The 72,089-nt window shown below is 33.4% G+C and overlaps 2 protein-coding genes and 2 long non-coding RNA genes across 4 annotated transcripts; all 4 read right to left on the bottom strand.

The window, feature by feature from the left end:
* Positions 1–18,390: 18,390 nt before the first annotated feature.
* YKT61 (SNARE-like superfamily protein) lies at positions 18,391–47,932 on the bottom strand. The gene is made up of 6 exons (XM_089814813.1): positions 47,360–47,932; positions 32,402–32,499; positions 21,671–21,775; positions 21,375–21,440; positions 18,883–18,969; positions 18,391–18,747 (listed from the first exon to the last, which is right to left on the bottom strand). Exons 1-6 carry the CDS (start codon positions 47,577–47,579, stop codon positions 18,697–18,699), a joined length of 627 nt encoding a protein of 208 aa, XP_089670939.1. The 5' UTR covers positions 47,580–47,932; the 3' UTR covers positions 18,391–18,696.
* Positions 22,124–25,000, bottom strand: LOC149574968 (uncharacterized). The gene is made up of 2 exons (XR_016360115.1): positions 24,820–25,000; positions 22,124–23,494 (listed from the first exon to the last, which is right to left on the bottom strand). It is a non-coding gene; the product is annotated as an uncharacterized LOC149574968 (long non-coding RNA).
* Positions 24,287–25,132, bottom strand: LOC149574967 (uncharacterized). The gene is made up of 2 exons (XM_089812316.1): positions 24,995–25,132; positions 24,287–24,884 (listed from the first exon to the last, which is right to left on the bottom strand). The coding sequence occupies exon 2, from the start codon at positions 24,638–24,640 to the stop codon at positions 24,287–24,289; it is 354 nt and encodes a 117-aa protein (XP_089668442.1). The 5' UTR covers positions 24,641–24,884; positions 24,995–25,132.
* Positions 47,933–52,828: 4,896 nt separating the features above from the next.
* On the bottom strand, positions 52,829–60,340 carry LOC149574965 (uncharacterized). Its single transcript, XR_016359665.1, has 2 exons — positions 60,109–60,340; positions 52,829–53,324 (listed from the first exon to the last, which is right to left on the bottom strand). It is a non-coding gene; the product is annotated as an uncharacterized LOC149574965 (long non-coding RNA).
* Positions 60,341–72,089: the final 11,749 nt, after the last annotated feature.

The following is a 72,089-nucleotide window of genomic DNA, read 5'->3' as shown; positions in this document are numbered from 1 at the left end:
ACCTACTTGCTGGTTTTGAGACAGAGACATTGGTATAGGTATTTTTAAGTTTTGATGTAATTTTATTGCCTCTTTTTGCAGTTGAAGTTTGACGTTCTATTTTTCACTTCGACATGCATATCTTTTGCATCCCATCTCCATTTTTTGAAAACGTTATATTTTTGGAAAGCTAGTTTTATGATCTTTTTGAAAATATTGTCATTTTCCTTAGATTTTGCCCCATGCTCTTTCTATCATGTTTTTGGCATTTTTTCTCTATGGTGGATATCTTGGGTGTTCCAAGTCCAAGGACCATTTTTATGGAAATCTTTTGTATCAGCTTTTTTCCTTTTTTTGATCATTGTAGCTATCATTTGTAAGCATCTTTATGTAAACGCACTAAGATAAAGTGCCACTCTTACATTTCAGATTCATTAACATTGTTTTGAGACAATTGTACTAGCACGATTTTATAAAGCACCATAGCGGAGACAGTTGTTTGTTGTTTTTGTGCCCTCTTCCTTTTTTCCCCCATGCATCGATCGTGTGACCGTGTCTTTATAGGTGTTTGTACCTCTTCCACTCTCTTGTCATTCTTGGTTCTTTCTATAGGAGGATTTTGGCTCGCCTTTTCAATTACATGTCATCTCACCCCATCTACATTAAGGGGGGTTATTATGTTGTTCTAATGCTTCCTTGGTTTGATGGTTCGATAGTGTGAACTATGTATTCAATGGTTGATCCTATATACTAGGCGATTGTAGTGGTTGGCTACCTATGCATTTCGGTGAAGATGGATCATCTACCATATAGACACGCTCAGTTCATGCCTTCTTCTTCCATGGAGGTTCTTTAAATCAACAGTTTCTTTTTTATGACAAAATTTGTGGCATCTTCATGCTTCAGTGATACTCTTCATGATCACTCTTTGTTCTTGTTTTTTGGGACATTCCTCTAGTTAGAGGCTTCTTCAGTCCTTCACTAAGTTCTTACCTCTTTTTGGGAGAGGATTTTTCCCATGAGGTTTTCCCTCTTTCTCCATTTTTAGAGGTTGCATTTCTTTGCATTGTACATGGGTACCTAACATGGCCTTGTTGCTGGGACCCATTTTGCATTTTCTCTTAGTTTTGTGAGCTTAAGGAATTCCCTAAGTTGCACTTAAGGGGGGGTGTTAGAGTAAATAATTATTTATTCTATTTACTTAAGCTTACTTAGGTTAATTAATAGTTGTAGTGATGAGTTGTTGACAACAAGAGAGTTTGTTCCCTTCTAGCATGTTCCATTTTTTTGTGGAAGTGTGCTTAGTTGTCAACCTTATCTTCTACCTCCTTCCAGCTTGTTCTACAAGCTTCCTTGAGTCCTTTATATTTGGTCCCTCTCTCATTGTAAATTCATCCATTCACATAGCAATTTTATTTTCCTATTGTGAAATATTTTCTCTTGCATTGTTCACTTCAAACTCTTGCTCCTTTGGTTTCTCTTCAACAAGCTATTTGCATGCAGGTGATCTTGGCACACTACAGAGTCAAATTTTATCAACTCTTACATTAAATTCTTGATAAATATATCCACAAGGTGGGAATCCTCAATTTTTTATGGCATGTGATTAGCAAGATGCCTCCACCGTTGTAGAAAGTTGGCAAATGTTTTACTGTTTCATGTTGCACAAATCACTCAATGAGGCATGATGTTCAATGTTGTAAGAGTATTGTGCTACAAATTTCCCCATCAAATCATTGAAGGAAGTGATGGAACCTTTGGGTAAATTCATTAGCCACTCAAGTGCAGGGCCTCCAAGACTTCGTGTGAAGAGCCACTTAAGATGATCCTCACTATAGGCTACTTCTTGACATGAGACAAAAAATTCCTTGAGATGTGTGATAGGACATGTTTCTCCTGTGTATTTGTCAAATTTAGAAATCTCAAAGTTTAGTCGAAATGGTATCATGTTAATGGATCTATCAAATGGAAAGGGACAAATTTGCTCAAAAGAGAAATCCTTCACCCCTTTGTTGCTCATGTTATGGACCAAATTTCAAAGTTCATGCAACTGCTGGGCTAGATCTTGGTTTGGTTACATTTGGGATTTTTGGGAATTGATGAACCTACCTCCAAAGTTGTATGGATTTCCAAACATATTATGAGGTGGTGGAAGTGGCAGTGCTCCACTTTGGCCAATGTATTGATATGCAGTTATGGGAATTGGCACAGATATTTTCATCATACTTGTTGGCATTTGTAAATAAAAGGAATATATCGGTTGTGTTGGAATTGTCATCTGTTGTGTAGATACTTGCCCAATGTTTAAGTGTCCTACAATTGGACTTGTCAAGGTTGACTACAGAATACTAGCATGTGTAGTAGTGTTGGGCATAGCACTAATGATTTGTTGAATATGTTCTCCACTTAATTGGAATGTAGGTTGTGTTGAAACACTTGAAGTAGGTATGGAACTATTTCTCATCATAGGTTCTTTGCCCTTGCTAGATGTTTGGGCTATGTGTGAAGTTGTCAACATAGGAGCACCATCCTTGCTAATTTGTTTAAACAAAGTGCTCTCATCAAAACTCATAGGGACAATTGACACCATCTTTAACTAGGTTTAGGAAGATCTCAGTCTTGTTTTCCCTAATAGACTTTTCCAACATTTCCAAGTTGTATGGATCTACAAAAAATGTTTGGACATCACTAGGGATATTATTATTGTCAATGGGATCTTCATCTTGGTACGCTTCTTCATCATCATGTGAATTATTTCCTAGAGTGGTGTTTTGGAAAGGATTCTCTAGTTCTTGTGTAGATGTTGAGCTAGGCATACCAAAGTTTGTACTAGGGGGGAATGTGCTCCCCAATCAGGCTGATTGTGGTGGAAACAGATTCTTCATCTCTTTTTGTCTTAGTGATTCCAACAAATGAGACATAGGGTTAAATGTGAATCTGTCGAATCGTGTTTGTACCATACAAATGTGACCAAAACAATGGGTGAAAGGTTGTGGAAGAAAAAGAAAATATGAGAGAGCAATTGAACCTTATATAATAAAAGGGGTAACAACCTAAATGTAAAGAAAAGACCTTGTTGATTTGGCAAACCAAGTGTGATGTAGGATTAAAAAGTATCTTTTTCTCCTACCAAAGATGGACAAGTGATCTTTGGGCAAGATAGGACACCGAATAGATTACTCACTATTTGGAGATGGACTTGTGATCCCAAATGAGTGAGTGCAACTATAATAAATGTTTGCTTATGGATAAAGGTCTAGTGTTGTAATCTCGAAATTTTTGTGACTAAGATGTTCTTAGGCCAAAATATTAAGGTTCAAATGATCAAGCTCTCTAGAGGAAATTTTGCACATGGAAGACTAGAAATTTTGAAAATGGGTCGATGTGGAAAATAAGGGTGATATGGTCAGTATGAGAATAAGTCAATCTTCTCTCACTAGAAACAAAATTCTTGGGTTCACTCCCAGGAAAGTAGACCAATTTTGAAGTTTACCATTGTATAAGATTCTATCATAATGGTCATGTTCAGCTTCCTCTTTCTTGATGTCTTTGATAGTGTATCGGAATTATTTATCACTGTGTGTTAGGGTTTTTCTTTCCTTGTAGGCAAATGGTTTGGATAATTTCACCTTCTTAGGTTTGACTTTGTCAATCATGGCAGGAACAAAACAAATCCAATTACAAGACCAAGTATGAAAATTTTGCAAATAAGCTTATGACTAAAAGACCCAATGAATTTCAAATGCTAGACCAAATGTAAGAACTCGTGAAAATAACCGTAGGTCAAGAGGACCCACTTACAACCATTTCACTCACTGAATGTTTAGCTCACCATTTCACTCATTTTTTAACTTGTTTGATGTTTGGTATTGGTTTTGAATGTTTAAACAATCAAGTACGTTGAACACATCAACAATCCTAATAAGGTTGCCACTAGGATGTACAAAGATTATCTAGAGGGTGTCTTCGATATACACAAGGTACAAGAGGCCCAAATCTATAGATGAAAGAAAATAGTGCCACATAGTTAGGAGGAGATGGTAACCCAAATCTCCACCTTCACTTCCTAAAGGTATAAAGTTCTTTGGGGCTTAGCCAAGAATGACAAAATTTTGCTTCCAAGAGAGGTGTCTTTCGATTCGCCCCCCGATTCTTATGCTCCACTAGAACACTAGAGTTGAGGTCATCCCAAGGAGTGATAAAATCCCCAAGTAGGCCTCCTAAAAAATATAAATAAGACCACTTATTTCTTGTTCACTCAAGATCACCCAAAGGCGCGAGAGTAGAGAATACATAAGTGGCCTCAGGGTTTAAAAGACACTTGTTCTTTCCTAATGAAGCTTAAATTTTCTATCTACTTTGAAGACACTTATGTTTAAGCATGCATTTTTCTTTCCAACTTGATAGTGTTGTCAATATAATAAAAGAAAGGATTCATCAACATAAAGTAAATTGATCGTCTTCAACATAAGCAAAATTCTAAAAATAACCAAATTCTTTTATGTCATTCAAGATTTAGTGAGTTCATTTTAAGCACCAAACCCAAATATTTCATAGCAAGCTTCTTTGACCTTAGGCATTTAAGAGTGTATTCACTATCTAAACATTCATTCCAATGAAAGCATGTCAATTTCCCTAAGGCACTCAAGATTGGGTTTGATTACTCTACACATGCATTCTGATTAAAAACTTGTTCATTCATTAAGGCATTCAAGAGTTTGTTTGAGCATCATTCGTTCGAATGAAATGTGTGCAAATTTACTTAGATCATTCAAGAGTGTATAATATTTTACCTTAGTGAATTCAAAAGTGTGTTTGGCTTTTGTATGAACTAATACTGAGATGACAAAACAAGCAGACGCCACAATTCAGGAAGTGTTTTCAAGAAGAGACGACAAAATACACTACCAGATATGACAGTCTAACAATGATTAGGGTTTAGTCCGCCAACAACAGAGACAACAGAACCAGCTAGATTTTGCAAATGACAGTCTAATAACAACAAGTTTTTCGGTCACCCACAATGCAGATGACAGAATGGCAATATTCGCAGATGACATAGTAAGAATTGGAGATGCCAAAACACTAGATGTTCATAGGATTAGATGGGGTTTTATAACTAATGAGCGGAGATGGTAATCTATAGAGACGCCAATTTGTGGGGATGTTGATATGCATAGACGATAGAACGTCTTCGCAGACGACACTACATCCTAGTAGAGATGATAGTACATAGGTTTTTTCAATGAGTTGATGATTTTTGATAAAATTTAAAGATGGAAAAAGGGACGTGGGTCCCAACGAGTGTGTCAAAATGTATATAAGAAAAACCTAACCTGTCGGGAGCATGCGTAAACAAGCACATGTTAGTTACATATGTATATCAAATATTTAAAAGAAAGTAAAACACAACTAACACTATGCTTGAGTTTTATAACTCAATGCAACCAAAAAGAAACATTCATATGTAACCTCAAAGTAGCTCAACAAGGATGCCCATAAGAGGCCTTGTTGGTGTGCTCAAGTGTGAGAGATGTGAATGTGCTCTCCCAAACACAACTATTGAATCCCAATGCAATAAAAATGTAATATGAAATAAGTGAATCTAGACTAAATGAGTGGCAAGAAATGGTTATGAGTGAGCCAATCCTCAAAGGATTCTAGGATGTGAAATGGAATGCAGAGAACCAAACTAGTAACAAGAATCTATTATGAAAGATGCAAGCATAAATGCAAGAAATCTAACATCTACCAAAGGTTGGTAGCAAACATGCAAATCACAACTAGAAAGCTTATAACTCTAAACTAGCATGATAACAATTTGAGATGAAGAAATGCTTGAGATAAGGGTTGTATTTATAGGTTTGAGAGAGGCCTTGGGGAGGTGGCATCTATGTGGCATCCACATAGATGCCACAAGGGAGACACATGGGTTAAAGGAAAAAGCCATGCAAAAGTCAAAAACAGTCTTTATGGTTGAGAGGCTCAAGGTGTGCTCACACATGCATGAGCAAACTTGGGGAAAGGAGTGGGGGACAAAGGTGTAAGAGTACCTTTAAGAGAATTTAATGAGAAAGGGGCTCCTAAGGATTGAGCTACTCACACATGTGAGCAACTACTTAAGGGCTAAAAGGTGTTTTAGAAAGGTGTTTAAGATAAATAAGTGAGATTAACTAATGGATAGGCTCAGAAGGATGAGAGTGATGGTTGTAGACTAGGTTTTAGGATGGGATTGGGATTAAATTAAATAGGACTTAACTTAATCACAGAATTAAAGAATTTAATAAAGTGGAGGGGATTAAATAAATTAGAAGTTATTTAAAAGGGGATTTATGGAGCACTATGCATTAAATGAATTTAATACATTAGAGGGGAAGTATTTAAATTAAATTTAAATACATTAAGAAATGAACCTATTTAATTAAATAAGTAGAAAAATAATATGACAAATATAATTAATTAATAAATAACTAATTATAATGTCAAAAGAAATATTAAATGAATTAATATAGCATTTGGAACGATTTTAAGCATCTACAAAAATATTGATGAAGAAAGATTCTCATCTTTCTACTCATGAGGGCCTAGTAGACCTTGCTGCCAAGCTAGATGTTCAAATTCAATCTCTAGAGGTAGCGTGCAACAATTGGGATGCAACACTCAAGATTATAATGGAGGTTTATCAAACATTTCTTGATAAACACGCTATTTGTGTACCACCCATGACATAAGTGTCAAAAAAAGGGGAATATTGAGTAAAAAAGGGGGATATTAAAAAAGGGAGATATTGAAGAAAAGAAGAGATTACACAAAGGGGGAATATATGCAGAAAACAATGTAAGCTAGCAATTGAAGAAAATTTACTGAATGGGAGTATCAAATTTAGATACAGCACAAAACAATCAACTCAGGGGGAGTTATGAAGTTTTGAGGTATGACTGATAAGTCATCAGTTTTGCAAAATTTTGATATTTTGAAATTTTGTATGTGAGTTGAGTAAATATTATAAATTCTCTAAGTTATGCTCAAGTTAAGGTTTATGCCAAAGTGATTCTACCACTTATGTCAAAGGGGGATATTGTTGATCTCATTTTGATTTTCACATATGAGTGACAATACACTTAAGTCACTACTTAACAGTACTTAGTGCATGCCGAGTAAGTAGTGTATGTCGAGCATAAGTTGTCAGATAATGCATGTCGAGCAAGATATATAGTATGTGTCGAGCATCAGTATGTGTCGAGCTTACAGTTAGTGTCAAGCCACTCCAGTGACGAGTAAGTTAATACATGTTGAGTGATTCAGATGCCAATTGAACAGTGGATGTTGAATCATTCAAGGGTAGTGTTACAGCATTGAAGATATAGTGGATGTCGAGCATTAGAGGCTTCAAGTGCTAAGTAAAAAGTTTTGGACATAGTTGTCTGTAATAGTACAAACTCCTATGTAAACCATCTATGGGCTGACTTAAGGATTGTTTTGCAATTCTAGATGATAAGAATGAATCTATATCAAGAATCTCTATGCAATACATGAAACCAATCAGATAAAGGGATGTTCTGAGCAGCAAAATGGGTGAATTGCAATTGTTGATTCCTACCTAACCTTAGGTCACCTCGGTCTTCTTAAGGAGGACAAAACCCTAAAGAGTTTAGGAGTGAAGAGAGAAGTTTTCATGCGCAAATAGAGCATTCATGGTGACTAAGGAGTTGTGATTGAGATATTGAATTGCAGAATCAATTAGAGAGAATAGAGGAAAACAGAGAGAGGATAGAAGTTGGAGGGTTTGGATTCAAACTTAGTGAGAGGTTGAGATTCTCTCCTTCTTAATCCATGTGACTAAAATTCAATTGGTTAACTTTATGTCTTTTTCGTTGTTATAGAATGAGACAAATCAACATGTTTGTCTTTTAATTCTCTTTTTAATTAAAAATTTTTGCATGTATTTAGTATAATGAGTTTATAGCATATACTATACAGGATAGTATTATATTCTATTATATATTATTTAGTATATAACATATATTATTTTATAAATTATTTTATATAGTATATATTTTAGTATATATAGTAATTATAACTTAGTAATTATATCATATATATTATGATAATTATATAAGGACACATTTCATTTGTTTGAATGGGTCGAAAGGGGTCATAGGGCATCGTATGACCTCTTTCAACCCATTCAATGAAAATATATGTTCCTAGGGATCCTAGGACCCCTAGGGAAAAATATAATGTGATTGACTGGGTTAAAAGGGATCACAAGGTAACTTATGACCCCTTTCGACCCATTTCATGATAACATGTCCCTAAGGGTAATAGGATCTCTAGGGTCATATCTCATTTTTTCAAATGGGTTGAAAGGGTCATATGGCATCCTATGACCCCTTTCAACTCATTTGATGATAGCATATGTCCCTAGAGATTCTACGACCCCTACAGACATATCTCATTTATTTGAATGGGTCAAAATGGGTCATAGGGTATCCTATGCTCCCTTTTGACCCATTCCATGATAACATACGTCCCTAGGGGTCCGAGGACCCCTAACGACACATCTCATTTGTATGAATGGGTAGAAAGGGATCATAGGGTACCCTATAACCCATTTTGAACCATTCTGTGATAAGATACATCCTGAGGTGTCCTATAACCCCTAGAGACATATCTCATTTGTTCAAATGAGTTGAAAGGGGTCATAGAGTACCCTATAACCCCTTTCAACCCATTCCATGACAACTTACATCTCTAGCAATCCTAGGACCCCAAGGGACATATCTCATTTCTTTGAATAGGTTAAAAGGGGGTCATAGGGTATCCTATGACCTCTTTTGATCCATTCCATGACAACATACCCCTAGAAACATATCTCATGTATTTGAATTGGTCAAAAGGGGTCATAGGGAAACTCGTTCTATTACAATATACATCCCTAGTGGTCCTAAGGACCTATCTCATTTGTTTGAATGGGTGGAAAGGGTCCATTGGGTATCTTATGACCCTTTTTGACCTATTCCATGACAACGTACATTCCTAGGAGTGCTAGGACCCCTAGGGACATATATAATGTGATTGAATGTGTTGAAAGAGATTATAGGGTATCTTATGACCCCTTTCAACCCATTCCATTACAACATATGTCCCTAGGGGTTTTGGAATTTTTAAGGACATATCTAATTTTTTTGAATGGGTCAAAAGGGGTCATAGGGTATTCTATGACCCCTTCCAACCCATTTGATGAAAATATATGTTCCTAAGGGTCCTATGACCCCTAGGGAAATATCTCATTTATTCAAATGGGTTGAAAGGGTTCTTAGGGTATCTTATGACCCCTTTCGAACCATTCCATGACAATATACATCACTAGGGATCTTATGACCCTTAGGGACATATGTCATTTGTTTGAATGGGTCAAAAGGGGTCATAAGGTACCCTATGACCCATTTTGACCCATTCCATAACAACATACATCCCTAGAGGTTAAGGGATCCATAGGGACATATCTCATTTATTCATATGGGTAGAAAGGGGTCATAGGGTACTCTATGAACCCTTTTGACTCATTCCATGACAACATACATCATAGGACCTCTAGTAACATATCTCGTTTGTTTGAAAGGGTCAAAAGGGGTCATTCCATATCCTATGACCACTTTCAACCCATTCTATGATAGCATATGTCTTTAGGGGTCCTAGGACCCCTAGGTACATGTCTCATTTGTTCGAGTGGGTTGAAAGGAGTTATTAGGTACCCTATGACCCCTTTCAACCCATTCAAACTTATATGTCCATATTTCCATAGGGGTCCTTGGACTTCTAGGAACATATTTTGTCATTGAATGGTTAAAAGATCTCATAAGGTACCCTATGACCCCTTTTAACCCATTCAAACATATAAGATATGTTCGGCTTGTGGGTTGTATGACCTCTATGAACATATGTTGTCATTGAATGGGTTGAAAGGGGTCAAAGGGTACCCTATGATCTCTTTTAACTAATTTAATCATATTATAGTTGTACCTAGCATTCCTAGGACCCTTAAGAGCATATGTTGTCATCCAATGGGTTGAAAGGGTTCATATGTTACCCTATGAACCCTTTTGACCCATTTGAACATATGAGATATGTCCCTAGGGGTTCCAAAACTTTTAAGAATATATGTTATTATCACATTGGGTCAAAAGGGGTCACAAGATACCCTATGACCCCCATGTGACCCCTTTCAACTCATTTGAACATATGAGATATGTCCCTAGGGGTCCTAGGACCACTAAGAATATCAAATGGGTTGAAAGGGGTCATATAATACCCTATGACTCCTTTCTATCCATTCGAACAAATAATGTATTTCCCTAGGGGTCCTCGGACCCCTAAGAACCTATGTTGTCAACAAATATGTATAGTATATTAAAACTATAGTATATTAAATATATAATATATAATATAAATTATCATATACTATATAAAATTACTATATACTGTTCAATTGTAGAAACAACAAAATTCATTTGGGCAGCAATATATCGGGGATCCGATATAATAGGTATATGATATATCAAGCATTCGATTAGGCTTGGTAATTACCAAGGCTAGTTGGTCAACTCAAAAAACATGATTTTTCTTCACTTGGATGATTTTCAAACTTCAAAGATGTATCTAATGACTTTAATTCTAACCAAACTTTCTTAAATGAAAAGAGTTTCTTGAGGATAATCTCATCTTTCAAACGATACAACTGCTATCAAAGTATGAGTTCGTTAAGTAATTATTACTTATTTTAAATGAAGATATTTATAAAGTGTTGATTTATATATTAATTGAAAAATGACTAACTTTCAAACATGAAAACATTTTTGAATTCTAAAAGATGTGTCACATTTTATGCTTCACCTACTATAATTGTTTTTTTTTTAATTGATAATGTTTTGAATTAGTTAAGGTGGTCAAACACGAATCTTTTTTTTTTTCCTAAAAATGTTGTGGCAAAAATTCATAATAAATTATTTTCTTAGAATAAAAATATGTCACATACAGGCGCGAATCTACTTATATCTAGAATCTTATTTAAAAAAATAGTATTATTTGATTTTGATTAAGGTGGTTATACACACCTACCTGTTTTTGTCCTATAAGTTTTGTACTACTTCATAAAAATACAATTTTTTGATTGATCGGATTAAATTCTTTCCAAATAAGACCTGCTAGTTCAAAAACTACAGTCAATTTCTTATAGATTTTATTCTCACAACTTTTTAATATAAACTTCATAACTAGTTCAAAATTGCACCTCAAGTTAACATAAACCTAATTTGTTGATTTTGCACTACCACTTAAGGGTGTAGTTTTTCCCACCATGATCCTACACATACCCATATTTGTTTGAAGTTTCTCTTTGAAAAAATCTTTGATCTAAGTAGAAGTTCTAAAATTTATCAAGCTACCCCATAAACCTTTGTAAAGTTATAGCTCAAAGTATTCCTTGGCACATATGTATAATTCTCAGGATCCATATATACCTGAATTATTAAGGTAGTAATCCATGCTAAGTTTCATTTATAAGTTTTTATGCTTAACCATTTGTAGTTTCCAAAGTAACAAGCCCCCCTTTTCTTCAAGGGTGGTACACTTGTAGTTATGCTTGTCAAACAATATCCTTGGTATTAGAATATACAAAACATCATATTATCATTTTGTTATGATGCCATTTATAAGGCTTTAATAGTTTAAGCCCATAAAATTAGGGGCTCCAATGTTGAAAGAGTTGAACTTTTCTATCTCCATATTCTTTGATGAAGAAACTGAAAATAAGGTTTCCTACTTATAGTGATCTAGGGCTCGAGCTTGGACCCTGACAAGTACAAATCCAATCAATGTAAAAACCAACTTAACCTACTTCATTAAAAATAGATAAATTATAGAAATTAATTCAAAAATTGCTAGATTCATTGAAAATGATATAAAAATTCAATAATATGGTAAAAGAAGGCATTCATGATTACATGATTCAAACTTAACATATCAGAAAAGGGGAAATTCACTACAAGATAAATACTATAGCAATAAGCAAAATTGTCATCATATATGGTTGCCCATGGGTTCTTACAAGAGCTAATATTTATGAAAATGGATAATTAAGAGGACTGGATAAGGCATAGGATCATTGGCAAAATTTAAACTATTAACACAATGAAAAACAAAAGACTCGCCAAGAAGGAAAAAATTATTAGGTAGCTTCTCAAAAAAAAATTATCATTCTAAATATAACTCCAAAGAAAGTGCCCAAGTCTAAATTAGAAAATAAAATATTTAACAAAGCACTAATCACAAAACTATTCTAGAACAAAAAGTATTGCAAGTCTATATTAGAAATCACAAAGACATGAAGCATTCATTGCTCTAATTTTTAATTTCATGTTACATTGTCCTTCATCTGTAAATTAGACAGTTGTGTATACACTATGTGATCCTCATGAAAAATGACTTTTCTATAAAGCCATAGTACATTCCATGTTATTTATCAAAAAGGACAGCTAAATGATTGTAGCAATATTTATCGTAAATGACACTTCCTTGGGCTTATCTTCAATACATTCTAATTTTACAAATTACATAGTTTCTTGTGCCATCTCTTGCATTGGCATTTGAGAAAACTTTTGTCCACTGTCTGCAAGTTGCTTCTCTATGCGGATGATCCTATTCTAATTGCACAAATAGCCAAGGATTTAAGAGAACAAATGAAAACTTTGGAGAGTTTTTCCAGGAAGTTGGGATGCAAGTGAATACTAGCAAGACTAAAGTTATGGTGTTCTCTCTAAGAAAGAAACAATAGCAAGTTGACTTCCAATTTGAGGGAAATACTCTTGAGATTGTGGAAGAGTATAAACACTTGGGCATAGACTTTACAAGCAAGCTCAATTGGGAAACTTATAGAGCTATGCGGATACAAGGGGGTTGGAGGGCTTCCTTTTTGTTGCAAAACAAGTGTAGACAGGTAGAGCTTTTGGGATTGGAAAACCAAAAAGATTATTTTTGGATTGTTGGTCACCCCTACTGTGTTATACAGGTGCGAAGTTTGGGGGAGCAACCTATCCAACTACAAATAGAAGAAAATAGAAAGAATACAAAAGAACATCATCACTACTAAGCTTAAAGTCAAATCAACTATACCATACAAGATCATCTTGGCTAAAGCAAGGATGTTCCTGATGGAAGCCTCTACAGTTATACATCTATTAAGTTATTTAACCAATGATGGCCCAGATTGGTGGTTGAAGAGGGGCTATCCTGAAGGGAAAAAAAAGTGGATAAAGCAAAATGGAAAATGGCTAAGTGGGACATTAACATACTAGAGCATCCCAACACCAATGAAGAGATAAAAAGGTTTGTGCTAGAAATATTTAAAGCGGTCATTTGGACAAAACAAATAGGGAAGAAAAAGGCCCCCTATGTGAAAGAGTTCAACCCCATGTGGTGTTATGAGATTAAAGATTACCTCCGTGTAGATATGAAAGGTAAAAATAGGTTTTTAGTGGCGCAATTACAAACGAGAAGCCATCATTTATGATGTGAGACGAGGAGGTGAATAGTGGCCAAGGAGGATTGGGAAGAAAGAAAATGCATTTACTACAATAAAGGATGTGTCGAAATAGAATGGCACTTAATCTTTGAGTGTGTGGTATATCAAGATATCCAAGAGCAATTTGAGGACAATTTGAAGGAGAGCCAATTACACTGGATTTTTTAGGAAACAAGACTACATAAAACATTTAACTTCTTAAAGCAGATTCATAACAGGCAGGCTGACATTGAAAAGAACATGAAAAGGGTCCCATTCGTTGGTCTCGTGGACATCATTAAAATACCTTCATTCATTCAAGGCCAACAACCACCTAATCTTTAGCATTAAATGTTTGACATAGAGTATAAAGTTGAAGCTAGTTGAACTAATAATGCTTATCGGAAAAGAAATTTATGAGCTCCCTCAAATAAACTAACAACAACCAAATGTAAACGCCACCAAAAGCCTCAAAATTTATTTTAAAAATTTAAAGTATTATTTAACTTATGAACATTTGTAAAATAAATTTGATGATATATAACTTTCTTCAAAAAAAACTACGCATGGTATATTATAAAAGTATTTTAGAAAGTCAAGTATCACATAATAATAACTTTATTATATATACTTTTATATTATTAAAACAAATAAAAATATATTCAAATCCTCTTAGAAGACATATTTACATAAGATTTCTTAAAATATGGTTTTGAAAAACATATTAATCAAAATAATACTTGGACAAAGGCTAATTAAATTTTATAAATAATAAAATAAATAAATTGAAATCATAAAATAATTTATCTAATTACAAATATGAGAATTGAGAGAACCAATGCTCTTGGCAGTTTATGACTTCATTATCAATCAAAATTGAGAATACCGACCTGAATTGTGTAAATAGCATTCATCTATGGATGTGTTTATACCAATCCTTTTGGCAAAATCGGCAAGAAGCTTATAGTGTATACAATTTTTTAGCGAAGCATGCATAGTACTAACACGTCATTTTAAGGGTGATTATGGTTTGTCCAATATATTGTCATGAATAATAGAGTTGGTGAAATAGCATTGGTTTGTGATACACAACCCCAAATAACAAACAAATTTTGGCCCTCCTCTTAATAAAACCTTATAAAACCATGGGTGAATTTAGGTTGTCTACAAATTTGCCTTCGAAAACTATAGGCAAATATTTTGAATTTTTCATGTGCAAAAAATAAATATGATTGATTATATCATATCGAAAATGGAGCCAACTGCATAAATCATTAGGCAATGGGACCAAACATGTGATCCAATTTTTATAGAGTTTTCCAACCAACCCCACCCCATACGTAAAATTTATTTGGCAAATTCTAGTGTGTTGACATGCACAATTTGCCAATTGACCAATATTCAAGAGATGCTTCTATCAGTCTCTCTCTCTCTCTCTCTCACACACACTCTCTCTCTCTCTCTCTCTCTCAGAGAGATTTTTCTTTGGTTTCCCCTTTCACACTCTCTCTCAGAGAGATTTTTCTTTGTTTTCCCCTTTCAAAAGCTCATGTATTTCTTCTTCAAGCTTTTGAGTGATCGCTCTCAAGTTGCTCTTTACTTTAGTACCATTACTTCAATCAATATTCTCAAAAAAAAAAACTCCACATCATTGTTCTTGTATTTTGTTTCAATATAGATAGTAAACAATTTGTGAAAGTAATTAATGTTGATCCCCTCATTGTTCAAAATAAAAATTATAATCCACTTATATCCCATACAAACCTTTCCCAAATTTAGTGTTTAAAATATTTGTCATTGTCAACACCCTTAGTTTATGTTTATGTTTATGTTTAGACTTCAACTCAATTCAATAAGTTAAATGAACAATAATATAATAAGATTGGCCACTTTTATAGTAAGTCCTCAACTTAAAGACATAAAAGGAGCACAATAAAGCCAATATTGTTTGGGTTGTCAATGTGAATGTAATAAATCATGGATCTTACGTGTTATGAAAGCAGAAACATTAACTAGAAACAATATACTTACAGTACAAGTTAGATACAAAGAAATAATAAGAGAAATAAATAACAATAACAAGAGAAACCACAATACACCGATATACGTGGTAAAATCTTGACAATATATCAAAGAAACATCCATGAGGCAAGTATTGGTACTCTTATTGCTCAAAAGAAACTCATTACATCTCCAACTTCATAGTTGCTCCTGCAATAATTCTATTCAGACATTAATTTTATGCCTTCACAGAGTAACCTCTTTAAGATAAAAAGAAAAACTTCTCAACATAGAATAAAATTTGATTTATTCATCAAAAAACTAAAGTTTCTTTTTGAAGATAAAAACTATTCTTTTTATAAAATAGAAAAAATATTGTTTTCAATCTTGTTTTTTCTGTTTTTCTTCAATTGTTGTCATTATCTAACATTTCAAAACTTACAACATTGGCAACATAAACTGAATGTCTTTGCCCCACATTAAGGTGTCCAATTCCAGTGCCAAAAACTTAAGAAGGTGACCGATATCACTATAGGTTTGGTCATGCATAAAAGCAAAAAAAACGTAGTTCTTCCGTGCGTTTAGCTAACAAATTTAATTAGTAATTGTTCTCTTCACCCCCGTAGTTTCTCACGATCAAATACACAACAAAATGTTCACTATCAGTTATTAGATTTTAATCGTTTGCTCTACTTACTACACAACATCTTCCGCCCCATAAATGAACCAAAATCAATTTTAAAGAATTTTTTAGCATGAGAGTTACGCTGCATAATTGTGTTCTTTTATGAGACATTGAATATTTATTTTTATCAGTTTTCACTGTTCCTTTCAAACGGCATCTTCCCCTTCTACTTTGCAACAATTAACATGCCTAATATTATACAAGAATCACTTATTAAATTCCAATTTCCTTTTTAAGTCTTCAAAAAGCTTGTAAATTTTTAGCTAAGCCGATTGCTTGTCACAGATCATCATGTAATTTGCAACCAACAATTTTTTCAAGAAGCAGAAACCTTAGGTTGCTCCTTAAGTTGCCACCAAATTTTGCTCCTTGAGTTAACAAAGTAAGTGTGCCAGCTTGAAATATGCAGTTTTTCTTAGTGCCTGAATTTCAAACTTTAATGCGTTAGCATCAACACTGTTATCCCCCTTCGTGTCCAACAAATCCACAGCATCCAAATTTCAGGATTACTGGTGAAACTTTATTGGGTTTAGATCATAAATTTTTAAATATGCATTAAATGTTTCCATCCTAACAGCATGACTTCTGAATTAAACATGAAAGTGAATTAGTTTAGGTCAAAAATTTGAGCATGCGTTAAATAAAGGCATTACCAGCACGTAAGATGATGTTCTATGTGGACCTTAAAGAATCAATACTTTTTTGGTAAAATAGCTATTTTGGGTGGTAAATATTGGTTTACTCACCACAGAGACAGTGAATAGCTCTATGCACGATCCGCAACTTCTTTCATACCACATGTTATTTTATAGATTAAATGGGCCGATCTACATACCCTATTCATTTTTTTTTCCTGCAACAATGGGCATAACCTTTTGTGAAAAGAATAGCATGGAAAATGGAGATGTTTTTCCCGAGACCTTGTGCATTTACCAGGTGAAAAATACATGAAAGAAAATGTTCCAGGTCATTCAACAAAGGCTTAATCTAACTAGACAATGTCAATATTAAGCTGGTCATCAATCTCCTATTATATTTTGAAAAAAGATTTTGAAATGGCATTTATAGTTTTAATCCATCTCTGTTCATAACCTTATTCACAAGTGTGACCTTTGTTTACAATAGTACCCATGTCGTCAAAACACATATCATTCTCTGTGAGGGAATGTTTCTAAATCCTATTGTAATTACAATCCGCACTCCATTCCTTTGTTCTTGCTTGGGTTTACCTCTGTTTGTCGAATGTAAATACAAGTCCAATGAAAAAGGAACGATACACCTCTTGAGAAAAGAGGAGTTCCTGTATGTCTCTGACAGTCAAATTGATAGCTAGGTGTTTTGGGGGATGTACAGAAAGATATTTTATTATTTTTGGTTTTTTTGGTGTTTCTCTTAAGATAAAACAATTGCCTTTTGAAAATAACACTGAATCTGATTGGTCTTTCAGGCCCAATGGCATGGAGCAATAGTTAAAACATAAGGGTGTTGATTGCCTATCTGAATATCACAGCACATCCGATTTGCCTCAAGGCCCAAGGCCATGGTGCAATAGCTAATGGAGTTTTTGTAGCCACTGGTTCAAATTCCCACTGGGGCACTATGCTCACATATGTGCACAATAAGCATTAATACTGGAGAGGAGATTCCCCACTTGTAGCCTCTACTGACTCGGGCCAGGCTAGAAATTCCTAAGGTCAATGAATCAAAAAGAAGGGGAAAATCGTGCATCCAACTTGTAAATCTACTGATTCCCATACATCCAAAACAATTCAAATACTCCAAATTAATAAGTGATTATGCATTCAAAAATTTATAGACAAAAGCTGATTGATCCAAAGCAATTTAACACCATCCACTGATCCAACATCAACTTTAAACTATTTAGAAAACATTAATACAAAACACTACCATATCTTACCTTTCGAGAATAACTCTGTCCTTCCACACCCATTTAATGAAACCCATGTACTACACCTTGTTACATTTTCTTCTTCAATATAGGGTTGAACAAAAAGAATTGAATTTTACTAGTAAAAATAAAATCTGAAAAAAAAAACTAAAATTTGAGAATTCAAAAAAGGCATATAAAAGTATGCATTTGTTAAGATTGTTATTATAGATACGAAATTCATAATTTCAATTTGCAAACATACCTTCAGAGATATTAGATCAAAAAAGGATACACATAATTAAAATGCAATTTATAACTTTTGGATTACACATACAAGCCACAACTTGCCTTGTATTATCAATGAAACATCTAGAATTATGAAGCACGCATTTGCAAATAAAATCCATTAAATTAAACACTAAATACATTTAATTAACCTAAAGCTTGTTCACCTCATGCAGTTTAGATGTATGATAAATCATTAATACAGAATTGGTTGTGATAAAATAGACGAGAACCGATAATGACCAGACCTTGATGTAACTTCAGGAAATCCAACAAGAGTTGAGTGTCCACAAATTACAATATTGTACAGCATTGATTGGTTTTCTTTGCTTGCTTGTAAAATAACTGTTACACGCCCCCATAAAAGAATGTTATTTACTGTGGAATTTAACCAAATCAAAGAAAAAAATTACAAGAAAAACAACTAATTTTCATGTGTAGAAATGTTTGTCAAAGTTAACCAATCTAAAAGCAGGCTACCTGGGAGGCCATGCTGAGATCTGAACTTTTCTCCACTAAAGTGTCCAGTTTTTCCCCTCTTGCAAGCACACTGTCTATGGTTTTATGCTGCGCCATTTATAAAACACAGAATTTCAGATTTTTTCAAATTAAAAGACAGACAAAAATTGGATATTTGTCAACTTTTGACTGGAGTAATCTTAACCACCTGTTTACACTACAAAGGAAAATAATTTATCTTTCAGATTCCTACACTTTTTTTTAAAGTGAAACCCCTTTTAAATCTATAACTTCTTAGCATTTATGATTTTATCATATGTATCTTATCCAAAAACTAATCAGTGTCAGATTACCCTTTCTTCTGCACTTCAAATTACCCTCTTTCCAAACAACACAAAACTCTCTATAATAAAAATCTGGTTATTAGTTTATTTGTTGTTAAACTGGAAGGACATTAAGTAAATCAATTGCTAGTACTTGCATGTTTCTTTGTAAAGTTATAAATTAATAAATTATACATACAGGAATCCATCATAAAAGAAACAAGATTTTAGAAGCATCAACAACCCTCGAGAGAGATTGACGGGTGAATAAATATGCACAATATATTTTATACCATTTGTTAAATTTCGATAGACTATATTGGAGATGAAATTTTGATGATACTTTTGGTTACCATTTTCTTGTTTCTGAAGGTTCAGAGACCTGCAGAAATCTTATATTTGCCTTACAGTTCAAGAACTGAGTACTGTGTTTTCTCAAACTGTATATTGTTTCCATTGGAATGCACAATGCAATCTCAGATACCAATCTGTGCCTCATGTGAGCAGAGGCGGAGGCCAGTTTGGGAGCAGATGCCTCTAGATGCTGGTCGGATGAGTGCAGGGTCAAAAGTAGTGCTTTCATACGGCAGCAGGCCTTGCCAGTCAACTCCCCATTGCTCTCATCCTTCTCCCTTGCCTGTCACTCCAATAATTCCCTCCATTTCCCTGAATCAATTCTATTGGCACCTGCACACTGTATCCTCCAAGACACCAAGGACTCCAGCTGGGATGTGTATCAATTCTAATAATTTCCTCTCACAGAGTCTGTTGTGTTGACCGCCGCAGGTGTAGCATTTTCTGTCATTCGAACATCACTATTGCCATTTCCTTTTGTGGCCACCACAGGTTCTGTCTTTTCAGCAACACACAGCTCATTCATGTTGTGATATAAAGCAGACTCTGTGAGAGGAAAGGGGTCTACTGTGGAGGACCACAGGAGAGACTACTGCTTGGAGCCCACCTCACCCGTGAGTGTAGTGTGCAGACCTTTTTTCTCAGAATCATAGTCTTTTGAGCAGAAAATAAAACAAACGCATCCAAATGCATCCGCCTGCCATCCCAAAATAAACGCACCTCCCGCACCTGCTTCTGGATCCACATCCGAATCGGTAAATAAGAATGCAATCAAAACCATGTAGTGCATGGTTTTGAATTGGTGACATGTTAAAGCTGATATTGTTGTCTGAGGAAAACAAAGCCTTGCACAGATCATAACTTTTTTATGTGAAGTTGAAATTGCCTGCTGGCTTTTTATCTTGCTGTGGTAACATTATGTTGAGGTCTACCTTGTGGGTATGTGGAAAAAACTCCCATGTAAAAGCTCAGTTTATTGTCCAACCAGTAAGGCACAGTTGTCAGCAGAGAGACTGTTATGGAGAGGCAACATGTTGAATGCCTAAGTGTGAGATGATCAACCATGTTGATTCCATACCATGCAGCATATCCTGTCAACCCTTCTTAGGAGTTTATTTGCAAATGTATTGTCATTTTTTCACTGATTATTGTGCGTCACAAACTAAGTTGATCACAGCCTTTGTTAGCTAATGTTGAGGGCACATGTACACTATAGTGGAGGTCGTCACAGATTCAAATCCATAAAGAGTAAAGTTGTACATCTTATTGAATAAAAAAAAAAGGTAAATTTGAAAAACAATCTACTGGTTGAATGTTGGCATAAGAAGGTTCGCAAAGAACTACCAAATTGAACTTGGCAACAATCTAAAAGAACTACCATTTTACCTTTTCCATAAGCAAGTATAGGAGTAAATAATGCAACTGTTCACAGCACTCTTTAGAGTGAGCACTACATCTTGCTCAGGAATCTTCAAAAGCAATGTGATGCCAACAGTTGCATCAAAGCTTGCCTTTATATTCCATAAGGCAAACTTAAAGCAATTAGTTTGAAATTTCAATCTGTTTTATAGATTTTATTGGCTTCTCAAGCCATTTTGTGGACCCTTCTAACAATAAGGCAACTTTCAACAAGCAATTTTTTGTTTTACCGACAAGCTTTTGTCCCTAAAATTAGTTTAATTTAGGATCTTCTGATATTTCACTTATGTACAAAAATCTCAAAAAAGTGATTGTGCTTCTTTTCGGATCTATGAATCAATGCGACATAAACCCCTCGCTGCGGATGAACTACTAAATTCCAAGGCATTCAAAACATTATCACACATTAAAACTCACAAGAATGATTTTGGTTTCATCCAAGTCCCTCTGAATCTTCAGTAGTTTATCAGCCTCGCCCGGATCCTGGAAGAACAAAGAGGAACTTGAGTATAATATAACAAAGTGGAACTTGATTATAATATAACATTTGTCAATTTAGCTTGTGTTGCATAGAAATGCATCTTTAACAGCCATATACACTATATAGCATATAAATTTGCATGAGTGTTAAGGTGGAATTATTTTGTTATCATTATCTGTAAAACGAAGGCAATTCTCTTTAAAAAATGCCGTAAAATATGGTTGGATATTACCTGAAATTTGGTCAGAGCTTCCTCCAAGTAAGGCCAAGATTGATTTGAATCAGACTGTATGGTCTTCCATGAATCCCCAAAATTTTTCTGGTACTCATCCAATACCTGCAAACAAAATGTTGTTTAAAATTTACAGTCATCTTTCTTCATACTACATAGTAAACACTGCATCAGCATGTACTGCTAGCTTTACCAAACACTGGTAAACCGGATTATATGTCAAAAGAGTTTCAGACCAACTCCATAAGATAATAAATCAAAAGTACAGGAACCATGCATATGCCTAAATAAAAACATTCATCCTCAATCAGAGATAAGGTTGTAACTTGAAACAGAACATAGCTAGTGAACAAACAGATAAAAACATGTCAGCTCTCAGTTATTTTCAAGGCTAAGTCTACTATAGACTGAAATAGTACATTCAGACATATCAACATTTTAATTACTAAGAAATTTTTCCGTAATGATGAGATCACTTCAAGGACTGATAAGAATCTCATACATGACATCAATCCCTCCAGAATCTGTCATAGTCTGGCTAATAAGAGTTGAACATAATTGCCAAGATGAGTTTCACTAAGAGGATACACATGATAAAATATGATATAAGTAGATGAGGTCTTTGACATAACTAATCTGCAATAGAGTTCAGGATAAATAGGAAGCAGGGAATAGATCTCAAATTCACTGCTGCAGGCCATTGTAGAAACCCATATCTATGTGGGGCTTTGGGCTATTTCCTTATATAACTTGACTCTGGAGCATTTATATTTTCTGAAGTCCTGTGGTTTCTGGGTAGTTATCACAGTAGGTGGACAAGAGACTGTCCATATCTCTAATGCTTTTCTATTGTGAGAGAACTCAGCTGCTACTTCAGGAGATAGATATGAAATGAGATCGTTCAATCTATTTAGAGTGGTAACTCTGAAATCTCTAATTATTAAATTTTTTAAGTTATTGAACCTGAACATCTATTTACTTAAATTGGCTTATTAGCATACTATTGAGGAATTAAAAATTTATTGCATTCAGAAAACAGGTTTCTTATATTTATGAAGCATGGAGGTTTATGTTATCTGTTCAAATACAAAAAAACAATGATTGATCACAGTCAAAATTCGTGAATCACAAGACAATTTATTAAATTAACATGTTGCTTTTCATAATAAGCAATTTATTTATTAAATTCATAGGTTGTAGCTTTACTCTCATGGTTGTTTTCTTTCAGTTAGAGTAGTTACATATGCAAATAATCCTTATTGGTATCATGTATGAATGACCCTCAAAAGGAACCTGTAATGGTAATTGTATGTTCAATAATGAAAACAGAGTTTAAAATATATAGGCAATTACATTACGACTAAAGTATTGTTTAGGGTTTGGTGACATGTGCAGGTACAAGGACACAGTTTATGGGTCAGTGAAAACTATTTTAGGAGTTTGGGTACGTGTGGGTGCTGTTAGAGTGGTGGTTGCTGTTGCACCAAAAGATCAACCTGTTAATGCCTGATACAACCACTAGACTTGTAGCAGACAAGAGGCTATTAAACTGTCACGATTCCCAAAGGGAGTCGTTGGTGATCAGTCCAAGAGGTACATGTGTGTGAGTGTCTATATACAAAAAATACAAAAGAAATATACAGAATTTTAAAACTAACTCATTTCATAGTATGATACTTGATCATTGATCAAAGTCAAAGATGAATATTAAATGCCAACTGACAGTTGAAAAACATTTGAATAAGCCATATCAAGTACTAAAGTACCTAGCAAGTGCCCACAGAGGAGCCCGTACCGGATGCATACATGAACCCAGTTCAGGGCCTGCAGGTACAAACCCAATAACATAGCATTACAATGTTTCTAAAAGAAAAAAGTGTAAACAGAAGTCCGAAATAGAAACTACCTAAATTAACTAAGATGACAATTGAAGAAACTTTACATTCTTTTAACAGAACCATGGTGTGCCCCAACGACAGATTATAATTTGACACTCATTATTGCTCCGTCATCCTCAAAGTTCAAAATTTAATTAACTCTCCAGGAAATGATCAACCTTCCCAACAGCTAACAACAGAATAGTGACTAATTCAATCTGCTCCTATACACAGACTAATGGTGAAAATTATACATGATATTTCTTTAAAATATATTCTTTCATGCACAGAAAGAAGTGCCTATATGCTAAGTCACAAGGTTCGAGTTCGAGTTCGAGTTCGAGTTCGACAACTATGAAGTTCGGATGAAATTCGACAAGTCAAAAAAATAAAAAAAAATTCGACATTAAATTCGCCTTATGCTATTTTAAAAAAAAAAAATGTTATTTACTATTTACAAAAATAAATATAATTTTTTAATATAAATATGGAATGATTTCAATATAAAATAAAAAATATAACTTCTACAGTTAACAATTTTATAGTTTATAAAATTTTAAAAATGTCTTCTATCATAATAAAAATTAATTCTAATATTTTAATACTATAATGTTTTAATACAAATATCAAACTATTTTAATATAAAATCATTAAAATAATAACTTATTACAGTTAACAATTTTATAGTTTCTAAAATTAAAAAATATATAAAATATATAATTTTTCTATCATAATAAATTTACTTTAATATTTCAATATTATAAAACAAATGACAAAAATATAAATTAAAATAAATTTTGAAACCTAAATAACCGAGCACCTTAGGAAAACAAAACAAAATCATGTGAAATGAAATCATTCGGAATGACGAATGGGCAGCAATGGCAGACGAACAAGCAACAATGGCGGACGACCAGAAGGAATCACTCGCCGTCGCTACAGCAACCAACTTCTTAGCCGCCGTCACTGCACCTGCAATCTTCTCACAATTCTGAACAACTGATGCATTCCTCCCATCGTCAATTGATGCATTCCCTCCGCCGTCGAAAACCCTAAAAAACACAGTAATAAACACTTTTTTTTTTCCTGCCATACGAATTTATGGCGAACTTTGACGAATTCGTTTATTTTTTTATGGGTTCGCCGAATTTCGAACGTGGAGCCGAAAATTCGGCGAACCCTGTGACACAGCCTATATGGGTATAGACTCTAAGCAAACATCGACAGTATTTGATTAAATAAATGCACAGTCAGTTTTACTCAAAAACTTGCCTGTGCAGCAGAAAACATTAGAAAGCTATCACTTGAGATAAGATTGATCCAATTCGTATAGCTATCTGAGTTGATGACACGCCACACAAAACTATTACTAATTAATAGTTATCAGTGTGCATCAGCAATAAGACATGGAAAAGAAAAGAAATTCAAAAACATAAACAGTACCTACCATCCAAAGCTCCGAAATCAAAATTGTCTTCTCTAAACTAGTTCTGCACAACCCGTGAGAACCAGTGAAAATATGAATGAGAACCTATTAAATTCAAGCACAGACTCAAATGCATTGACTTCAACTTGGAATTAATTTATAGGCTCTGTCATGAAAATTGCTAGCACTGTACAGAGATTCATTTCAATCTCTCAAAAGGTCTCTATTTTTAAGTTTGATTTAGTGGCTGCTGCCTTGACATTGCATTTAGTACTATAGTAAAGTTAAAAGGACATTCAAATGCAATATGCTGTTTCAAACAGCCTAATTTTCCAAATCAAGAACGCAAGAAATCTGAATCGTCATATGTTGCAATTTTGAGTGAGTTTATTTCTTGGGAAGCACCTCCTGCTCATTTTTTTCTGAGTTTTAGAATGTGCCATTGAATTTTCAAACCTCCAAGATCCAAAGATCATGAAATTGTCTTTTAAGTTTTGCTCGACTATTTTGAGTTTTAGAACGTGTCACTGAATTTTCAAACCTCCAAGATCCCAAGATTATGAGATTGTCTTTTAAGTTTTGCAATTTTATTTCCCTACTAATGCCTTTTTCGTGAGTTGCTATTTATAGTCACGTCTCCAAGCATGTGTCTAGTATATGTTTCTTAGTTGTCCAAGGGCCCAAGCAGTGCATAAATCAACTCTAAAAGTAACAATGGTTAATCGGCCCTTGCCTTCTTGATGTATTCAAAAGGGCAAGTCTTTCACACCTCTAGTAATCCCAAGATTCTAAGGAACTTTGTGGCATAAGGGGCAGTTAACTGGCATGTGGGTTTTTCCAAAATTAGGATAGTTAATGAGCTCAAGAATTTTAATAGGATACAGTGTATGATATGAAATCATTTTAGTAGGTTGCACTTACAGGTGCTCACAAAGTTGGAGTGCTGGGTTTCCAATTTTGAATTGTTTTACATAATCAAAGCTTTGAATTCTGAGAATCCTGCTCTACATCCTAAAGATTTCCTTTTATACATTGCAAGCCTCTGTTAAAGTGCAACTAAATTGTTGACTAATATAGATCACTTCAAAAGCAAAGGAAAAGGAAAAGTTCCAGAGCATACTCACAGCTCAAGTAATGAAGAGCACCGTGCCTATGCCAGGGTCATCATCATTAGATACTTACAATGATCTCTACCACACTTCTAGAGATGTGAGATGCTCCTGAAGATGGCACACAGCATCAAAACTTCATTCCTGCACAGAGTAGCAATAAAGCTTGAAGTTTTCACTTGTTAAGGTGCTTTGACAGGAATCTTCCATGATTGTGAAGCTAGACAAGTAACATGTATTTTGTGAGTTGAAATCCAAGAGCTCATCTCTCAGACATTGCTTTTAGAAAAAAAGCTCAAGCTCCCTGACCCGGATCTTAAACATTATCAAACTTGCTTTAATGCTTAGATGAAGAACAAGGTGTCTTGACATTCTGGCATGCAGTACTTGAATACTAGATCTCTGGTGTTTCCTACCCAAGTAGGCCCTCCATCTCAAGATCAGTGACTGCGTGATTTCGCTAAACAGAGTATATGGGATAGATACAAATGGCAATTTGAGCCTAGATTGAATGACACTTCTTGAGATTCACCTCACTAAGGACCATGTGCTAAATTGGGAAGACATATTGCCCAGGAATTAAGAACTTTGATTAAACCATTTCAGGCATCCAAGAGACCAGGTAATTTCTGCATGTGGTTTTTATCTCATCAATGTTCTTTGCGCTTCTTAATAGTTCAATTCATACTTTTTTTTCCACTTGATCCCCACTGCTAGACTTGCCTGTGCTTGTTGTGTTTGTAACCTTCCTATATGGACACAGACAAAAACACCCAGGATTCCTCATTTAATAGAGACTCATAAGAGGCTAACCAGCTGGCAAGTATGGTCCACATACAACAGCATCAGGCTTCATGGAGCTCTCACAGCACCCAACTATCCTACCACATCTCAAAGGAGCTTCTGGTATCTAAGTATTGAGAAGCAAAAATATTGTGCACTTTCTCAAGTTACCCATTACTCTCAGCATCTGTGAATTTCAACATCTCCTCGTTATGGAGGCTAGAGAATTGAGCATTCTCGCTTTCCATTTTAAAATTGATGCTACATGACATTGGACAGCATTGATGAGTTTAAGAGCTACATAAAATCTCAATCCAGCAAGATTTGTCTTAAGTATGAATATATGGTGTGGACATGGACCTATATATTATTAATGTACAAACTGATAAGAAAGTGGTGGAGAATATGAAGAAGCTGGGTCCATGGAAAAACTCTCGGTCTGTCAAGGGAGGTGAGTGAAGGGCAAGAAGAAAAATCTATGCAAGATGAAGCCGAGTACCTAGAAGAATGAGAAAACTGAAGAAGCCAATGTGAAATCAATCATGCCAGAGTTGGCTCCAAAAGAAAAAGGATCTAAGGCTAAAATCACCACTACCTCGGCAATATTAGTTCTGAGTGTCTCAACAGACCACTCAAGATTAACATTTGTAGGCAAGTATAACTTCCTTGCAAGACGAGTGGGCTTCAAGGGTCCCAATGTGAGCATTGCCATGGATTAAAACAAAGGATTGAGAGGTAGCCTGAAAATTTGAATACATTTTTGTTGATGACCCCAAGGTAGAGATAAAACACTCAAATAAGGGATGGAGAGGGTTGCTGGTTCCCAAAACCACAGATTGAAAATCCAAGAGTTTGCCAATTCTCCAATAGGATTCCACAATCAGTTCTGGCCAACGAATGAGAATCACCTTGATTCCGCTGCACTTTAGGCTTTGCTACACCTACGCAAGTAAACCTTCACTCTGAACTTGATCACCTAATCCGAAGCTTTTCTCTAGCAAATTTAAGCTTTGTGAGTTCTTCGGCTGGCAAAATTCTTGAATTCAATCAAAACAAAAATTGAATGTTGAGTACTTATTATGGTTGAATGCTGAATGTTTGAATTGATTAAATGTTTTGTATAATGTTATCAATAATTGTTTTGATGTTTGCAAGAAGTATAGATTTTTGACTTTGAATATGGATCCAATAACTACAATTCAATGACTTTAAAAGACCAGTGCCTTTGCTTATTCAGGCAACAGAGTCAACTACAACGAAAATTATGACGTACAACTTTATAAAGTTCTATGCAGTTAAAACTATAAACAATTTAATAGTCCAGACGCGACAAATCAAATATATATATGCAATTTTAAACTAGTCCAAATTGCACTTTAACTCCTAAGGTAGTGAGACAAATTGGACATGGATACAGAAACAATCCAATATTTCACTATATCTATGATGATCGAGTTTAAAATGCCATAAATGACCCTGTCCACTTATCAAACATTTAAATTGTTTATGGAATTTAAAGATGATTATAAAGGACAAATCAACTATAGTTTAAATCTCTATACCTTTTAAATAACCAAAATGACAATTTATTTATTATTGAAATATAATATTTGAATTTATATTACAAAGCCATGCTTTAAACTCCTTATTTCTCCTTACAAATATATATATCTCCTTTTGCTTTTTGCTTTTCAAATGTCTTGTTGTTTCTTACAAAATGAATCATCCTTTATATAAGATTAAATAACATAACCTTTCAAAATTAGAAGTCGTGTCATTTCTTAACTAATGTAAACAAAACTTGCAACTTGTTATTTTCTTAAACATACTTTCATTTATGGTTGTCATATTGACTCGTCTATATAAATTGGATGCCGCCATATATCTTCAATAATATTTTGGATTATAATTCCTCTATGACTATCATTTATGGCTTCATTAATTTATTCACTTGTTCCTTATTTTGTCAGGACTTATATTTTGCTAAGGACGATACTGATGTTTGACCACCATCGCCATTTTGTGTTAATGACATCACTCCTTTGATTTTTTTAACCGTGAAAACGATATCATGTGTATGCTTCGAATTCTCCAAGTGCATTGACATCATCTATGACATGTTACGATTTGTAACCTACATATTATCAGTAAGTTTGATTGCATTTGAATATCATATCTGCTTGTGACTTGTCTTAGGTCTTCAACAAACATGATAGTATCACTCCCGCCATCCATTGCTCGACCTCTATCTACGGGTTCCCTTTCTTCTATGCTGCTTGAACATACGCAAACTCCCCTTTAGATTTGCTGATGAAGACACACACTCATAGTGAATCGCTCTCACATGAAGACCTTATACTTATTGCTGCTTCTGAAGCTTATTATTTGGACTCGCACCTCCATACTATGTGACATGGAGTAGCTCATTCATTCTCTTAAACACCCGATAATACATGATATAGTTTTAACTTTTCTTTGTTATTTTCATTTATTCGAACACACTTGTTAATATTCTGATGTCAATGCTACCATCCATCACCCGGCTCTTCTAAATCCCGTCAATTCACATTCCTTTGCTATATTTGAATGATTATTCAATGATTCAGATCTTTTGATTAGGATAATGGAAAAAAACATCCGCAAAGGCACTTGAAATAATTATTTATAAATATTCAGAAATCAAATCAGAGCACTTGGCATCATTTTCATCATTTTATCAAATGTATATTTGTCACTGTTCCTTCCTGTTGATGCCACTTTTCAGTGCTGCTATTGGAATTGCTTACAAGGATTAATATTGCTGTGAATATTTGATTATTTTCTATTGATACCACTTCATATCCTACGTACCTTGACGGCACATACTCTGCTGCTGCGCACATAACCTTGCATCGTTTGATGGATATTAATACTTCCATTAGATTCAGTGCATGTCACTGCGGTGAAAATTCATCCTCGCTCCATTTTCTTTATTGCTTAATGTAAATTTGTTGTTGTTTATATGTTGTGGCTTTGATTATTGTGTGTCTCATGCTGGCAATCACTTCTCTAGTTCTGCTTGCTTCTTTTATGAAGTTTTAATGCTTTGAGTTCTCATCCATCAAATGTTTTGGTGGTAACATGCTCAGACTACCGTAGGGTCAATGAACTTGTAAGTGACCTTCATATACTTAAAAGTGTTTGTCAAACAAGCTCTGATATCTTCATAGATGTTTATCATATCCTTATGTTATGAAATATTCTTTTGCATCCTTGACAATAATTTGGAACATTCCCATGACATTTTTTATATTAGATACTTCTGTAAAGTGCTGAAATGCATAAATATATAAACCAATTTTCTTTTCTACGTTCTCCTGATCATGACTCTCGGTGCTTTGAAGCATATTATTTGAACATAAGTAGTGGTTAAGATCTGAAGATTCTCCCTTTGGCATGGTATTTGGGACTCTAGAGTTCCATCAAGGGTCACCACCCAAAAGGAACTCAAAGGGAGCTCAATTCATCATACACGACGACACATCTGTTACCTATTAGGAACTCAATCGCATCACATCTATTATGGCTGGCTATGACTTCTTACAACAAGCCTAGAAAATATTCTTGATGATTCAAGAGCTAGCAAGAAACAAAAGATGGAACCTGGTTTTGTCATTACATCCATGAGTAGGTAAGCTCAGGATACATTGAAGGAGACAACTCTATAGATTATAAACCTTACTCAACAACTACAAAGGGTATACACTCAGTTACATGAATCTCATTGAGTGTTTGAAGTACACAAGTCTATCCTAAGTGATGTAAAGAAGAGCCTAAGGTCACACTGTCAACAACTCCTATCACTTTTTAAAACATGTTACAAAAATGAATAATATCAGGAACCAAGTACCAACTTGAAAGCTTCAGAACACCTTAAAAATATTTGATTTAATTTTTCAGTTGAGAACTACTTCTTCACCACCCCTTATTTTGTTCGATGTTGAGATTGGACGTTGATATATCAGCATAGTTGTTATATAACACTAATTTTATCAATATAATTATTATATCACAACAATTATTATCACAAAAAATTTGTCAGCCTCAAGGACTCTGACCATAGCCACAATAACATTAACAATTAGTTTAATGTCTCTTTAAAAATTATTACTACAAGGGCAATGAAAAAAGTTTTAAATCTTCAAAAAAATCTGTATTTCATGGTTTTTTTAACTTGTCATTCATTGCCAAGTCTCGTCACTGAGTCCAAGTCTTGAAATTGTGGCTTGGATAAGCTACTCGAAAATGAAAAATGTCTTTCCCATATTTTACAGACAATTATAATATCGTCCAAGGACATAACAATAAATGAATTCGAGATAATTGGATGCTGTACTATTCAATGTATCCATGCTTGTATTTATTATTGAATGTACATGTTATATTGTTGGCTGTAACTTATATTGTCAGTTAATTTAAGACATAATTAATGCCACGTTACTACATCAACATAAGCAATAAATACCTAGATGGGTGAAGTGTACTCTAATATCATATTATATCTAATAATAACAACAAGAAATCCTAGCCATTTTATTCAAAAATTCTCATAGCTATTTGATCAAAAAAGCCATCAACCAAAGGCTAAATCTAAGACACCTCTTTCAATTTGTATACAGAAGCCTCTAGAAGGTCAGTTTACCATAATGTAAAGATCATATTTGTCCCCTGGTTTGAAAGACAATTATAAAGTCAATGTAGCAAGTAAAGAGTACAATGTTCTTTCGTGTAAATATCAATTGAAATAGTTCTAACCATTTCATTCAAAATACTAATAGTTGTCTGTTTGAAAAAGTCAACAATAGGAGGCAAAATCTCAGACACCTACTTGAATTGGTGTACCATAGACTGTAGAAGCTCAGTTTACTATGACATAAAAATCACATTTTTCCCCAGGTTTGTAAGACAATTATAAGCGTATGTAGCAAGTAAAGAGTACAATGTTTTTTTATAAAAAAAACTGAACATCTCCTTCACTTCGAAGGAGAACTGAATAAGAACTCATCTGCTCAATCAGAAGTGCTCATTGCTATCAATCCAAGCCTCCACCAAGTAGTCTACTTTTCTACACAGTATATAGGATACAAGGGGCAAAAGCTTTAGAAAATTCAATCATCACCCTTAAAATCCTATCATTGAACAAATTTAGCATCCAAAAATATTCATGGTATATGGGTTTAAGTATGGAAAAATGGCATGTATTTATCCATCATGAGCATAATAAGATTAAATATTAAACAGCACAGCCTTTATTTGTGTAGTGTAGATTATACCAAATCACTCTCAATGAGAACAACATTTTTAACACAAAGTGACTGTCTCTTATAATTGTGCCTTACAAGCAATTAATAAAGCCTATATCCAATCTTTTATTCCTAAGAAAAAGTCCAAGCATCTCACTTAAAATATAAACAGAAGCAACTGCTCCTCATAGATATATTAGGAGTTTAAAACAGGCATTTTGTGTCATCTAACTGATATCAAAAGAAAAATGTACCTTGTTGATAACAGAGAAAGCACTGCGTACTGGATAGTGATTATCCATGAATGCCACCCCACATAATCCATTCTTATTGTAACAATGCACCAAGTAATCTGCATCCAGAAAAAATCAACATTTCTCAAAAATATTCAGTTTACGAAAAAAACAGTATCTCAACACAAAATAAGAACCATTAAGTTCAATCTATAAAAAGAATTAGAAGGGCCCAATGTATCCTTAGAAGATTAGAACCCTTATAGGATTTATGCATTTCTAGTAGGGATTGTTGATTCTGCTCTAGAAGTCATTCAAGACAGTTTAGTAAATTTGAATGAATGTATTTTCTTGCCTTAGAAAATGGTAGAGAATGGTGATGGGCAGTGAGGAAAGTTCCCCACCTCACAGTTTGGTGTTCAATAGGAATGGCATAGAAGCATTAAGTGTATTTCATCTCTATTAACATTGTCATGGGTAAATGACAACTGTTAACAAAAAATTCTAAGTCATATTAAGTTATTATAAGTTCAGCACGTCTTTTTAGGCAACTTAGGAGATGCCTAGCCAAGGGACTTGAGTTATTGCCTCTTTTACGTACTTAAGTGACTTAATAAAACATATGAGAAAAAGTCAAAGAGAGCCCCGGCTTCAAACAGTTTCATTGATGCACACTTTAGGCTTTTATTTTTAAGGGTTGGATTAAAAGGTGGAATATCTTGGTGGAGATTGATTCATCATTTTAGAAGGTGCTATAAAACCCCCTAAGAGGCTCATTATGTGATGAAGATTTCTTCTTACCGCTGCTGCAACATGGCTTAAGGATTCAAACCCTTGAGTATCCCTGATTCTGGTGAGACATATGGGGTCTCCCTAGTCAGAAGAGTTTGTTGGGTGGAAAAACTACAGGTTGTGAAACCCTAGCACATTGCTAATTCTGGGATGCAAGTGTTCATCAGGTTTGGAAGCCAAAATTAAGGACAATATTAGTGCTGGAGTCAGATCTGGGAACATTCACTACTGCAAATCATCTATTTCTGAGTTTTCTGTGGATGGCTATTAAAGAACATCAATTTGGCTCTTAAGGAACATCCTTGAGACACTGTATAATTCTGTAGGAGGTTTGATCCGTAACTGGAACATGTTCATCATTTTCTACATAAATTGGTAGTTTGGATAGATACTGAACTAGCAGTTGCTATCAGTTATGCAGCTCTTGGATGAACAACTATGCTAAATCAGGTGTTTGAACAGCACTTTAAGGACTACTAAAATTATCCATCAGATAAAAAAGAAAGATAAGAAAAACAGTGATACAATAAAAATGAAACCTAATAGGCTGATTTTATTAGCTTATCATAAGAATAAAGTTTATAAATTAGAAAGCTAGTTCAGTATCTGTCCAAACTAAATTTAACAGTGAAATTTGTTGTCATTGGACTAAGTAAAGTATTATTGTTATATTTAGTATAATGGTCATGTAATTAACTTTCTTTCAACTGAGTCAACCTTTAGTAACTTTCTGTTCTTTCAGTTGTTTAGTTAGTTTAGTAACTTTATATTATGTCTCACTTCTCGATCATTTCTATCATGGGAAGATCTTGTAATTGCAAGGGTTCTCTGTTCATTTGACCAAGAGCTGTAGATTTTTACTGAACTAAGAGGGTTTTAAATGATTGTTTCCCTAAAAATCATAATTTTATGGACATAAAAGGTTTTGCTCAATATTTTCCCAAAAATCGTGGTTTACTTTGTCACAGGTTTGCTGGTTTTTTGATGATTTTTTTTAAACTAGATTTTTAATGTTTTCCCTCAAAGTGGATGTTTTTGATGATTTTTTCACACTATCGTGCCTTGCAAAATGTTTTGACAATTGCATTTTAATAAGCAGCCTAGGGCTAATCATATCAGCAATCCAAGGGATGGAATGGAATAGGAGAAGCCTGAAGATGGTTGGATTGAGATCAGTTTAGATGGGGCATCCCCAGGCAATCTAGGCCCATCAGGGGCTGGGTGTGTAACTAGAGATACTACAGTCTACAAAACTTGTAACTGGTACCAATAATGAAGTGGAGGCCCAAGCAGGCCTCTTGACAGTAGATTATATTTTGCAACTTCAAAATTTTGCATGTATATAGAGAAGGTAACTCATTTGCGGATTCACTATCCAAGTTGGCAGTGACTATGACATCATAAAATGTAGACATGTTGGGTGCTGATGTATCATCCAAGTGTTAATGTTTAGCCCAAAAATAATGTTAAACAGCAATAAACAAATAAGAATAAAATAAGTCCAAAGGGCACAATAAATTATCCTGGGAAAACCCTTCAACTTGAAGGGAAAAACCGACCCACACCAAGAAAATATCTCTTTAATGATAATAAGTGTTCAAGTACAATACTTTGTTTCTACTTGATACTCTTCTAAATCACAAAAGACAATCATTATATATAGAATTGAAAGACCCTTCATATCACAACCAAGGTCTCTTCGATTTCCAAATACAAGACTCTTCATATTTCCAAATGCATGATGCTTTGTATGACTCGTGTCTCTTCATATAATATTATCTCAAATATTATCATAAACATCTTCTCTGGTTGTTGACACAATACAAAGTTATTATCTCTATTTCAACCTATGTTGCAGCTACAATCTTCAACACTTAGCAAGAGAGAGATCTTTAATATGGAAGGCACACATAGCTGCAACCAAGATGTTAATGATAAATTCTCATCACAGAGATAACATAATTCTCCATAGTTACTTCATAAGCACACAAAATAAAAGTCATGGAGTCACACACGTCTTCCACCATGCCTATTCGCGGAGGGTGGTCCACCGTACCTACTTGCAAAGGGTGGAATGAGGGCTTTCACCTCAAACTTCTCCCAAAGAAGAATGCATTTCCACCATGGTTACTTGCAGAGAATGGTCCACCATACCTACTCACAAAGGGTTGAACAAGGGCTTTCACCTCAAATTTCTCTCAAAGAAGAATGCATTTCACCATGCCTACTCACTGAGGGTGAATCCACCATAACTACTCATACTAAGTGGAACAACAGATTTCATCTCAAACTTCTTTTGCAAAGAACACATGAACAAGGGATTTCACTTAGAACTTCCCTTGCAAAGAACTCATTAAGAAGGATTTTCACCTTGAACTTCTCTTGAAGAGGACTCATTAACAACATGTATAAGAACGGTCGAGATTCTCTCTCTACAAAGACTCCCTCTCAACAAGGATAGTTGATGTAACCTCCCTCCGAAGCTAGAAAGTCTCCCTCTGAATATCATTTCTTGTATATGATCTTTCTCTTTTAAAATATGTATCATCAAAGCAACATCCTCATGTTCATAATCTCACATCATCTGATTGCTTCTTGTTGTACCCTTCCATCATTTTACAAGATGTGTTGTTCAAATGAAGTTATGTGTCCGATGTACAATACCTCATTATTAGAGCAACGCTCAACCAGATGCCACTTCTCCTATCTATCGAAACCATGGCACCCATTTGCAAAGACTCAATTTTTTTGAATAAGTCTCAAGAAACTACCATCACATACAAGATGACTAGTTGGGTACAATAACTAATAGACTCCAAGCTTAAATCAAACATATTGTTCACCCATCTCTAAGATCTTCCTCCAGAACCCTCTATATTATAAGCAAGTGTAACTTCACAACTATTCACACCCTCCCCCCTCTTTCTTCTCACAGTCCTCTGCAAAGCTATCAGGCTTGAAAATGTAGAAAACTAATTTCCTACTAACACATCAATCTAGAGGAAAGCTTCATAATCAATTGCAAATTGCATTAAATAAAGATACTTAGCATAAATATCGACAACTCCTAGAATTCATTCTCATACAAAACCAAATTATGGGCCCAACCCTTCAACAAAATCTCGCTTCCAAAAGAGCATCTGCCATAGCCAAATATAGAGCAAATAGCTTCTCTAGCCCAGGAATCTTTGCAGTCGAGCACATAATCACTTCCTCTCCACTACAAGTCCTCAAATCCTTGTCATCTCTAACTTTGGCCCAACTCTCCAGATACTATCGAGAATCAAAACACCAACCTTCATATAGCTTTGTCGACAATGGCATTGTCAAAATTCTAGTCACCAACACACTAAAAAGAAACAAAATGCATCTGTAAACCTTCAAACTAGTTTGTTGTTGTTTCAAAAATCCTTTAGTACTACTAAAAGTCTATTCTTCCTTTTGTGAAGGAATATAGATCACAGAGAGAGTATAATAGTAAACTTATTGTTTCAATTTAATCAGATATGATGATGATATTGTGTCCATTTTATTACTTCTTGTGACTATACAGTTAAGGCAAAAACATCATTGATGAATATTCTATACTATAGATGTAGAAGACTTGAAACAATTATATATCTCCAGATGTTGTTGCTTGTACTCTATATGAACTTGTGATTGATGATTTTTAAAGCCTACGATATCAACTAATATTTATAAGCAAACCAAAGGACTTACCCACAAAGGGGCATGACTCTACGTGGCTTATGCCACGTAGGGTCATGTCCTAAGCTACGTAGTCATGTCCCTATGTGGATAATAATGCTAGTTAAATGTATGTTAACAATTCCATAACAACCTCAATCAAGGGTATGCATGCCTGATAACACAGGTGCTTTATTTAACATGGGGCATGATGCCACAGGGATATGTAGATCTCGGTCTGTCAAGAACAAATTATACAAGGGTTGCAGGTTATGTTACATGGACTTATTAACTCCATACAATATTGTGCAGATTACATCCATTGACAAAAGTCGTTGCTAAACACAAATGGATATGTGATCAGTTGATAATTCATTTTGACACTCTCAAACTTTTTAAGTGTGTGTGTCCATTAGACTTCAAGATCCGACTGATGTTATATCCTCAACACTCCCTCTTAGCAAGGGAGGATTTGAATAACTCAACCATCTTCAAGTTTGTAACTCAAAATATCATCAATCTCATATTCATCTAACATGAACATTAGCAAAAATATGCTTACCTACAAGAATATCCTGGAAGTATATGAGTTATCCATTTTTTGGCACAGTTCAAGACAATAACTAAAAGTAGTCTTATCAAATAACAATCTTTATCTCAAAGACAGCAACTTAATATAGTATCCATTATGACAAGTATCATGATCTCCAACACACTCCAAGACATCAACTTAATATAGTCTATCATGATAAATTCATTTTCATGATCTCCAGCACATCCCGAGACAACAACTTAATGTAGTCTATCATGATAATAGATCAAGAACTCTAGAACCACTTAATGTATTATCATGATCTATGACACATTCCGAAACAACTTAATGTAGTCTATCATGATAACAGGTCAAGCAATTGTTAAGATCGTCACATTAAAATAGCAAGACCTTACAAATACATCAATGAAAGATTGTCACCGCTCATGACATAATCCACATATGTAAGGTAGTAACTCCTTTAACATTTAAAATATAAGTGAATATATATCAAATTAACCATGACTGAGACTCAATATCAAGAATTAAAATTACATTTAAATCATACTAAGTTTAACTCTAAAATATTCCACTTTCAATTTTGCAAGAGATTTGGTGAATATGTCGAAAATTTGGTCTTCAGTGCTAATATATACCAACTTGATAACATTCCTATCAACCATATATCTGATGTTGTAGTAGGGAATTTCTATATGCTTAGATCTGAAAAAATGGATTTACTGATAGTTTAATGCAGCTTTAATTATCACAGTGTATAATTGTGGGATTCAAAGACTTCTAAAATAGTCCAGCTAGTAACTTCCTTAACCACACTACTTCTCGTGCTCCCATAGAGGCGGCTATGCATTCTGCTTCAGTGGAACTCTGAGCAACTCCTAATTGCTTCCTGCTAAACCAAAATCTCATAGCAGATCCAAGGCTGAAACAACATCCTGTAGTGCTTTTACGATTGATGGAACTGTCGGCCTAGTCTGAATTTGAATACCCTTGAAGTTGAATTTCCACAGTCATATTTTAGACCAAATCCAATGGTTCCATGCAAGTATCTTAGAATGTGTTTGGCTTCCATGAGGTGAATTTTCGTAGCTTCACACATGAATTGACTTAATGCATTTGTTGCATAACAAATATCAAGGCATTTATTTACCAACACACATTGGAGATCCAATTATCTGTATGTAGTATGTGGGGTCTTTAGGTTCAAATTCAGATGCATCACTTTTGAGTTTATAAAGATTTGCCTCCATCAATGTAGATAATGGTTTATAGTCCATCATTCCAAATTTGTTCAAGATGTCAATGGTATATTTGCCTTGATTTAGCAAAATATAGTTTTCCTTTTTCCATACTTCTAGTCCAGAAAAAAAAATGCAGGAGGCCTAAGTCTTTCATCTCAAATTTAGATGTACAGTCTTGTTTACATTTTGCAATGAGGTGATCTTCCCCTATTATTAGAAGATAATCAACATAGAGAACAAATATTAGCATATCACCATTTAGTATTTGTAACATATATTTGGATCAACTTCGTTCTTGGAATACCCTAGTTTGGTAAGGTAGTTGTCTAACCTTTCATACCATGTCCTGGGGGCTTGCTTAAGACCATAAAGAACTTTCTTTAGTTTACACACATGGGTGTTGTTGTTATGAATGACAAAGCCTTCTAGTTGTTCTAGATATACTTCTTCATCAATGACACTATTTAAGAATGCAGTCTTTACATCCATTTGATGTACCTTCCACCCTTTTGATGCAGCAATGGCAATTATAGTTCTAATGGAGGTATACAGAATGAAGGGGGCCGAAGTTGTTTCATAATCCATTCCATCCTTCTGAGAGAACCATCTGGCTTTGTGTTTTTCAATACTACCATCTAGTGCTTGTTTGATTTTCAATAGCCATTTAGAGGAGAAAACTGATTTGTTCTTGGGTCTAGGCACAATGTCCCAAAAACCATTTTTTAATATGGATTGATATTCCTCAATCATACCATCTTTCCAGGCTTGAGATCTTAGGGCTTCTTCAACATTTGACAGTTCTAATTTGATGGGACTCACTTATAAGTGTAACATAGCATTAGTGGCTTCTTGTTTTCTTACTTTCCCTAAAGATTTCTTCAAGGGCTACATTATTTTCGTCGATCATTTTCCTTGCCCATAGTGGCATTTTCCTGTTGAGTGAGGTTTTAGCATTTTCAAGATTAGCTAATGTGGGTCCATTATCTTATGAATAATATAGTGGCATTTTCCTATTGAGTGAGGTTTTAGCATTTTCAGGATTAGCTAATGTGGGTCCATTATCTTCTGAATAATTCTCCCTCTAAATCTCAATAATAGAACTTTCATCTAATTCTGAGTTTGGTTCATCATTTGGTTCTTCTATATTCTTTGAGGTTTTATATGCAACATCTTCTTCAAACTCAACATCTCTACTGATTTCAATTGATCTTTGTCCTAGTACATATACCCTATAGGCTTTGGAAGACTCGTTATGACCAACAAGGACACCCTTCTTTTCGGAGGGTTCTAATTTAATCCTCTTTTTTGCTAGAATGAAGAATTCTAGCAGAGCTTCCAAAGTGATGTGAAATTTTGGCAGTTAATTCTTGGCGTTAATTTTATTCTCCAGAGCCACTATAAGCATCAAAAGACCAAAACAACAACATTCATAAATCTTACAATTCCAAAGCACTTTCAAATTTTCTGTGAGATAAAAACTGGACTGATCAAAGTAGAATACCAACAGTGCAAACCAAATCAAGAGAAAATAACTGACACAAACACACATACCTAGAAAGACATACAATATATGTTCTAACAAAAATAGCCAATCTACAATAATCAAATATTGTCACTCATATATATCTAAATGCAAGAATAAAATACCCTGATCACACAGAAAACAAAATACCAAAGTCATCCTTATTATCAATACTAATTTGGTTGAACAAAAAAAATGATTTATCTACGCTCAATACCACTCGACGCTATCAATAATAACAAGATACTATTATGGTAAAATAATGAATGTGTTATTAAACAAAGATCATAAATGATCTATATATACAAGAATGTTTCTATAACGATCAAAGAGAGAAATAGAAACATTCTGAAGAGAGAAACAGATAGAATAAGTTGTCATATTGAGTAGAGAAAGAATATGGAAACATGGAAGAGGAGTGACCATTAGAAATAGAAATAAATCTACGAAAGAGAAAACAAAACAAAAAAAATTAACTGTAACACACTTCCTTAATGGTCAATCTAACATCAAAACAAAAGTTTGCAAGGGAGTCCTCAGAAAGGCATAAAAGGCAAACTCAGGCTGATCAGTGGTTGTGTATCAGCAATATTGGCTTGTGACGGAGACCCTCCCTGCTTCTATTGTTCAAAAGCAATGTGAGTCCTCCATTTTTGGATCACATGACCAAATTTGCGCCAATAGTTGCACCAATTCTGCTTCTTCTTGGAGTGATTCTGAGATTGAGTTGATGACTAAGGGGGCCCGTTATCCTTGTGAAAGGATTGGGCTGTAAAAGCTTGTTCAAAGGAGGATGAAGGAGCACTACGACCAAACTATTGTTTCCAACAATCCTACTACAAAAGTTTGGTGCACAAATCTGAAAATATGAGGTCAACATTAGTCGCAGTAATATTGAGTATCTCAATAAAGTGATCATAGGATTGTGGTAGACTTTTCAGAGTAATGACTACCATATCCTCTTCCTCTATTGTACAGTGAATGGCCTCAAGTTGATCTCTGATGCCCTTAATCTTCGGAAGATGTCTAAGGACATGTGCTCATCAACAATAATAGAGAATAACATATTCTTCAAAATAAAAGCTCTACTTTTGTCTAATGTCTCATGGAGATCCTTCAGTGTAGTCCAGATCTCTGCAGTTGTATTCAATTGTTGAAAACTTAATGAGCATAACAACTTCACGATTATGCTCATCAACTTTCTCTCAAGTAGCATCAACTGTGATAGGACGAGTTTTGGTACACAAAACAATTGCCTCAAGGTGACAATACTCGAAGATTGTCATCATTCTCTACTTTCAGGTGTTGTAGTTCTTTCTATTGAATCGTCGATTGCCTTCTAATAGAAGATTGATGAGACATGCCATAACACGTTGTTTAAGGCAAAAATTGTGAATATCTGAAGAAGAAGAAAATGGCATGAACTTCGCGGCACAAAAGACCCAAAAAAATGAAAAAACACCTAGTAGAAAGCTTGAAAAACCCAAAAGGAATCTGAAATTAGAGTAAAATTGTAACGACGCAGAATTTAAAGCACAAAAAATAAGGCACCCAGAAAAATCTAACAAAAACACAATTGAGATTATGAAATGCACACAAGGTATTTGCATACTAAACAAGTTTTTGACTTGAAATGAAGGGTGAAAACCCCAACCAAAATGTGCAGAAACCCTAGGTGGCCATGAGAGTCTAACAGAATCAGAAAAACATCAAAATAAAGAACAAAAACTCCTCCAATCACAAGAAAAATGCAAAAGAGCCACAAATCCTCAACAAAAAATGATGGAAAAAGACCAAAATAATGGTCGTCTTTTCAAACATAGGTTGCGAAAGATGTTTGCAATGAAAAACGATTGAGAAAAACAAGAACGCGAGCCATTTTTGAAGCCGCCAAATGCACAAATAGTTGAGGGCGGTTGCAAAAGGTGAGACTAGTTGTCATGTGGCTAGAAGCGGTGTTGAGAGAGGTAGAAGAATAAAAACAATAACCGCAGACCCAAGAAATGCGCAAAAACACCGACAAGTTTTCAAAAATAATAGAACATATTGAAAAAAAACACAACCAAAAACTCAGAATCAGCGCCAATAAATGCAACAAACCCTTTAAACAACTTGCAATAAACTCACAACAATGACCATATAGAGTCGCAATCCCTACCCAAAAAAAATTGAACACACCTACGCAAAGGATTAAGAAAATCTTGAGTCAAAAAAATTCATGAAGAATTTAACAATTTATAAAACTATTTCGAAAAATAACTTAGGAAATTTCAATAATTGAATTATTATTCTTCGGAAAAAAATATCTTTGATACCATATAAAATAATGGATGTGTTATCAAACAAATATATAAATGATCTATATATACTTGTATACATAAGAATGTTTCTATAACAAACAAAAAGATAAAGTTTCCATATTAAACAGAGAGAGAATATGGAAACATGGAAGGGGAGTGACCATTAGAAATAGAAATAAATCTACGAAAGAGAAAAACAAAAATAGAGAGATTTAAATCTAATAGATGCAATATTTACGAAGGACACGAAAGATTATTAGTTTCCAAAAAGAATGATCTAATAAGTCTAAATGCATCGACGATATATAACAAAGGTAAGAACTACCAAATATGAGCACACCATGATAAATAGATATAAGAGCACATGTCAAGACGATAGGAAAATATAAGCACACCACAATGAAGGCATTAAAGAGAAGTGATAGCACACATGGGAGGTCATTATGAAATAACAAGAAAGGTATGAAAGAGGATGAGCAGTAACACAAAGAAAAAGCGAAAGATCTCATACAAATTGCAAACGAAAAACTGGAAGCAATCTAAAATAGATATACAGACTCCTTTATTGTTGCTATCTAACTTAGCATGGATACAATGTTAATGTTTAGCTCAGAAATAATGATAAACAGCAATAAACAAATAACAATAAAATAAGTACAAAACACAAAATAACTTAGCCTAGGAAAACCCTTCAACTTAAAGGGAAAAAACTAGCCACACCAATAAAATTTCTTTTATTGATAATAAATGTTCGAATACAATGCTTTCCACTTGATACTCTTCATAATCACACAAAGCAATCATGTATATATCACAATTGAAGGTCTCTTCAATTTCCAAATACAAGACTTCATATTTCCAAATGCATGATGCTTCATATGACACATGTCTCTTCATATAATATTATCTCAAATATTATCATAAATATCCAATTGCATTTATGAGGACTCAGTTGCAGTGGACATGGAATGATGCAGAGAACAAGAATTGAATCCATACACTGCCTACGGCTTGGCATTACAAAAAGGGGAAAATTCAATAGCAATTTCACATTCATTTTTGTGGAGATGGTTGAGAATCAAAAAGATGCCAACAAAAATGAAAGAAAACTTCACTCTGAAAACAACGAAATAGATAATGTCATTTTGGGGAAGGATTTACAATAAGAGATTGAAAATTGTTTTGACAACACATGATCCCTTATTCCTGGTCATGGTAAAAGGGTCCTAATCTCAATGAAAGGGTTGTTGGGTTTGTTAGAAGTGGGAAATACTGAGAGGGGAGGTGAATCGATATTCTAAAAACTTTAGCCCAAAAACTAATTGCCTTATAACTTGCATATGAAAGTAAATTAATTATGCTAAAATAGTAAACATAACCATGCAATAAGAGAACTCATAACACCATATTTTGTTAACTAGGGAAACCCTGGCTAAGGGAAAACCCTGATGGGGATGGTACCCACAAATAATCCACTAATCAAAAGTATTTGGTCAAAGATATTAACTCTATTAGAAGTCTATCACATGTGTATATTGTCTCGGTCCTTGTTAGAGGACTTAGGCCTTGTTAGAAGCCTCAACCCTATTAACAATTGTTTCAACCCTGTTAGGAGTTGATATATACAAATACCAAATGTAAGCAAGAAGAGCCCACTTCCCAAACATGCAATATACAATGTAGTTTCTTGATACAAAAAGATAGATAAAAAAACCTCTTTGCTTGCTACTGATATCTTCAATATCTGATATAGCTCTCGCTGCTCTTCACAAAACTCGCATACCTCTGATCATATATTAAAAATTCGCATTACATATAGTTTGCATAGTCTTCCTTAGAAACACACTTAACTTTGCATTTCATACTTTCTTTTATACCTTTACAATTCACAAAATACTATCCAGCCGGCCTTCAAACTTTCACACGCTTTACAAAATTTATTGTTATAACTTGCTGACTTAGAGTTAACATCTAGGATGTCGTCCCTAATATATTAAGTAATTATTTTGTAAACAAAATAATCCTTAACCCTTAATATCCAACTTCTTGTTATGCTTTGTTCTGCTCGTACTCTACCGTAACTGGTAATTAACTCATAACTTGTTTCCTATTGTCCGCACTAACTGGCGCACTCGCATACGTCATCATCATGATGTGAGGTAGCCATACCTAACTCCACACATGTCCACTGTGCCTCAGTAAACCTCGCTGACCAAAACTCTATCTGTTCTGTGAGATAAACTATATGATACTTAGACAATTTTCTAAGTATAATTGTCATAAATGCATCTTCATGATCTGCCCTCTTCAAATAGCTGATATGTTGCCATAAATGACAGCATCAAAAGATTACCTTAGCCAAATTGTCAACAAGGTTGTTGGGCATATAGTACCTGATTTCAAAATACAAATATTGTACAAATACTAACCTTTCTTCAATATTTTGTACATGGGAGTTGGAAGTGGGTGGTGGGGAGGAGGTTAGAAGAGTTACGAAAAGGTGCTTAAAACACGAATGTAGGTTGGACTTGATGCTCTTCAATATGTTGAGCCAGGGAGGGGTTTCATTATGGAAATTGGTGATTGGGTGTATGTCTTGAGTAACCCTAGCCAATTTCAACCATTCCTTTTGTGGTGAGCGGGGGAAGACAGAGAAGGGAGAAAGGTGGAAACAAGAAGAACATGGCAGATAATGTGTGATTACACTACAGATTGGGAGTTGATCAGTCAGTCTGGGCTAAGGAAGGAGGAAGTTGACAAGGCTAATCTCAAATTCAAATTGGCCGAGTATTGGAGGGGTGATGACATGGCCAATGCAATGAACCGAGTGCCTGATTGGCAGGTAAATAAGGCAAATAGAGGAGAAAGAAGGGCATGAGGCCAAGGATGTGGAACATTTGAGGTGCCAGGGGCAATGTTGGACAAGGTCACGGCTGTGAGAGAGGCAATGCCATTTGAGGAAAGGGAAGAGCACAAGAGGAGAGGTAGGTTTGAAGCTTATGGTGGTTTGAACTTTGATTTAAATTACATCTTCCATTGTTATGTGGAATTGTCCTAATTTCTTTTTGTTTGTGACATGCAATATTTTGTGTGCATAAGGGTGGATGCCTTGGTTACTGTAATTTTGAGTCCAAGGGGTTGTCATTTTTTGCTTCAAATCATAAACTATGCAATATATATGTAATGCAATGGTGGATATATTCACAATTGTATAGGTGTAGGGACACTACTAGATTTTTTGATACAATGAATATCATGGGATACAATGATGGTAACAATCAATGGGCAGGGGAATTTTTCGACTGACATTATTTTGCAGCAGCTTCTTTTGATGGGTTCCGAGTTCTTTTATCAACAAAAATGGAAGTTCTTGAGAAGCTGGTCTCAGTTTTTATGTCTCTAGATACAAGGAGATATGGCTTGGTTACCCAACATCAGGTTGGAAGGCACTCAATTTGTTTTTCTATTTGATCATGTACAAAAATTTTGCAGAAAGAGATAGGTTGTTCAAAAGTCCAAACAAGGAGGGTCTCAAAAGTAGGCTTGTGTAGTAGAGCATTTTGAAGAGCAGTCAGCCTTCTATGCATTTGTGGCCAAATGACCTGCAGATTATGTCAAGTCTTTTATAGGGTAGTTGGTTGAATGACCATTACAGGATTGTATGAAAGTAATATTGTTAATCGTCATATATGTAACTTTATAGTTTATTCTAAGTCAATCAATCAGCTTTCAGTAACTTTCTGTTCTTTATGTTGTTTTGCTAGTTTGGTGAGATTCTATTCTGTCTTTAGTTCTCAGTCATTTCTGTTATGGAAATATCTTCTTGTAATTGCTTATTTAAAGAGTCCTCTCTTTTGCTTAACATTGAATATCAATCGATAATCATTTCAAGTCTGTGTACATCTAAACGACGATCAAGAAATTTGAAATCAGAAATTTATAAATCAGAAATCTACAACCAGGGTTGTTTCTGCAAGTAAACCAAATTCTGGGAAATAGGGGAGAACACAAACGACTGAAAAGATATCTCAAATTTTAGAATTAAACAGATAATTCGGGAAATGGAAAGTTGGCGCACCCAATTTACATGAGGAGCATATCAAAGACTAAGCAATCTGTAATTTGAAAGCATTCATAAAATCTCAGATATTTAGAGGGCTGATCAATAGGCCAGATATGCAAGAGTATATCAAAGGATGAATTATCTAAATTTTCAACACACACAAAAAGTTTCAAAACAGAAGGATGCCAGGTATGATGAAAACACGATAAACCATCAATTTTTTAGCCAAAACGATAGAATAAAACGTCAATGTAAGGTATTCCTGTTTTAACCACAATGAAGTGTGCATTTCCAAATTGCAATTATACTTGTATCTTTTGCACAATTCCATGTAGATTTGCTAAATAGATCGTGTCTAACGCATACATATGCACATGGGGTTACACAACTTGGGAAATGAAACAGCAAAATTGTAGTTACTGATGGGCATCTAAGGTCCCAATTCTCTAGTAAATTGTTGAAGAGGTTGTGGTATCAGCGTAGTGATGACCCTATGTTGACCCATTCAATTCCCACCAAAGCAAAACAGGCCATGAGGTGGTTCTAATGGAAAATTTATTAAACACATTAGAGCTTTAACCATAATTGCAAATCCAAGCATTTAAGATCATGAGCGCAAGCGCATAATCACTTTATTAGAGGTGTAAGCAATAATAATAATAATAATAATAATAATAACAGGAATTTTCTTTAGGGTTCAGGGGATACAACGTTTACGGCCACACTACAGAGACGCTTCAATTGACTCTAAATAATGCATTCTAATGCAACATATTCCAAGTAAATTGCCGGAAATTGAAATAAATAATTAAAATATGACTGACCTTCTTGCTGTACGGATTGACGCTGTCCCGGGACAGTTCTGCTGCCTATCGTGCGGCTTACGAACATGATAAATTCCTTAGCGCTGCTGCGTTGAAAATAACCAAACTGGCTTAAATTTGAAGCGCTACAGAGCAACACGGGATCAGATCCAGAACTAGAAGTAGATCCAGAATTAGGGTTAGCTTGCGCTTTCATCACCACAAGTGCTGTGATCTTCATGGCTGCTCTTTTCTGGATCGCTAAACTGTCAGTCTCTTAGGACAGATCCACCAAATGGCCGATTGTAAAAGACGAATTTGGGCAAGAGATGATTTACTTTCAGCTGTGGTCACGGCATATTCGTTCACATGCCCATTGGGAATATGGAAAAGCTTGTAAAGCTGAGAATTTCAGGAGATTCGGACGTCCTGTGGAGGTGGGGACTACGATCCGCCTAGTTTATACGTTCGAATTGGCGCAAATTCACCACAACTCGTAATTGAAATAACTCCACCTCAATACAGCCTCAATCGCCACGTTTTGGTTTAAATGGCTTCTGCCTGTATTTTAAGTAATCTTCTTCGTTAAGGAATACAAAACTTTTCTGTCAGAATTTAGTCTTGTAGAATTCCAAGAAAAATGTTGCCTCCACATTTTTTCAATTTTGTTTGTTATTTTAAGCTGATATTTCGGTTGTACAATTTTGGTATAGTAGTTAGAGTAGATTTTATTAAGCCGATAGGCTGCTGCTCCAAACATTGTTTAACAAGGAGCCCTTGTGCCAAAGTTCCAGCTTTCATGATTTTAGGGTTGATTGAAGTAGGTTTTGGTTAAAATATAATGTATTTAATTTAATAAATATAATAAATAAATAGTAATGAGAAATATAATATTATAGTACTAAACTCAATTAAATTACAGAGTATAGTTAGTATATTATTAAATGATATAACTGCAATGATATATATTAATTAAAGCAGTAAAATAATATATAAATAAACATTATAGTATCATGCTAAATTAAAATCAGATGTCATCGTGAAGAAAATGAGATAACATATTTTTTGAGCTTCATCTTGCTATCTTTTGTTTATGCTAGAAAACTAGTTGAGTTGAGAAGCCATGCAAAACTATAAGGATCAGTAATCATTTCGAGAAATAAAAAATAAAAAATATAATATATGTAATGTAATGTAATCTATAATATTATAATATAGAATAAAACTTAGTTGTAAATTATATAAAATAAAAGATATTAGAATGTAATAGCTTAATTTTTAAAGTTTTTATAATGTTCTTAAATAAACTTTAATATATAAATAATTATGAATAAAATAAAATCTAATATATTTATATTAAATTATTCTGAATAAATATTTATATAAATATTCTACTTGACAATGAATAATTGAAAAAGTAAAATAGAAAATTGAACATAATAATATAAAATATTAAAAATCAAATAAAACTATATTGAAAAATATTAAGATTTGTCTAAAAGAACTCTCTTGATATTTCAATATCATATTTGATTTTGGTTTTAAGTTTTTTTTATAATGTTCTTAAATAAACTTTAATAAATAAATAATTATGAGTAATATAAAATCTAATATATTTGTATTAAATTATTGTGATTAAATATCTATATAAATATTGTACTTGACAATCAATAATTGAAAAAGTAAAATAGAAAATTGAGCATAATAATATAAAATATTAAAAATCAAATAAAACTATATTGAAAAATATTAAGATTTGTATTAAAGATGACATAAGCCATGACAAATGTGAAAAAGATAAAATTGAAATTAATGCATTCATTAATAGATGTAAGAAAAATGAATTTTTTTTTGAAAAGTTTATCCACTTGTCAAAATGTGGAAAAGGAAAAGTTGCAATTAATGCATGCATTAATAGAGGTGATGGGAAAAATAGTTGTATTTTTCTTGAAGAAAATTGAATTTATTCATTGCCTTTTTCATCATGAACCAATAGAAATTGGGAAAAAATGTATTTTTCAATTTCAAAAAATTATGCAAATTCATAAACCTTTTGCAAACATTAGTATATGCATGAAATTTTTAGTTTATTTGAACTAATATGGAACTTGGTGATTCCATTAGCATACTAAAAATTATGAAGTGTATGTTTATGTCAACACATTGTTATGTCAACTAACTTATTTTTCACTCGCCACCAAGCATGGCGCATTCCCACCAAACTGTTTCGGTAATCTTATAAGCTGTTTTTAATTTCTTAAAATTTAAATCTTATTATAAATAGAATATACTTTTAAAAATAATTTAATAAATAAAACATAAAATACTCATTTAAATTATAATATTTGTAGATATAATCATTCATTTTTGAAGAAATTAAAATAAAAAGCTTAAATTAATAAAAAACTAAATAAATAGAGATAAAAGATATATAAATAACTTTAAATGTAGTAAATTAAATTATAGTCATTTTGTAGTGGATATCTATATTTTTCAAATATATTAAATTTATTTTAAAGCATTATTATGTTGTCTCTTGTTTTATACTTCTTTTTTTAAATAAAAGGTTAATATTATGTAAATATTTCTTAAGAATTTCATTACACTCAAATTGATTTATAACTGAAATTTGTACTCATATTTATTTCTTAATTGAATAAGAAAACATCTCTTTAATATATATATATATATATATATATATATATATATATATATATATATATATATATATATATTAATATTATACTTATTAATTGTTTAGAGTAGTCTTGGCAAGAGTGTTTAGAGTAGTCTTGGCAAGAGCCTACAAGACAATGGTAAATTGTGAGTCTCTTATTGAAGAGGTCTTGGGTTTGAATCTACTTACATTTAACTAGCTTATATATATATATATATATATATATATATATATATATATATATATATATATATATTACACCGAAAGTAATTGTTCTCGAGGCGCCTATTTTTATTTAATCCCAAGGTTATTTTATAATTGGAATTTATGAAAAAAAATAGGCGCCTTGAGAACGATTACTCTCGGCGTAATATATATATATAGGTATATATAAGCTAGTAGCAGTCGCGGCGCAACAGATAAATTATTTTTTAATTTTTCTTTTTTTGATCTGGTTAGTATTGATTTATTTTTTTCTTTTAAAATTTAGTTGTATAAACTTACTATAAAATTGTAGTCATATAAACTTAGTATAAAATCATTCTTCAACATTTTTTTTTAAAATTCTATATATATTGTTTATTTGCATCAGTTTGATTCAATCTTATTTTAAGGATATTATTAGGTAAATTGTTATATTTAAGAGTAGAGTTATGGTTATGGTTAGGGCTAGAAATAGGGTTAGGGTTAGCATTAAGATTTAAATTAGGGTTAGGTTTACAATTAGAGCTAGAGTTAGGGTCAGGATTAGAGTTACAATTAGAGTTAGAGTTGTGGTTAGGGATAGGGCAAGGGCTATTTTAGGATTATGACTATTTTTAGGGTTAGAGTTAGGGTTAGGTTTAGAATTAGAGTTTTGAATCAGGGTTAAGGTTAGAGTTAGGGAGGTTTTAATGAAGACTAAAGTAAAGGTTAGGGTTAGCATTAATATTTAAATTAGGGTTAGGGTTAGGATTTTAATTAGAATTAGGGTTAGGGTTACAATTAGAGCCAGAGTTAGGGTCAGGATTAGAGTTACAAATAGAGTTAGAGTTGTGGTTAGGGTTATTTTAGGATTATGACTATTGTTAGGGTTAGAGTTAGGGTTAGGTTTAGAATTAGAGTTTTGAATTAGGGTTAAGGTTAGAGTTAGGGTTAGGATTTTTGTCAAGATTAAAGTAAGCGTTAAGGTTAAAGTTAGAGTTTTGAGTTAGGGTTAAGGTTAGAGTTAGAGTTTTGAGTCAGGGTTAAGGTTAGAGTTAGGGTTTTAGTGAAGATTAAACAAAGGGATACGGTTAGGATTAGAGTCTAATTATGGTAGAGTTAGATTTATAGTTAGAATTAGAGTTAGGGGTATGATTGGGTTAAGGATTAGGGTCAGTGTTAGTGTTAGGGTTGGAATTAGAGTTAGGGTCAGGGTTGGAGATAGGTGTATAGAAAGGGTTAGGGTTAGAGTTACCTTTAGGGTTAAAATAATTTTTAGGGGTAGAGTTAAAGTCCAATTATGGTAGAGTTAGATTTAGGACCACAATTAGAGGTAGAGGTAGGCTTATAGTTAGGGTTAGGGTTAGGGTTGGAGTTACAAAGACATTTAATATTATGATTAGGGTTAAAATAATTGCTAGGGTTAGAGTTAAAGTCCAATTATGGTAGAGTTAGATTTAGGGCTACAATTAGAGGTAGGGGGAGGGTTACAGTCAGGGTTAGGGTTAGGGTTAGAGTTTCAAAAAGATTAAATATTATGATTAGGGTTAATGTTAGAGTTAGGGTTAACGTTAAAGTTTTGAGTCAACTTTAAGGATAGATTTAGGGTTAGGGCTAGGGCTAATATTAAAGTACAATTATGGTAGAGTTAGATTCGCGGTTAGAGTTTGGGGTACGGTAGGGTTTCGGTTATGGTTATGATTATGGTTGGAGTTAGAGAAAGGGGTAGAGAAAGGATTAGATTTAGGGTTATGGTTAGTGTTAGTTTTACATATTGAGTTAGGGATATGTATAGAGTTACATCAGGGTTAAGGTTAAGATACGAGTTTGAGTCAAGGTTAAGTTTAGAATTAAGGTTAGGGTTAGGGTTAGGGTTTCAGTCAGCATTAAAGTTAGGGTTAGGGTTAGGGTTATATTATAATTATGGTAGAGTTATATTTAGAGTTAGAGTTAGGGGTAGGGGTAGGGTTAGTGTTAGTGTTAGGATTAGAGTTAAGGTTAAGGTTAGGGTTAGGATTGGGGTTAGGGTTAGGGTTAGGGTTAGAGATAGGGTCAAGGTTAAGTTTAGCATTACAATTAGGGTTAGAGATAAGGGTACATAAAAGGTTAGGGTAGGGGTTAGGGTTAGGATTAGGTTTATGGTTAGAATCTGAGTTAGGGTTATAGTTTGAGTTAGGGGTAGACAAAGCATTAGAATTATGGTTAGGATTAGAGTTAGGGGAGAAGTAGGACCACGGTCAAAGTTACGGTTATTGTTATGTTTAGAATTACATTTAGGAGGGTAGCTCGTTCTCCTTACACATGCCTATTAGCATAATAGAACAATATAAGGATTAAAATGTTCCTTATGTAGTTTTATAACTTTATTAGTTACATTTATAAATATACAATTAATTAATGTTAATTATGCTTAGCATGAATAGTGTACAATGAAGGAGTACTAAACATTATTGAGGTAATGATTACACTTAAAATGAGTATAAAATGAATATTATGCTTTAGAGTGGGTTAATAGAACAGAATTTAATGATCAACATATTAATGATATATCTCATGTAAAATCTTTAATAATACAAAAAAAAAGGTCAACAAAAAGCATTTCAAATATTTGGAAGTATAGTTGAGAAGAATTTGAGATAAAAAGTTAAATCGTTTATTTATTATTTCGATACATAGATGGAAGGAGAATAATATCTCCTAGTACAATTATCTGGATAAAGTAATAAGTGAAGATTTGAAAAATGTGAAATCATCATATGGACCATGTGTATAGCTCTCCATAATGATGTAAGTACATCACATATTCTTCAGATATTAAAATTGTATTACGACCTTTGTTTGTAATATGATCATCATAGACCTCTTTCATCATGGATGGAAACGCATCTACTTTTGTAGATGTGTTACGTACATATTTGGCAACATCTTCCATCTCCATTATCTCTATCTCTTGTACATGATCAATAGATAAAGCTGCATTCTGAAGTGCTTCTACCATAGTTGTACAACACTGTTTAATTATGCGTGCACACTTCTGAAACTCTGTCTCAAAAAAATGATTTGACTGTACAGAAGAAGTTGGGCTAGTGTCGACAATGCTTGATTGTGTATTAGAGGCTTCCATGCCTGAAAAAATGATGGAAAACAATTTTAGATAGCATCATCACGAATAAAAAAAGAAGAACAAATGTATACTTAATGAGAGGTATATAAATTTTAAATGAATAATGGTTTTGAAAAAATAGAACAGGTCACTTAGTACAATCAAGTATGGAGAAAATGAATATAAAAACCAAATTGTACTAAAATTTGTAATGAAACTTTGAGTATTGAAACATGGTAATATTATGACCATTCATGGATACTGAAGAATAGACAAACATAGATTTGAAATATCGAGTAGCAATGTATTGGTTGAAAGTCATGAAGCAAAAACATTATGATTTATTTCAATTGGACAATGTCTTTATGATTAGAATTAATATTATAACCTTAATTTGAGGACCCAAGTGATGATCATAGTTAAATTTACAAATTAGAGAATTAGTAAAATGAAATATCAGCCTAATGGAACTTGCAACCATTAAAATGTACAAATAATAAGGTTTTCATGTCAGATTGAGCATATCCAATTATAGTTTTCATTAACCGTGGAATATGGAGTATCAATGTGCATAATAAGAATAACAGCATAATAGTTGACGATGATGATCACATAATGTAGTAGAACAAATAAATCTTTATTATTAAATAATATGTCTAAAAGCATCAATGATTTTCAAGATTTCTCAGTCTACATTCTTCTGCTTTTCTCTTTGAAAGTTGTTTCCCACTTTTCATTTTCTCATAGCGGTCATATGTAAAAGGTGGCATTATCCTCAAACCTTCGAGTGACTTAACACGAGATATGGCCACAAATGTCAATCCTACTCTTTCTCTTGGACCTATGTCAATTGTGGCTTTTGAAAGAGTGAGCCCTTGAGATTTGTGAATAGTCAACGCCCATGCCAACCTTAGTGGTAGTTGGAAGGTCCTACCCCTCTGCAGTGGTGCTATTGGTATTATGTTTGGATGGTGATCATCAAATGGTACTCCAGAGTAATTATCAAATTGAACTGTAACATATGTTGGTGGCTCAGGTGGAGCAGTTCCTGGTTTGTAGACAATATTTCTGATATATCCCAATGATCCATTCACAAGACCAGCTTGTATCCATAGATTTGTAGTCAACATTACTCTTGCATTGTTACTAATCAATAACTCAATATCAAGTTCTTCGCTTGATAATTCTTCATTTCGATTACCATTGCTTGACTTGGTTGCAAGGCTACGTGCAACTGGATGTCTTAAAGAATACAACATCCTCATGTTATGGTTATGAACATTGTCATTTGTAGAGAATAAATGCACTGCCTTATCAAAATCATCATTGCTTACAACATCTAACCTTATAGGTGTTCGTGTCATAAGCAAGTTCCAGTCATCTATTTGTGGATTTGCATCTCTGACATTTGTGAGAAGTTGACGAAATCTTTGTTGTTGGATGTTTTCTCCATCTTGCCTAAATACTTTATCTAGTGTAACCACTATCTTGAATTCCTGCCATAATAACTTTGCCCGCCTATTGCTATCATATGCTGGTTTATCATTAACAGGAGGTAATTGCCCCAAATCACCAACTAAAATAATAGATACACCTGAAAGATAGTTGCAAAATTTTTAGTTATGCACATAAAGTGAAATCAAAAGGTATACATTCTATATGGCTAATCTTAATAAGAATCAAAAGACATTAATAACACCATGTGATGTATGGAAAGGGATACCTCCAAAGCTTATGTGTGCTTTATGCGGGAAGGCTTCTCTAAGTCGACTATCTATATTTTCCAGCATGTTTTGGCCAATGAAGCTCATTTCATCAATCAATATATATTTGATATTTTACATCTCTTGTTGAAAGCTTGTAAGTCTTGTCCCTTGTAGTTGGGAAAAATCTGTAATTGGAATCCTCAACTTTGAATGAATTGTAGATGCTCCTATATTGAAAGCTGCAACTCCAGTTGGTGCAAGCAATAGAAGAGGAGAAGGATTTGCCATCGATGCCATCTGAAAAGATTGATTGATGGCGCCAATTAGATGAGACTTTCCTATTCCTGTTGTTCCTTGAATTATCATAAATAAAGGATTTCCCACTTGATTGCTATGGTAGTGCTTCAGAATAATGTCATCTGCCTTTTGTTGCTTGTCACTAAGAGTTGTAAAATTGATACATTGTGGAATATCATCATACATAAGACATCCATGCTTTTTCATTTCAGGTATGAAATTTATTGCTCGGATTGTCTCCTCTTCACTTTGATATGCACTACACCAATTTGTATTTCTATCAATATCTCTTCTTCCCAACATGTCAATTTCAGAAACTAGCATATGTTGACCACGATGTAACCCAGATATTATTTCCCACTCATGTTCTGTAGTATTTTCTTGAATGACTCCATTATCTTCTGTCTCTGAATCACTTGAAGGTTCATTATTTTGTGCATGTTCTTGCCTTTGGACATGCCAAGGATTATAATTGAGTGAGGACCAATTTGCTACTATAGTATCATTATCATGACCAATGTCTCTCTCGACATTACGAAAAGGTTTGTATAGTAACAACTCAAACAAACAAAAGTCTACCCACTTATCAGAATCTCGTGGAGGAATAGAAAAATACCTAGGAAAAACTCTAACAATAGCTGCTTTGTTTCTTGGCCCCCATTTATTATCTCCTCTTCTTTTAGGATTATATAACCAAGACCTTGCTGCATCAATCAAACTAATACCTTCCATACAAAGTGGTCTTGTTTTATAACCATCAACAAAAGATTTTGTGAGTTCTTCCTCATTTCTATCATTATTGATTACCACTGGTTTGAAAACTTCATGTGAGACATTTAGATTGACAAACTTTCTACTACTCTCCACCAATGGAAGTTCTAATAACATATGGCATGTTCCTTGAGCTCCAATATCTCTTTCTATAACTGTCTCTGTTAGAAGCTTTCTATATGCCCGTGATGCTAAATCATCAGGATTTTCAAGATTTGAAATTCGCATCAACATTTGTTGATATGTTTCAGAGCTTCTCTCTGATTTTGCTGCATACTTTGCAATATATTTGATAATTGCATGTCTTGAAAGGACAGGTTGCCAATCAACATTCGCCCTCCACAATTGTAGTATGTACCGATTGTGTGTATTAACTCTATCATCATTTCTTGCTGGTTCAAATTTTTTCTCACTTGAATCTACATCTGTATATAACTTTGATCCCTCCAAATTCAATTGCCAAGGAGCATTATACCTAAAACATTGGTGAATACATATCTTGTCAATCCAACTTGTTGAAAAAGGTGAAATAAATAATTTAGATATAATTTTTTTAAAAAATTGATTAACCTGCAAACCATGTGTCCTCTTTTTTTACGAAGGCATGCTCCCTCCTTACAAACCGTGTGTCTTTCAACACAATTGAGTATCTGTTCATAATCTTGATCTATATCCATCTCAGCAAGTTGTGTTGTATTCTTGAGGCATGGATGCTGACCAAAATTCTGGAAGACCTAAAAATGAAAAATTATATATTATTCTATTGGATTGAGGTGAGAAACATATATTAATATTTAATTGATTTATAATATGAAACTTACTTGTATATTTCTTTGATGTGGATCATGTCTAGGATTCCATGCATGAATAATGGAGTCAAAATATCTCTCTGCAGTTTTTCGTTCATCCTCATTTGACCAATTAATAGTGTCCATATTTGGTGCCCCTTCGAGCCATAAGAAGCCATGAACATGAGGTGAACCACGATGTTGCCACTCATATCTACACCAAAAGTCCTTTACTTTCATACCTTTTTGAAGTATTTCTTTCCTGAACATTGTATTCCTTAAGTGCATGTAATAAGTGACTATATGTGGATAGTCGATGATATTCTGCCTTCTCCATTTTTGAGCCTCTTGTGGATCAGTAGGTGGTGTACCAGGCATTAGTGCATGCAAATCAGGCCATTGCATATCAGTTGCACTTAATGTGAAGAAAATTGTAGGTGTCCCAATCTGGTCAAGCAAGTCAGTTAATTCTGCTTTATTTTTTGCCCAATATGACCTTGTTCCTCTTAGAGTTGTTCCGAACCGCATTAGCCTATCTGCAAGATTATTACATGGAATATTCTCCATATGTTCACGTAATTCATTAATAGTTATTGGCATTTCATGAAAGCTCCTTTTTGCAAAAATAGATGCTGAACTTTGTGCACGATGTCTCATTACCATGTTTTGCACAAAATACCTAAACCGTGGATGTTTTCCAAAGCGGTGATCCCTGTATTTGATCAAATGCTTTACAAATTCATGCAAGTATACTCGTCTCATTCTAGGCTCTAACCAATCACAACTTCCATCTGGAAATAATGTTGGGAAAGCCATATCCAACAACCCAGCTGTGACATACTCATTGATAGGTGATGCACCTATAGATGGCCACTCAATTAAAGCAAACGAAACTGCATCAGGATTATTAACCCAAGCATGAATTAATTCCATTTCCCTTTGAGCATTAGGTGGCCTTGAAGCCATAGAGTTTGTGTGCTCAATTATATTACCTTCGTCTATCTCCATGAGAGGACCTAGGAATACAACTTCATTTGCATCAGAATCAAACTCCATGTGCACTGTCTTTAATATATGAAAAATATTCTCATCTGTATTTGTAGGAAGGTCATTAAGAGCGCTTTCATCTATCCTAACATCTACATAGAATTTATCATTTTCAACTTTGTATTTTAATGCTCTATACACACGATCTCTATTCACAGTAAAGTTATATCGTGTACCACATTGATCCCTTCTTCGAACAATAATGATTGGTAAATGATCAATTGTGTGTGGCAAGACTTTTGATAACTGTTCAATGTGTTGGGGAAAACTAATGGTATGTCCTTTATACTTATACTGACTGCCAGTTGCATGTGTAACTTGCAATATAGGATTTACACGTGCAATCAACATCTCTTCAACCTGAGTTAAATTTGCAAGCTCTAGTGGTTGACATCCCGGATCCATATTATTTGAAGATGAAAACCTATGAATTCCTATCTCTTGACGACACTTATTACATATTGGACCCTCACTGGTGCGATATACTTTCATTCCTGCATATGACTCCTGACAAACATAACACATTTTTGGTGTTTTCAAACTATCTATCTGATATCTAAACTGCATTTGGAATCTTCTAAATTCAGATTGAAGCATACCATTTGGGTTGGGCATGTTTTCTCTCTCAGCTTCTAATTCATGATTCACATGGATTTGACTTCCATGTTGTGGTGTTTCTGGGACACGTTCTACAGATGGAGACCCTTCATACTCAACATTTAGTTGATTGTTTGCTTATGTACGACGTTCATGTATGTCACTTGGTTGCACTTCAACATGTTGTACTTCAGATGTTTGTACATCTCGAAGGACCCTCTCAGAAGTACGTTGACGATTGTTTCTTTGTACATTTATGTGCTCTCTTTCATCATTCTCTAGTTGTGCAACTGACACTTCAGACCTTCTTCTACCATAACTTTGCTCGTTTCTTTGATTTAATGTTATTCTTTGTTGTTCTCTTTCCTTTTCTGTTTGTTGTTGTTGTTGTTGTTGTTGACGTCTACGGTATTCTCTGCGATATTCTCTTTGATATTGCCTTTGGTATTCTCTTCTTGCCTCCTCTGATTCAAAATTTAACCTAGGTCTCACCATAGCTAGTATAAAAATAATATCAGTGATTTACATTCTAATGTGTCAGTATAAAGATTAATGCCTAAAATTTAATATTTGTTCTTTTAAAATTGCATATAAAAAAGAAACATAAATTAAAATAAATATATGGTTATGCAACAAAATTAAAAGTATAAGTCTCGTTTTTCTTATTTAAAAATAAATAAATTGGTATTTTAATAAAATATTTGGAAAATGGCGGCATTGCCATCCACTTTTCAAATGTTAATATGTAAAGATTAATTTTAATCTAAATGTAAATTACAAAACTATTATAATTGAAATAGTAATCTAATTTAGAATGATACTCTAAATCAATATACTACTCTTAATGAAAACATTAGAAATATGTTGAGATATAGTTAACATTATAATAAATTGCTTACTATTATAATATTTTAAAAATGGCGGCATTACCTTCCATTCTTTAAAGATTGATGCCTAAAAGTTAATATTTATTATTTAAAAATTGCATGAAAAAAAAAAGCATAAATTAAAATAAAATATATGGCTACTCTAATTTTCAAGTAACAAAATTAAAATTATAAAATTAAGTTTTTATATTTAAAAATAAATAAACTGGCATTTTAATAAAATATTTGAAAAATGGCGGCATTGCCATCCACTTTTCAAATATTAATATGTTATGATTAATTATAATCTAAATGTAAAGTACAAAACTATTTTAAGCAAAATAGTAATCTAATTCAGAATATTAATATACTAATCTTAATAAAAAACTATTATAAATCAAACTACTTTTGCAAATGAAAATAGTAATCATTAAATTTATAATCACTTTTTTAAAAAATAAAATATATTGATATGGCGGCATTGCCATCCATATGAAATATTATGGAAAATAAATACAAGATTAATCTAAAAAATACATTGAAAAATATGAAAAACAATAATGCATGAAACATGCAAATGTAATTTTGTATAGAACAATGTAAAAATTAAGAAATGTCATATAACAAATAAATTACAACTAAATGTAAATAGTGTAACTACTATTCTAAATGGAGATAATAATCAAAATGCAAAATAAAACTTAATAGGGAAAAAAAATTTAACAAAAAGCTTACTTTGCTTTTTGGATCTCCTTGTTGATCTTCAAATGTAAAATGGTTTTCTAAATGATGTATCTCCCTTTCTTCTTCCCAAAAAAGTTTGCTCTACCTCTCAAGAGCAATGAAAGCTTTACTCAAACCCTGTCTTCTGCAAATATGTTCTTCTACGAATGAAGAGCAAAAATGAGAGGATATGAGTGTTTTATAATCAAAGAAAAAACTCTTCATCTCCCACGAAAAAACTATTCAATTTTCACTAAAGGAACTCTTCAAATTCCACATCTCCACTCCTCCACTCCTCTACAAAATTCAAATTAATTACTAAAAAATGTCAATAAGACAATATTACACAACGAAATTTTAAAAAAAAGTGTCTACATGTCGTTATCTATTTTTTTCAAAAAAAAAATATTTTAAAAAAAATACATTAACCTGCCACGTTATCTGTTTCGTTGAAAAAAAAATATTTAAAAATAAAATAAAATGGGGTTACAGGCCATCACCCCCGCCACCCCATGTGGCGTTGTTTTATGTGGCTGCAAGACTGCCTGTCAGCGGCAGTTACTGCCACCTCTGACATGCATTTCAGGGGCGGCAGTAACTGCCGCTGACAGGCAGTCTTGCTGCCTTACTCCGCAGCCCACAGCTGGCATTTTCTTTTTTATTGACATTGTAACTGCCGTGTTGTGGCTGTATAGAACGCCTCTCGGCGTAATAAATAATGATAATAATTAATCACAACACATAACAATTAGTCTTGGCTTCAACCTCTTACTGATCTAAAAAAAAAAATCTAATTGTTTTCATTAATATTTCAATTATATTTAATTCTAAAATTAGAATAAGCTTCTAAAAAATTTATGTTTTTAATAAATTTATGATATATTCATATATATGTTTTCTTTCTTACTTTAGTTTAAAAAATAATTTATTTAGGTGAAGTATTGGTTATATATTTTATTTTGACAATGTTTTAGACTATAATTTCTTTTAATTTTTTTAATTTCATATATTTATTTATTTAATTATTTATTTATTTATATCCTTCACTTTTTAATATTAACTACATATATTGATTTTTATTACATGAAGATTTGGTGCTTATATTCATTTTAGGTTTTATTACATATGTACACTATCTTAAGCATCTTTTAATTTTTTGTAATAATAATATTAACAATATAAGTGTATAAGTATATTAATGTTCATGTTTTAAAATAATTTCATACAATATGTCAAACTAACTATGATAAAATTAATATTAAATAAGTTATAACATTTTATGGAATCTTGTAATGTATGAAGATATTTGAATTGTCAATTTTAAAAAATAGTCTATTTATTTTGACATAATACTAATCTTAAACAACATCATAATTCTATAACAATCTTAAATCTAGCTATGATGTAAATCTTAACTCTAACTATAATCTTAATTGTAAACACTAAAACATAATTTCTACTACAACTTCATCTTATTTAACTTTATCTAAGACACGATTATTAGTTTTATAAATGAAATATTAATTAAAATATACCTAAATATATAATTAATTAAATATTAAGAATTATTAAAAAAAATTTAAAAAATTATTGCAAACTTAAACTTAAACATAATCATAGAATTCTTAAATAAATTTAAAAAGACAAATAAATCTATTGTGTATTAATTCATCTCGTTCAACTTATATATAATTATTTATTTCCTATTATTATTTTAAAAATATTATTTCAAAAAATTCAATATTTATTTAAATAATATGAATATTACATTTTACCACTCTCAAAATATAATGAATAACTAGTAATGCCATTCTTTTATCAAATGTGTAAGGTGGCATATATGAATCCACTCAAACCACAATGAAAGTGACTCCAATAGAGGTGAGTAAATCTTCTTCATTTTCCTTCTCTTGTACCGGACTATTCTACATACCAATAGATCAGGTAATTAATTTGTGAATAAACATGAACTACTTCATCATTTATTACCTACATTGTTCATGAAATCAACACACCAACTTGCAAAGCACTTTTTCATATCTTCATGTGCTCCATTACTATGAGGAACTTGAACCACTACATAAGTGGGATCTGTATACAAGAATCAAAAATGTGTTCATGGTCAAAGACACAAAACTAAATATAATGCACCAGAAATCAAATAACTAATATAAATGAAACAATCTGAGGGACATTGATGAAATCTATAAGGAAGTGATTCCTTGCTTTCTACCCAATTAAAGAAACCATGGATTACTTGATTTGAAATAAATGAATTTTAATATAGCCCAAACATTAAAGATATATAAATATATAAATATTTTGAGTTGCATACCTACTCGATTTTATGGACGCCCACATTTTTTGCCTCCTAAGGCTATAGAGGATATGCATCCAACAATATAACATGATGACTAAAATCTAATGCATGTACTTTTGTTTGACTTAATGCTTTACATGGTTAAAGATTTGCATCACAAACTACTCTAAAGTTTACCTATAATAAGCTTATGCAAACATGATTGGACTCAACTCCTTGATATGTTAGAAACATGTTTTCTAGATAACACTATTAGGAACACCTAACATACTGGAAGAACCTACCCCCTAAGAATGAAAGATATCACATTTATTATTTCAAGTAAAATCCTCAATGTGTGGTGCATGTGGAATTAATTCTCCATTTGATTTCAAACAACAATTGGAAAGTTAAGGTAGTTGGAATCCCCTAACATGTGTCAAATAGAGACTCAACTCTAATACATTTTAATAATATATTTCAAAAGTAGAATAAAATTCTAGTTGTTAAACATGCAAAAGAATTGAAGTTAAGATATACTAGTTTCTGAAAAAAAAAATCAAGGCTTTAGCATCAAAATCTCAAGTCAAACTCTATGATATGTCATCAAGATGAAGAGAGTCAAAGGAATAATAACTCCTTTGACTCTCTTCATCGTGATGATCCTCATGTAGACTAATAATATTTTCTTTAACATGAATGGTGGTGCTCCATGATTATAAATAATGCAAAAAAATTACCCTCAACTCCCAACTACTTACTTTCAATATATCATGTTTGCATTTTCAAGTATTTCTTTTCTATCTTCTCACTAGATCTAATAATCAAAACTTTTCCATATTAGTACTATGTTCCTTATGTAAATATACATAAAAATTTACACTCATAAATTTTTTCTTATTGTTGAACTTTTAACAAATTCTCGTTAGACATATTGTGTTTTTAATGTCAGTAGAGTTAAAATTCATGAAATACTTTATCGGCTTATCCCTTGAACCTCTTATAGTTGCAAGTGCTAGTATGTTGTAAGGTTGAGTTCTATGGAGGGGACTTCCTGACATATGCACTCGTTACTCTTTTTTTGTTAGAATGTTTGAAGTTTAGTTGTTTCATGAATTATAAAGTAGAATATATCTTGAAATTTTGAGTTAGTAAAGGAAGTTTGGAAGCTTTTGCATTTAAAAAAAAAAAAAACTCTTTTAAAAATCTTTTTAAAAATTATTTTATTTGTTGACATGAGCTACAATGTTTTCTGAAGCTAGTGGGGTTATTGACATGAGGTACTGGAAAATAGCTCATGTGGACATAATGTCTATACAAACTAACATTCCCAAACTTGCATCCTATAACCACATCTGCATCATCATAATGCAATGTATTATCAAGGAAACAACCTTTCCTTTATACCTTATCTTAATAATTAATTGAGTCATCCTTTGAGGATGTTCCCAACATGCAATGAGCAATATAAGACCTCAATATGATATTACAATTAAGTTTCACATGCTACAACATACTTTACGACTTCTAAAATTAGTTTTATTAGAAGACTAGGTTGCTAGTGAACATATCACATGTTACACTTCAACAAAACTATCACAAAATAATCTCTAGCATTTTCTATCGCAAACATGTCTTCAACCAAGATCTAAGCCCACTTACCTTCATTCCATCTCACTTATCAAATACAATTGAATTGCCAGTAAACTATTTCTCGCACACTGGTTTGCTACTAGATGTCACTAAATCAATTGTAACTCATCCAATTCTTTATATCAATATAAGCAAACATAGATGTAGCATCTAAACACATCCATGAATATAAATCTAAGTTTGCATAGCTTAACTCTTCATACCAAAACCTTGTTGATCAAGTCCTCCTTTATAATGTGTTGAAGTTGAGGAAAGCTCAACCCAAAACTCCCAAGAATCACTTGCATGAAAACCTTACCACAGAAAGAGAGAAGCTATGGAGGCTTGAATTTAGAGATCCATGAAAGAAAAAACATTTTTTATGTGCAAAAGAGAATTTTCAATTGAGTAAAACAATGTATTGATTGTTGTTATTACAAAGAGAGATCGATCCTTATAAAAGGAGATCCTGGATTTAACACCCCACCAGGGAACCCAAAAGAAATTAACCTAAAGTTTCACTAAGTTTTCCAAACTTTTTTTTTGAAAGATTAAAAAACAACAAGAGATAACATAGTGGAAGCATCGACTAACATACATATAACCATCCATGAATAGATTACATGTCTTAAGGGTTCCATGACGTTGACTCTCTCTCTCTCTCTCTCTCTCTCTCTCACACACACACACACACACACACACACACACACACACACACACACACACACACACAAGCTTTATTAATACTACATCTGATACATAAAAAAATCCACTTCATAAAATAACCACAAGTGTGAATCCAATTAAATAGTATAAAAATTACATAAGATGCCATATGGCTTAACCAAAAATGCTTAATCATCTGATGTACAAGTCATAGGGTATGAAAAGCTCAAAGAATATACATTGTGACTAAATAAACCATCTCATAAGATCTCTAATAATCACATACAATACAATAGAATATAACCATCCATCAAAAACGCAAGATCAAAATGAAAGGAAACAACTGCACAAGTACATCCAGAAACAACATCCAGCTGTTAGATCTCAATGGTATAAGAAACACTACCACCCAACCTCATGGAACCTAAATGGCCCACTCCCACCATGTTGAGGAGATAATCTCAAGTTCTATACAAATATTAATCCACAATTCATAACCAACATCTAAGTCAAGGAAACATGTGATAGAAATCTATCTCAAAGAGTATGTCATTGCATGAGCCAACTCTAAGGTTACCCTAGCAACCTCTCTGGACTTCAACCCCTTAGTGTCTCTATGTGGCATCGATATCCATTTGTACAAACAAGGCATACTAACGAAGCAAGGTCACAACCAAGCATCCTCTCTACTCCCATCCTAGCATGTACTAGCACTCAAGGCAGGGGTGAGGAAAAACACTGACGCTTATTCATTTATTTTAAACCCATTCAATGAAATGTTATCACTTATTAAAACAACTTACAATGGGTTACCCAAGCAACCTCTTTAGGGCTCCGACCTCCATGGCAAGCCACTTCCCAACATACACATAGATAACCTACCCTAAGCTCATGAAAAGTACAACTCATAAAAATCACAAATTTCACCTCAACCCTTTGCAAGCAACTACAAGGCATCTAAAGAAAAATCACAATATTTACCTCAATCTTATGCAAGCAGCTAGAAAGCACCTATAGATAAATCACAATAATCACCTCAGTCCTATAAAAGAAACAGGAAATCATCAAAAGGTGACTGATCGAAACTCAAAGGTTACACCAAGATAATCACACCATTCACCTCAGCTCTATACAAGCAAGTAGAAAGCACTAACAAGCAACTGATCAAAACTCATCATAGAAATTTGTGAATACATCACCATGGTCAGGTATAAAAGATTGTAACCGAATAATAGCCATAGCATCATCTCAGAACAAAAACCCCTAGCAAGCCTCTGGTAAACATCCTGACTAGTCAACGTACTAAATCAAACTTGAACCCCAACATGAAATACAACATACATCTCATCAAGAAATTTAACACAGTTCATTTTCTTTTCAAAACACAAAGGTTTGATATATAAATAGGGTTTCAGTTTTCATTTCCAAAGTGTCATAATTACTAAGGTTTTCAAATTTCAAAAGACATAAAATTTCCCTAGTATTAGAAGTTATTTTCATATAAAACTGGACCATATAACAAAATTTGATTTTATTAAAAATAATCAATCTCCCCAATTGAATTATAATTATCAATTTACTTCATTAAAAATATATTATTAATAAAGTAATTAATAAAATATTCAATTAAAACTAGTATTAAACCATTCATGAATTAAATATTTAAAATAAATATTATTATCATAATTTTATTTTTATTTTTTTGATTGATAAACGACCGGAGCCTTGATTAAATTAATTAAACATAAAGAACATACATCAGAGTATCTTTGTTCAAATAGGCACTGGTAGGAAAGAATGAAGAAGAAAACCTCCATTCTAGCCCGGGACCATGGTCCTTTATTATTACATCATAAAAGGGGCATACCCTAGTAGAGTTTTACAAATTTTGATTATTACAAAAAGCAAATCTTGGTTCTACAAATTCACTTTATCTATTGCCAAACTTAATCCTCTTGTTGAGGGAACAACAACCAAAATTTTCTACTTCCATCCATTGCTAAGATCTGAAAACAACAATGCCTTACTAGTTGGCAATCAGAGGTTAGTACTAACATATAGGTTAACTTCTTGGTCATATATAAATAAAACACTGGTCCTATTTGACTATATAATTTGCTACTTTATCCAACCTTGAATACTCAAGACCATCACCCTCATACAGAGTTAAATAGATTACCATACCCCATGGATGGGTTCTTACAACATATTCTCAAAATTCTTAGTAATGCATCCCAAATGGAAAAATAAAACCTTGATTGACTAACTCAATATTTAAAGCTATTATTTAATACAAAACTAACTTAAACCCATCATAGTATGCTAAGAGGATCTTAAATAATTCCCATAATGCACTAAGCTAAACAACAAGGCCAAACAGAGCATGCTGAGATAAGTATAATACCAAATGGGAATCCAAAGCAGTATATTAAAATTGATTAACTCATCCAAGATTTGATCTCTCATCTAGTCATACTATGATTCATAATGGGAAACATCTTCCTTAGTTTTTATTTCTTAAATTTAGAAAAATGGGGTAGATATCTTCCACATGTTTTAGCAATTATCTCTAATTTATAATAAATGAGCCTCCTCAGATTTTATTGAACTTTAGTTCTTATTCTACAAACTATGAAACTAATCTTCCCCTGCCAAATTATAACTTGTAATTTGGTTTAGATACTGTAAAAATCAAGAAAAATGAGAAATGACAAAATACCGAATGTTATAGTACCATTTGGCCTAGAGCTAGTTCCACCTAATAAGGATAGTAAAACTATAATTTGAAATACTCAAAATTATAAAAAACCTAACCAATCTTGATACTCAAAAGCTACAATTTTGTTTGTCCTGGAAGAGTACAACACTACAATATCTAAAAATTAGTTTCACATATGCTAGAAAAGCTCTACAATCCGAGCTGAAAATAAGTCGTTCCTGATATTTGAAATTACCTTCTTAGACTACCCGAATAAAGATAGAAGAACTACTCTAAAAAACTCCAAATGACTAAAAGTCAAAGCAGAACGATCAATTCTTATTGGAAGCTAATTTTTACTTTCTTTGTCGGTTTCTTTAGATAAAAATTCAACTTGCTAACTCAGAGTAATCCATGAGAAAAATGGCAAGGGCGAGGAAGCAGGCTTAAATTACTAAAAGCAAACAAGATGGTATCTAGAATAAGAGATACTTCACAAAGTCTTAATTTTTAGTTTTAAAATTTGAAAACCATTTAAATTTATGTTTCCATCCCTTCCAAATCAACTAATCATCAATTAAGCTACTCCTAAAAACAAGAAACCAACCAGATAAGGAAAAGGCTTCAACCATAAGAATTGGAAGCAATATGCCCCTAAACCTTTGAAAGTAGTAGAGACCGAGAAATGTGTATATAAAAATAGTAATAGTTACCATTGTCTATTTAAAAGGAAGATTTACATATATGCAGAGCATTAGAGGAAAGAGAAACAATTGGCTCATATTCTGATATAGGTATAGGAACTCGATCAAAAACAAAGACCAGGTGAGAAGGACGATCTAAGGGAGGACTGAAAAAGAAATCACATCCAAAAAAGAGACCAAAACCTTAGTTAAAAGATCAATATAGATACCCAAAATAGAGTACATCAAAGGATGGACAAACTAATAATATGAGACAATAAAGACCTTAAACAAAGAGTACCCTATCCTCTAACCAAGAGCAAAAGTGAAAACCCAATAGAGCACCTAAGAGTTGCCTACTTCCAATAGATCATGATGATTTCTGATATGTTAAAATCCATGAAATACTTTATCGGCTTATCCCTTGAACCTCTTATAGTTGCAAGTGCTAGTATATTCTAAGGTTGAGTTCTATGGAGGGGACTTCCTAACATATGCACTCGTTACTCTTTTTTTGTTAGAATGTTTAAAGTTTAGTGATTTCATGAATTATAAAGTAGATTGTATCTTGAAATTTTGAGTTACTAAAGGAAGTTTGGAAGCTTTTAAATTATTATTTTTAAACTTAAAAACTTTTAAAAAATTGTTTTATCTATTGACATGAGGTACAAGGTTTTCTGAAGTTAGTGGGGTTATTTCAAAACCCTATTTTCATCCGTTCAAGTTAAGAGGGCTAAATGATAGAGGCTCTTGTTTTGGAGGAAAATATTCTAAATAATCTTTTAGCCTCCCTCAAAAAATCTCACAGGACCTCTCTTTCCTAAAAGATAGCCCAAGCTCCACTCATAGGACCCCTCCCTGAGTTTCTAATAACTAGTACTTGTACTTGAATTGCAATGGTTATATTGATTGGAATATATTCTTACACAATATATGGGTGACAATGGGAAATTTGTAAGAGTGCATGCACTGTAGCAATTGGCATCTTGTTTTTTGTGGTTGATGGTATTTGTCTTAAAGATAAAAAAGACAAGAGTAAAATATTGCTTTTGTATTATCTGAGTGTGAGAGATACTATGTTTAAAAATGCATGTTATCTTTTTGTCTAAAATTGGCCCATATTAGTTGATTCATGCAAAAGGTACATAACAATAGGAACTATTTTATGAAAAAAAAGGAATATTACTAGCAGTTGCACATTTATGTAAGTACAATGATTAGCTGATAGAAGTGATTTGTCTTGTATTATGAAGAAAATTGCTGACAAAAATATTGTATTATATTTGTCATATGTAGTATAAAAGATCAACCTGAATAACATGGAGGAAATAATGGAGATTTTTTATAGGCAAGTCATTGTTGCAAAGTAAATTCCAACAGTAATGCAACATAACAAAGTTTGGGAAGAGATCTTTGTCACACCAAGCTTACTTATGGATTTTTCCCAAACTGTGACTCGAGCTCCCATCCCTAGCTCTTTAAAAGATTTTACCACATAGACATCAAGAATATCATCTCAATGATGAGGGGCCTTTACCTAGGTACACCACCTATTAAAATACACATAGGATCTTACATCCTCAATTCACTGATTGAGAGCAAGTTAAGAAAGATAAGAGTGAAGTGACTGCACAACCCTTAGAGCCTCTCCCTAAGTTCGTACATACATCAATTCCAAGTCTAATTCTCTTAGAATGTTTTGTCAAACCTTGATGACACTTAGCACTAAGTAAAACCTTTCTCAACAACTACCTTGGTCGATGCTCAAGTAAATACAAAAAGATTCCTACAGTCATTTCTTAATTGGATATGCACCATAAACAGTGTAAGCAAGAATTCTAGCCTCTTCTTAGACTTCTGTCATAGCTAATGATAATTGCATGCCCTGCATAAATGACCAAACTAAGAATTTAGTATCATAAGGAATTAGGATGGACACAACCTTGGGTCAAACAAGTACAGCCTGACCTTTCACTTAGAGATCTAATCTCGAGGAATAGCTTTGAGAATGACACCAACATCTAATTTTTAAACATGCCCACTTTACACCAGAATATCTCACCATGTCAAAGAGATCAGACATGAATTGAACCATTATCAATAAACTTACACAAATCCACTAAGGAACTCACATGGTAGGATTTCAACACAGAGCAATTTCCTATAACGTGTTTCCCTAACATAAATCTCACTGAGACACCTCACATCAAATCTTAAGACTTAACATGAATCATAATGAATGTGCTCCAACTGTCATGGGGTCAGTGTTTCCACCTATGCGGTACTGGCAAATAGCTCATGTGGACACAATGTCTACACAAACTATGCATGCCTTCCCAATGCAAACATCAATAGACTTGTGCAAAACCCAAGTCAACCTAGCTTCATTGCCTTATTGTATGCCTAAACTACAACAATACATGACATACATTAGATCAATGGATTAACCTTGCACAAGAACACATGAGACATCTCAAGTCATGTGGGGTGTGAATCAAATTTATGCTAATCAAACTTAACTTATCAAATCCAACTTCTATAAATAATAAAGTGAGTAATTCCAAGAGATAGAATATACACAATCACACAATTATTTGTTAATTAGGGAAACTGTTGATCAGTGAGAAAACCCTGGTGGGGATAGTACCCATAAAATGATGTACCATAATAAAAGTGTTGGAAATATAAGAAGAGTAATTGAGAGGGAAGGGGTGAATCAGTTACCACTAAAATAAATCCCATATCCCTTATATGTCAATACATAACATAAACTTCATTGAAAATATTGATGCTTGATTAATATGCAGGCACTCAATTTACACTAGTAAATGCTATAACTTGACAAAAATTGAAATAGAAATAAAACCAAACCAAATGCAAATCTTAAGATGTTTTTCGTGATTAGCCTTAGTTAACTTAGTTGCATACACATTAAAGAAATAGTATGAACAAAAGTGACACCAAGATTTAATGTGGAAACCCAATTTGGGAAAAACCACCAATTGCAACTAGTTACTGATTTTCACTCTTCTAAAGTGAGCCCTATTAGGAGCCAACCCTATTAAAGGTTACAAAACACACTTTTAGGTGTTACCCTATTAGAGGATTTAATCACCCTGTTAGGAGTGGCCTTGTTAGAGGTCTTTAAACACTTCAATTTAGAAATGCCACCTTATTAGAGGATTTACGAATAGTTGTTAAGCCAACTCTATTAAGAGATTTAGATCACTGCTACAATAGTTAGAGAGTAATAATGAGATGACCTGATTTCTAATGCGACTGAATTGTTGATTACAGATCTCAATTTTGGCTTGTATACTTGATCCTTTTTTATCAAATATTTGTAGCTCAACAAGGATATTTTGCTTATCCTTCTAGTTTTCTTCCTTTAAGAATCTTCAAATCTTCTATTACTTCCACACATTCAATGCTCAACTTGACCTTATATTTATATATTACACATTGTCAAGTTGACTTGAATACAACTTAGAATACTTAATATTCATCTCCTCAGCTAGCTAGAACCAACAAACAAATCAATTGAACTCAATATGTCAAAACAAGAAAATCCTTCATTAGCCAACCCTACTCGGTAGACACTAACTCATAAATGATTTTCCTATGTTAGCCAAGTGAACTCGGTTAACATTGCATATTCACAAAGTTCCTTTGGTAACCCAGCTCAGTTAACATTGGTTCCATCCAACTTTTCCTTCATTAACTAAGTTAACTTAGTTAACACTCAACTTTTGTGATCTTCTCTTTATCGCCTAAGTGAACTCAGTAAACACTATCTTCTAAACTTGGAAAACTTTGGAATGCTTGACAGATATAGGAAACTATCATCATCACCCGAGTGAGCTTGGCATACACTGACTAGCAATGATATGATATTTTGTGTAACATCAAAGACAATACACAATTAACCAATTGTTTTCAAAAAAAAGTTCCTTGCAAGATGTTATAACCTTGTTAGGAGCCAATTCAATACAATCAGTACATATGAGTCCCTTTT

This window comes from Cupressus sempervirens, chromosome 2 (assembly GCF_028749045.1).
Source record: "Cupressus sempervirens isolate cs-2001-9-10 chromosome 2, ASM2874904v1, whole genome shotgun sequence".
Classification (NCBI taxonomy): domain Eukaryota; kingdom Viridiplantae; phylum Streptophyta; class Pinopsida; order Cupressales; family Cupressaceae; genus Cupressus; species Cupressus sempervirens.
Note: the sequence above shows the minus strand (reverse complement) of the source record. Positions and strands in the feature narration are given on the sequence as shown.

Excerpts from the sequence above, each read along its gene's own strand:
- LOC149574967 (XM_089812316.1), bottom strand. The coding sequence starts at position 24,640 with ATGGCAGGAAAAAAAAAAGTGTTTATTACTGTGTTTTTTAGGGTTTTC.
- YKT61 (XM_089814813.1), bottom strand. The coding sequence starts at position 47,579 with ATGAAGATCACAGCACTTGTGGTGATGAAAGCGCAAGCTAACCCTAAT. Across the intron at positions 32,500-47,359 it reads TCAATCCGTACAGCAAGAAG|ATTACTTGGTGCATTGTTAC; the intron begins GTCAGTCATATT and ends TTCTGGATGCAG. Across the intron at positions 18,748-18,882 it reads ATCTCAGCATGGCCTCCCAG|TTATTTTACAAGCAAGCAAA; the intron begins GTAGCCTGCTTT and ends GGCGTGTAACAG.